The following is a 72,089-nucleotide window of genomic DNA, read 5'->3' as shown; positions in this document are numbered from 1 at the left end:
ATGAAGACAGACACATACATACATACGTGCATACGTACGTGCATACATACATACATACGTACGTGCATACATACATACATACATACATACATACATACATACATACATACATACATACATACATACATACATTCATACATACATACATACATACATACATACATGCACTCACGCACGCACATACATACGTGCATACGTACGTGCATACATACATACATACATACATACATACATACATACATACATACATACATACATACATACATACATACATGCATGCATGCATGCACTCACGCACGCACGCACGCACATACATACATACATACATACATACATACATACATACATACATACATACATACATACATACATACATACATATACACACATACAGGATCGAAAAGTTTACATGAGGGGAACGAAGTACGCATGCGTATATCCAGTCGCGCACACACACACCACACACACACACACACACACTGCTACTCGGAAAAGTTTACATGAGGGGGAACGAAATACGCATGCGTATATCTACTCGCACACACACACTGCTCTGAAAAGTTTACATGAGGGGGAACGAAGTACGCATGCGTATATCCACTCGCACACACACACTTACACACACACACACACAACAAACACAACACACACATTGCTACTCTCTCTGAGATACACACACTGACGACGATCTGCAGGCCCGGAAGTGCCACACCGGGGGCTCACTCCTAACTCGGACTCTACATACCTCGCGGCGTCGAAGGCTAGTGACGATGACAAAGATGTGCGACACTTTTTCTCTTTCTTGCCTTTGTGTCGTGAGTCGGGTTCATACAGGGCTTTACACAGTGGTAAAGTGGTAGCCGGCCTGAGTAATACTACACTGCTTAGAGGCCCCGTAAGGGTTTCTGACTTAATGGTACCTGCCATGCCGGCGAAGTTCTGCGGGGTTAACGGCCCAACCCAGGCCAATAAAACACTGGGAGTCGTGTATTACAGCTCTCTGCCATTCGGCTTATATTCTTTAATGGTTAAATACAGCATTCAACAGGAACTACAGCAACAGCAACAGCTTACTGGAACTAAAGCAACAGCTTTACTGCTAAACTCTCTGCTCTCTAAACTCTCTGCTTACTTACTCAGGATCGTACGTAGTTCCACTCAGCAGGGAATGAATGTCTGGAATGCCAAGTATGCCACTGGAACTAGACAGCAACGGAGTACGGAGAACTGGAATTTTCAAACTAATATTAAGAGCCACTGTGTATTTTTAATAAACTCATTTTCACGCCTACGACATTTTAGTGCCTGATGTACAAGGCAGTGGTATTTTTTTACGAATTTCATTAGTTCTACGCGTGAATTTTTTGATCGAAAAATTGATGCTTTGTAAAGTTTGGTCAAACATCAAATGTATTCACTTTTCCCCGGACGTTTTTTGATGAAAGTCATATGGTCAACCCGGTCAATGTAGTATCATTCGACTCTTAATGGTACGAAATGTGTCAAACTGTCATCCGACCCCTATCGACCCCTAGCGTTTTCACGTAATGGGGGCTTTCTTTCTGCCCTACTTTAGTGATTTTCTAAAATGCCAAAATGTGGACGCCTTATGTAAACATAGCCAGGCCGTCAGGCCTGCAGTTGAGGACCGGGGCAGCAGGTCACCTCGACCCCTGTCCGTTTCGACCCAAGTAATTCACACCCTCTTGTCGTTGTTTGTGGTCAAATCAATCCCGGTGCCTTAGTCACTTCGACCTCAGTCAGTTTTCATGTTACATGTACCTGACAACGTTTTACTGAGTACATTATGCAACTTGTTTCTGTGAGAAAAACTGCTGGCTTCGCTACAACAATCCACGGGGTAGCTGTGATATCGCAGCGGTACTTGTGGCGTGTCGAACGCGCTCGGGTCATTGGTTTGGGGTCATCGCCACAGTACCTGTGGCGATGACCCCAATGACTCGATCGCGTTCGCCACGAGTACCGCTGCGATATCACAGCTATCCACGGGGCTGTGAACACTCTGATACTTGTGGGAGGCCTGGGGTACCCCGGCCCCATTGTCATGTACTGACTGGGAACGTGTCTCACTGAAATACGGATGGATAAAGCATGTCATTTACTGATTTTTGGAAATAAAGCATTCGTCATTAGGGGTGGACCATTTGATATCCTGGGGGGGGCTTGGAAGATTTGGGGAAAAAAAAAGATGCCAGGTGGAGTTGCTCGAAAAAAAAAATCTGGCTCTAGGTGGCTGATGGAAAAAAAATTATGGACCATTGCGACTCGGAAAAAAAAAATCTTGGCAATTGTTCGATGCACACTGCAGCATCAATAAAAATCAAGCAGTAGCTCTAGAGTTTTATAAAGCATAAACCATTTCAAGCTTGAGGAACAATAACTGAATATGAACAATTGTACAGTATACATGACCTTCTGATTAGAGGAAGTATGCTGAAATTGAAATTGCTCACCAGTGTTTTCCAGAAATGTGTAAATCTGAATGTAAGGATTTTGTCAAAATACCACAAGAAGAGAGACAGCCTGCAAACATTTTACTATTATCGTTTGCGCATAGAAAACTCATAACAATGAAAAAATGCGTAGAGACTCAATCCAATGCGTAATATTATTACGCATTGGATCGACTCTCTACACATTTTTTAATTGTTATGAGTTTTCTATATACGCATGTTTTATTCGTAAATGCGAACACTGTTATAGTGAATTATCTTACCAATGTTTTTCTTAACAAAAGCGAATGTGTTTTGATTAGAATTGAATGAGTTTGATGGTTTTGGGGAAACTACTATGTGGTAATGAAGAATGGGAAATGGGCAATGAAATGAGCAGACAGCAGGTGATTTAAGATTAAATGTTACATCTTCACTGCAAATAAAACCATAAGTGTGTCATAAATAATACAAACAAAACAAAATCATGTTTGTTTGTTTTGTTGTATGTGAGCCACGTCTAAGACACACAACAAAAGTACTGTTTCAGTCAGTAAATGTCACCTCAGATGCCACCAGAGAAAACCATTTCCACTCCAAAATTTCATTTTCGCCTTGCGAGAGGGGGACACCCCCCTCTCGCGCGCTCTCCCCCCCTCGTTCGCTACGCTCACTCGCCACTCAGTCACTTCGCTCCCTCGCAGTCCACCCGTCTACTTTCTTAAATTACCCGGCTACTTTCAATGTAAGGACAACAATAACAAGTAAATGCCATAAATGTACATGATTTTACAAATATGTTTTTGTAAAGTGAATCAAAAATGTACATGTATTTACATAACTTCATTTAGTTTCTTGAATATAGTCTGTGTGCGATAGAACAGCATCTTGTTACTGGGTGTGAAAAACCAAAAACAAACATTGCACCGAAATTTGGTAAAAAAAAAATATATCTCGAAGAAGGAAAGTGAAAAAAAAAAGTTGCCAGCATATGCCCTGTAGAAAAAAAATAATTCATGGTGAAGCACGTGGGAAAAAAAATAATGGCTCTCCACCAATCTTCCAAGCCCCCCCCAGGATATCAAATGGTCCACCCCTTATCGCAATTGCTTGCCATATGCGGCAAGATTGGATGAGCGAGGCCGGTCCGCTCGCCTTGGTGTCTTGACGCCAATGAGCCTATTTCCGGTTTAGGCGTTGGGCTTACAGCAATGCATTATAGGATATCTTCCAGGGCGGCGTTGATCAGTGTGTGTGTGTGTGCGAGTAGATATACGCATGCGTATTTCGTTCCCCTCATGTAAACTTTTCAGAGCAGTGTGTGTGGTGTGCGAGTAGATATACGCATGCGTATTTCGTTCCCCCTCATGTAAACTTTTCCGAGTAGCAGTGTGTGTGTGTGCGAGTGGATATACGCAAGCGTACTTCGTTCCCCTCATGTAAACTTTTCGATCCTGTATGTGTGTATATGTATATGTATGTATATATGTATGTATGTATGTATGTATATGTATGTATGTATGTATGTATGTATGTATGTATGTATGTATGTATGTATATGAGTGTGTGGGTTTGTGTGTATGTGCGTGCGTGCGTGCATGAGTGCATATGGGCTATGTATGTATGTTGTATGTATGTGCGTGCGTGCGTGCATGAGTGCATATGGCTTGTGTATGTATGTATGTATGTATGTATGTATGTATGTATGTATGTATGTATGTATGTATGTATGTATGTGCGTGCGTGCGTGAGTGCATGTATGTATGTATGTATGAATGTATGTATGTATGTATGTATGTATGTATGTATGTATGTATGTATGTATGTATGTATGTATGTATGTATGCACGTACGTATGCACGTATGTATGTATATGTCTGTCTTCATAGGTCTTGTGTGAATTGGTTCACATATATGTATGTTTTTTCACTCATATATGTATTTACTTATGTCTGTATTGATTTATTTATACTTATGCTATAGTAGTTTTTTATTGATAAATGCATGCAAATACACCCTTTTCGTATGAATATGTTCTTCTAATGTGTAAAATAATTATTTTACATTTGGCGCCTGGTAGTATAATAAACAATTTATTGATGATCCAAGCAGCCACATTGATTTAAGTTGTCATGATTTCTACTTATTCAACTCCTCTATTGTACATATAAACTGTCCCCTATAATGACGCTTTCAATAACAATTTGGGAGATCACTTAATTGATATCATTCTCCCATTGACAATACATTGGGTATTGGTCGATGTCAAATGTTCATGAAGCTGTATGTACATTTTTCATTTTTTGAGGACATTGACAAAATACAAACTATTCAGAATAGTACAAAATGTCATCAATAACTACTGGAAGCTTCAGGTTGAACAACTTTTGAATAACAATTTAGGATCAGATAACCTATGAGTTATTTGTAGTTTCCTCATAGCCTACAATGTATAGTGAATCAACATTCGGTGAAATTCCAAAATCAAATTTCTTGCACAACCATGGACTCGAAACCACTCTAGTCTAATCATGAACATTAATACTAATAATTAGGTGTACATAAATGCACAGATTTACCTAGTTTTGTATTGGAAAAAAATATTCATAGTTTCATCATACGCTGCCATGCATAACGAATGGTCATTTCAGTGAAATTCCAAAATCAAATTTCTTGCACAACCATAGACTTGAAACCACTGTAGTCTAGTCATGAACATTAATACTAATAATTAGGTGTACATAAATGCACAGATTTACCTAGTTTTGTATTGGGAAAAAAATTTCATCATACGCTGCCATGCATAATGAATGGTCATTTCAGTGAAATTCCAAAATCAAATTTCTTGCACAACCATAGACTTGAAACCACTGTAAACTAGTCATGAACATTAATACTAATAATTAGGTGTACATAAATGCACAGATTTACCTAGTTTTGTATTTAAAAAAAAATATTCATAGTTTCATCATAGGCCTGCCATGCATAATGAATGGTCATTTCAGTGAAATTCGGAAATCAAATTTTTTGCACAACCATTGACTTAAAACCACTGTAGTCTAGTCATGAACATTAATACTAATAATTAGGTGTACATAAATGCACAGATTTACCTATTTTTGTATTGGGAAAAAAATTTCATAGTTTCAGCATAGGCTGCCATGCATAGTGAATTGACATTATCAATGAAATCTAAAAATTACATTTTTTTGCATGCACTTTTTACCTGCCACTTCAAGCAAAGTACATTTACATGAATTATCACACACATATGATTTGATATTTTTTGGACAAAGCGTTATATCGGCCGCATTTTGCCTTCCTTTTGGGAGGGGACTTCAAAAGTATAGCAAGTCAGAAGGAGGTCTTGAACACATTGCGGGTTTGTTGGGGGTATTGAGTAACAGGGGAGGGTCACTTATATCCATGCATGGATAAGGGGGAGGGTCACTAATTTTTGTACATGAACTTTTGAACGGTCACTATTTTTGATACAGCTGTGTTTCGAAAAACACCGGCCCACCCCCCTGTAATTTATGTCCAGTCCCTAAATAATAAACGTTTGCCCAAACATAAAATGGCACCTTCATGCAAATAAAGCAAAAACACTGTACTGCATATATGAATCGGAATCTTCACAAAAACAACAATATATATTGCATAATGCTGAATGTTTTCCACTGGGGCATCATATGCTTTGTTTTCTTTGTAATCTTACGAGTTTTTAAAAATGGCGGGAAATCAAAATAGTGGTTAAATTTTAAATTTACTTGCCCGCTTTCTCTGTAGTAAAAGACTATATCATTTAACTTTGTAGAATTTAAAGGAAACCAGAGAAAATAGAAAGCTTTTTTTAGGTCAACAAATTTAAAGATTTACAGCTACAGGGGCTTTAATGTCGCAAGGTACAACAAACAATTTATGGGAACAATATAAGGGAATAATTCTTTTGATTTTCAGAGAGAGTAATACATATGCTGTATACTCACTCTCCACATGAAGCTGAGCTCGGTCTACTTCAGTGCAGTAACCATTGCCGTCGATTGGTTCAACTAGTCTGAAGACAACTATACACTTATATGATCCAATATCTTCAAAAGTAACATTCTGTATTACTAACGAACCATCCGCAAGGGCATTGTATCGCTCGCTGACAACGTCAGTGACTTCAAAATTAGCCGTCGTCACCAGGGTTTGGCCCTCGTTGTTTGTTTTTTCTATTCTCCAATCAATCGTCGTTCTGGTGTATGGGGTGGCTGATGTTTCATACTTGCATGGTAGTGTGACGTCACTGCCACATTCACCCAATCTCTCTGTCCTGTGACTTGGAACTGCGATGCTATCCAGCCCTACAATAACAAAATTCGCTCTTTTGATTCAGAGGCCTCCGATTTCGCATAAAATATATAAAATTTATATTTGAATTAGACATTTGGTAGTGAGTTTTAGAATCAAGAATTATAGGATAGGATTTTATTTGTATTTTCCAAGTTTTTAGTAGATTAGACAAAATTGTTTTGCGTTGGGAAGTTATGCGAATGATACCACTAAATATAATATTCCTTGTACATTTGCTGGTCAAAGTCATGTATGAGACCGTCTTTATCCAGTACACGTGCAAGGAATGTTAGTGTGTTTTTCCCAGGCAAAGTTTCAGTAGACGTATTATTTTTCCATGGCAGACTTTAGTGGTGTTTTAAGGAAGTCGGTCGCAAAATATTCACTTGTTCATTTGTATTTGTATTTGTATTCTATTTATAAGAGCGTGAAGTGTTGTTTTCAGTCCCGTCGTAAAAAACCGAAATTTCATTCGACACTTTATCAATCGGTCTAGCGACCACTCATTCAGTCACCCAGTCATTCAATCCGAACCAATCAATAAATCAGTCAGTCAGTCAATCAGTGCAATTATCTATCCCATGGGAGAAACCTCTTGTAGGTTGGTAGATATTTTTCTAATTTAGTATTGCTTCAAATCAACCCTCAGATAAAATACTATTTCAAGCTTTATAAGCTGTATCTTTTGGCTATTTTGTCACTTTTGTTTTGTGGTTTCCCTACACTTTCTGCATTGAATCCCTAAATTGTAATTTAATGCCAAGTATTTAGCATGTCAACACAACCTATATGACTATAACCTACATTGTTATTGTTGAAAATTGTATTCAAGTCCGGACTAGAATTCATTTGTAAACAATAAACAATGATCACTACACACATACAAGCTGTGTTGACAAAAAGAATACTCGAAATTTCAGCATGACAAACGGATTAAGGTCAGATACGGTAGTTGATATACAGAAGCAGAATACTGAAAAACTTGCCACAAGTTACAGCTAACACGATTGGAACTATTTTGGGATAATTAGATCTTTATATTTTTTAAATTTCTCAAAAGTCGTGGGTGCCCTATAGCTGAAGGTCTCGATATTACAAATTACTCATAAAACAAGATTAGCTTACATTTGCAGATTTTAAAGACATTACTTCAGCATCCAATTATCCCAAATTAGTTCCAATCGTGTTAGCTTATGTCCCTTTAAATTAAAGTATGCAGTATTAGATGTAAATGGATAAAATCATCTGATTCTAATTTATCTGAATAATTTTCATGATTACTGAAACTTTGAGTCTATTATTTGTATAAAAGTAAAAAAAATAATTTGGCATGACAATGCTCGAGAGTTCTTTTAAAGTTAAGAATCATCTTCATGGCAATTCAAGTACTAAAAACCGTTTGGCCAGGGAGTATAATGGATCTTGAAGACAAAATGTAAGATGTACAATTTCAACTAGAAGAAAACAAAATGTAAGATGTGCGACTTCAGCTAGAGGAAAGCAGTCTATTTTGTCAAAGTATTGTAAGGCTAAAGTTGGTATTTAGGGAAATATATAGAATCCACTTGTGGCCCTTCCACAGTGAGACGCATCAGATTATCGGCATGCTCATCGCCCAGTTGATTACATCGTGCGGTGAGTACACTGTTTTGGCAACCGAATCCCCGTTCGCAGGGCTCGTACGAAACCTGAATCACTAGTGCTATGCAGGATAACAATCGGAACATGGGAAACAGCTCTCCATATTCGTTTATCAGAATACGGCAAGATTCACTGAGCGTCCGTGGGCACGCAAAGTCAGTTTCATTTGAGTAAACTCTGCTTGCAAATCACGTCCGACCGCAGGTCATCCGGGTACTTGCGGGTTCTTAAGTCATTTTTGCGTTACAGCGCCATATTCAAATTTTCAATATACATAAATGATATAACTTTTAGTTTTAGTTTTATTTTTATTTTATTTTATTAATAATGACTTCAACAGCCGAGGCCATTTATAGAAGACTGTCAGTAAAAATACAGATACAGAGTTAAAACATGAAGACAAGACGAACAAACTTTAACAAATATTGAGAAAACAATGTTTTAAAACATTTTTAAAACCATTTAAATTTACAGAAAAAGGATCAATGTCATTGTATTCGTTTAAAAGCAAATTAAATTGTCAGTCATTAAAATCAAGGAGGAATATTTTTGATCATAAATTTTTATACAAATGCACACGCAAACACCTCAGGGGTATGGAGCGACAGAATCCCCCAAAAAAGAGCTTAGATTTTTTCAAATGACCTTCCTTACAAACTCAAAAGGTGTTAATGCTCAGATTTCCCATTCTGACTTGCTATAATTTTGAAATTACCCCTCAAAGGGGTTGGACAGAAAGTACTGGTGGATCGCAATATTTTTGTGCAAGCGTGTGTGTACATATTTTGATATTTGGATTTAATTAAAAATCAGCTGTTGATAATGTTGATTCACTATACATGGTATACATATATTTTCTCATACATGTATGAGGAATCTATGTAATACTTTCTCGAAACAAATCTATATCTATGCATTTAAAAATATTTGATAATTTACATAAATGTACTTAAATGAAATAGGGTTGTTACAACTGGCATGATGACAAAAAGTTTGACCTTAGAATTTCACCAAAAATGTTCATCCACTATACATGGTAGTGAATGATAAAATTGTGAATAATTTTTTTCCAATGAAAAACTTGGTATACTTGTGCATATACAGACGTTCAATAATTAACATAATTGTACTTGATTAGAATATGATAGTTAAAGGTGCATATTATGTGTACAAGAAATCGGATTATGAAATTTCACTGAAAATGTTCATCCACTATACATGGGAGTCTATGAGGAAAATATGAATAATTTTTTTCAAAAACAAAAATAGGTAGACCCATGTATTTATGTACTCTCGATTATTGATATCAATGTACTTGATTAGATTAGGGTGGTAACAAATGGATGTGTTCGCCAGAAATTGGATTTTGGAATTATACCAAAATGTAGATTCACTGTACATGGGAGTCTATGAGGAAAATATGAATATTTTTTTTCCAATACAAAACTATCAAAATCTGTGTATTTATAGACATTTGATAATTCATTTTAAAGTACTTAGTTAGCCTAGGATGGTTAAAGGTTGATATGTGTGTGCAAGAAATTAGATTTTGGAATTTCATCGAAATGCTGATTCACTATACACTGGAGTCTATGAGAAAACTAAGAATAATTTTTTTACAATGCTAAACTAAATTAATTTGTGCTTTTATAGGTGTTTGATAATTGATACAAATGTACTTGATTCAAATAGGGTATTTAAAAGTTCAGATGTGGACAACAATTATGATATTGGAATTTCACCTAAAAGTATTATTTAACTTTTCATGGTACTAGAAGTCTCAGTACAGGTAACTGTTAAATAATTTCCCTGACAAAAGTTGCTATATCTCTAATATGTAAGTAATAGGAATTATTCTCAGTGCAGTGAGCTTGATTTACAATAAGACAAGCCTCAGAGTTGTCAAGTCAAGATGTTCATGTGACAGATAATTATACTTTTGTTCAGATTTACAGGTGAATGACTTCAGAGAATGAAATCATGCAACCATCATTTTTATCTCCCAGAATATTTCTGAACACTGAAACTGCTTTTTGACGGGATGGATACTTATGAAAATTAAGTGACCCCCCAACCCCCTCTGAGCTGTTTGAAAAATACATGAACCCCCTTTGCAGTTTCCAAATTTGAGGTGAACCCCCCCCCCCCGGATTTTGCCAGCCCATCCCGGGCCATAATAACTGAACGCTCCCTTATGTATCATTCGGTCTTCTGTATCGTCTGATTTCTCATTCACCTCGCTCGTATGCGTTTCACCTACTGACGTCACTCCGCGGTCGAGGGGCTTCAGTCGGCAGGCCAGCTTCAACGCGATCAGCACCAAAATGGGCGATGAGTGTCGTCAAAGATGCTGTGCCGTAATCACGAATATCCAAATCGCGATCTGGATATTTGCAAGCGTTGAGAACTTTATCGAGGCACGTTAGTAGATCGGTACATTCCCCGGGGTACTTTCACTAGGAAAACGTGCGTTCGATCAAATGAGTTATGTATTCACGCCTCGTATTTGCATAACCATCAATATGATTGGCAGCTGCGTACGTTAGGGCATGGCCATTGTAAACTGATTCGCTCAAAATGTTGCAATTTCAGGCGACACCACGTGGTTGTCGGTGGGTTGCAATCTCGGAAATAACAAAGCAAAGTTGTTAGGAAATAATTTTAGCTCAACTTGTTACAATTCCAAGACATGAGGATAACTGTTGCAATAATTTTGGTGGGTGACGTCGTTGACAAAATAGCGCCCACAACGGACGCCAATATTTTGCGTACAGTCAAACGCATTGCCTCCAGAAAAATGCGTACGAAAAAATTCCAGTGCTTATAATACGCACTTTTTTGCGTAACCGCGAACTCTGATGAACAATTCCTATTACTTACATATTAGAGATACATGTATAGCAAGTTTTGTAAGGGAAATAATTTAACAGTTACCTGTAGACTACTGTACTGGTACCATGAAAAGTGAAATTATACTTTTAGGTGAAATTCCAATATCATAATTGTTGTCAACATCTGAACTTTCATATATCCTATTTGAATCAAGTACATTTGTGTCAATTATCAAACAAATGTAAAAGCAAAAATTAATTTAGTCGAGCATTGTAAAAAAACCATTCATAGTTTTCTCATACACCCCAATGTAGAGTGAATCAACATTTTGGTGAAATTCCAAAATTCAATTTCTTGCACACATGTCTACCTTTAACCATCCTAGCCTAACTAATACTTTAAAAAAAAAGAACTATCAAACGTCCTGGTTCATAAATACACAGATTTAGATAGTTTTGAATTGGAAAAAATGATAATCGAGAGTACATAAATACACAGATTTACCCATTGTGTTTGAAAAAATTATTCATAGTTTCCTTTCAGACTCCCATGTATAGTGAATGGACATTTATAGTGAAATGCGAAAATCAGATTTCTTGTACACATAATATGCACCATCATATTCTAATCAAGTACAATTATGTTCATTATTCAACGTCTGTATATGCACAAGTATAGTAAGATTTTGATTTGGAAAAAAATGATTCACAATTTTATCATAGACTCCCATGTATAGTGGATGAACATTTTTAGTGAAATTCTACAGTCAAACTTTTTGTCCACATACCAGATGAAACAACCCTATTCCAATTAAGTATTTTACGTCAATTATCAAATATCTTTAAATGCATAGATAGGTTTGTATTGAAAAAGTATTACATAGTTTGCTCATAGACTACCATGTATAGTGAATCAACATTATCAACAGCTGATTATCAATTACATCCAAATATCAAAATTGTGTACACATACGCATGTGCAAAAATATTGCAATCCACCTGTCATTTCTGCCCAATCCCTTTGAGGTATAATTACAAAATCATAGCAAGTCAGAAGGGGAAATTTGAACAGTACAAGTCATCGTTGATGACACAGTCCCCGCTTGTCCATTTTGTTATAATCTTTTGTGTCTAGGTAGCTGTGGTCTAGGTAGCTGTGGAATGACATTGATGCAACGGGTGCATCAGGCCTGTGACTTGCATAATAAAGTAATCTGAGGAACGTTCAATAAATGACTCATTTCTGCCGGTAATGACCACTGAAGGAACTTTTGATTACATCACACATAACGATGCCCTCACTGCCTCTAGTGTCATGACGGCACATACTATACACATGGTTTGTTGGAATTTTCGAAATGGTATGGGATCGGGTATGTTGTTGTAATCAGCCATTTTGGATCATATAATGAAACAAATTAATGTGCACAAGAATGCAGCCATATCACGTTTAAACAAAATCAGTCCATCAAAGGACAGTGACCTATGTTTGTTTCAAAGACATAAAAAATAACACCAAAATTGAAATCAAATGGCTGTCTATTGACCATATGGATCATAGCACAAAATTAGTAGACATGCATATGTATGCCATAGTACTTTATCTTTGTACCAAGTCTCAACAACATTGGTTAAGGAATATTTGCATATGATTAAGCCTCAAAGACATGAAAAAATCCAAAAATGACCATCTGGCAGCGATATTGGAAAAAAATGACAATCTGGCAGCCATATTGGAACGTGTCACGAAGTAAATTGACATGTACATGTCTGCCATAGTGCTTGATCTTTGTGCCAAGTTTGGACAAAATGGGTGTAATGACCTTTGAATTACGCTTCAAAGACATGCAAAATTCCAACAAAATGGCAGTTCTGCAGCCATATTGGATCCTATCGCCAGGTTAATTGATACATGCATATGTATGCCATAGTGCTTTGCCTTTGTGCCAAGTTTGAACAAAATCGGTTCAAGGATGTTTGAGTTATGGTTCAAAGACATGAAAAAATCGCCAAAAATGGCCGCCTGTTGGCCATATTGGATCAAATCACGAAATAAATTGGTGATCATATGAAGGGCATAATGTTTTGCTTTTGTAACAAATTTGAACAGAATCGGTTCAAGGATGTTTGAGTTATGGTTCAAAGACATGAAAAAATCGTAAACAAATCGCCGCCTGTCGGCCATATTGGATCATATCACGAAATAAATTGGTACTCATATGAAGGGCATGTTTTGCCTTTGTGCCAAATTTGAATAGAATCTGTTCTAGGATGTCTGAGTTATGGTCCAAAGACACGAAAAATCGCAACAAAATGGCCGCCTACGCCCATATTGGATCATGTCACAATATAATTCGACAGGCATATGTAGGCCATAGTGTTATGCCTTTGTGCCAAGTTTGAACAGAATCGGTTCAAGGATGTTTGAGCTATGGTCCAAAGACATGAAAAATCGCACAACAAAATGGCCGCCTCGCGCCCATATTGGATCGTATCGCGAAAATAATTTGACATGGATATGAAAGCCATATTGTTATGCCTTTGTGCCAAGTTTCAACAGAATCTGCTCAAGGATGTCTGAGTTATGGTCCAAAGACATGAAAAATCGCAACAAAATGGCCACCTTGCGGCCATATTGAATCGTATCGCAAAATAAATCGATGTGCATCTGTAGGTCATAGTGCTATTCCTTTGTGCCAAGTTTGAACAAAATTGGTTCCGCAGTGTCTGAGAAACTGTTGATGACGGGTGGACGGACAGACGGACGGACGGGACCCAATCTATAAGTCCCCGCCGGACTTCGTCCGCGGGGACTAAAAACCTTGTGAGTTTGTAAGGAGGGTCATTGAAAAAATCTGAGAATTTTGGGGGATTCTATTTCCCCCCCCCCCCAAGAGATGTCTGAGTGTGCAGCTTTACTCAAGCAATGTTGGGGGGTGGGGTCATGAAATTTTTGTCATCATAAAAGGAGGTCATCACTTTTTTGGTGCAATTGGTAGGGGGGCTCACTTATTTTGACCAATGCGCAGGAAGAATTTGCCGGCCCACCCCGGGCCATAATAATTGATCGCTCCCTAAGGCCCATTTTCATAGCTGTTTGAATAGCGTGAAGTGTGAACAGTCCAAACTTCCTCGTCTGTTCAGAACTTCTCAGCTCACGATCCTTTCTAGTAGTAACAACGTTGTCTAGCTGTTTTTGATGTGATGTCTAATTCCAATTCCGTTGAGGTTAATGCCCAAAACGTGCCCGCCAACAATGGCGCCGCCTGGCTTCGTAGAGCATGAAGGCTACTACAGTTGATGGAAACAAGCGAACCCGTTCAAAATCCTGAGAGATCAAGTTTGAGTTCAATGCCCAACCCTGAGACTTGCTGTAACTTGCGTTCTAACAAACAGGTCGCGATTGGCCATACTTAATCAGTAAAGATTCATTTCCGGGTCACATCTTCAAAGCCTTTGTAAAGCCCCCCTAGCGTAATGGTCAGTCACCTTAAGAATCTGTGAGTGAATTTGACGGGTCTTTTTAGCTCACATTTGGTTATACCAATGTGGGGTTATCGTATAAGCTGAAGTATGTATGTATGTATATATGTATGTATGTATGTATGTATGTATGTATGATGCATGCGTGCGTGCGTGCATGTATTTATGTATGTATGTATGTGTATATCTATCTATCTATCTATCTATCTATCTATCTATCTATCTATTTATCTATCTATTGCATCTATCAGTTGCATCTGTGTGCATTGTATCTATGCATTGCATCTATCGATTGCATCTATCGATTGTATCTATCGATTGCATCTTTGTGCATTGCATCTATGTGCATTCATCCATAATCTTTGTCTTAATATTCCACTTTGAACTGTTTTCTCCCCATATCTTATAGGAGTGAGGCCTGGGGTTTCAAGAACACTCTTACAATGTCAGTCAATTAAGGTTTGATGGGCAGACCGTCACGATGTTCTGTATACTTTATAGACGTGCTGAACAGCGCCCTCGAGACCGAGAGTCCAACATGCATTTTTTCTGAATCTCTTAAGTTTTGTATAGCCAGTCTGGACTGAAGAGGGCACATTATCAAAAATGTATTGAATTGACTGTATTTCATCAGTCCAAGAATTATTTTACGTTATATAACATCAACTTCATCTATTCTGATGAAAGGGCATGCGCAAACATAAGGGAGAGACTCAAAAGTCGATTTAAGTTCTCAAATTCCGTCGTAGATAGGCAAACTCCGACAGAGCGAGATCGATATCTACACTTATACAGACATAAAACATAACCACACAACGATTGACAGAGAGAGGTCGGCAAAGATACGAGATCTCTGTGGCTTTTACCTCACATTTATGTGTTTATTTCATAATAACTTGCCAAGACCTTTGCTTCATGCTCTGGTAACGAAATATAAGGCATGCCCAGAAACTAAAAACTGACCTAGTCGATTAACAGGTGGTTGGAGCGTGACAACAGCGTATTCAAAGGGTTAAAGTTCATTCTGTGCTCACAATTGGTACCTATCTGTGTCACTTGATACGACATGGTACAAACGCGACTAAAATTGTAATAGCTTTATGAGAAACAAACAAACAAGCGTCACTTGGTCCAGTTGACCACTTGATCACATGCTTGAGTCCGTCCAATCAGTAATGATCGAGTTACAAATAATGTAGATTTATTTCATGAAACTAGACTTATTGAAGATCATCAAGGAGTGTTAAATGAATTTCAAAATTATGAATTCAGGGACTTGAGCATTCCGTAGTAAAAAGATCACTATTTTCAAAAATGTAATGTACTACATTCCAAATTTAATCATCATTCATTTTTATGTTAACATGAACAGTTGTATATAAAAATAAATTCAAGAATCAGCTGATAAAATTTGATAGTAATCGAGAAATCGTATTTTCTAAGAAAAAAGTTTTGACTGTGGAAACTTCAAATTCTAGATTCCGAGTCAAAGCTTTGTGAATCAATGGCTAAACGGAAAAAAAACTAAGTACCGGAATACCATATTTCAGATATCGCTATCGCTATAAAGAAACTGAAAAAAAATATTGAAATGATATTCTGCTAAAATACAAAAAAATACAAACAAAAAAAACAAACAAACAAAAAACAACAAAGTGAGCTGACTTGTTGTTACAGAGTTTTTGATTACTTCAAATCTTCTCACTTTCATGCTGAATTGCATATTGTGGTATCAACGTGTCCATTTGAACCAACAACAAATACTACAGCTATACACGAAGTGGTTCTCATTTTTTATAGTTGTCAAACACTCTTACAGACAACTTTCAGCATTGATGTATTTGACACAACTAACATACCAGGCAAAGTAATTCTCTTTGAAGGAAACTGTCACTTTAAACTGACAGCATTAAGTGCTATTTTACATCATTATTAAATAAACTTTCATTTTTTTAACTTCTTACGAAATTGTACTTGGCAGTATGGATTCAATACGATAAAATTAACTTCTGTAAATAAATACCGGGGTCAGTTTAAAGATGACCCTCCATCGATAACAGCTTTTTGAAAAATGACCCTCTGATTCCCCTCTTGACTAGCTCTCTATGTACAAAACTATAAAACTCTTGTATTCTATTATTAAGGCCCTTATGTACAACATGTGAAGACTATGTCAGTATGTCTGTCTGTCTGTCTGTCTGTCTGTCTGTCTGTCTGTCTGTCTGTCTGTATGTATGTATGTATGTATGTATGTATGTATGTATGTATGTATGTATGTATGTATGTATGTATGTATGTATGTATGTGCGTGCGTGCGTGGGTGTGTGCGTAGCACGCCTGCCTGCCAGCCTGCATGCTTGCCTGCGTGCCTGCATGTATGTATGTACGTACGTATGTATGTATAGTGTATGTATGTATCAAGTGTTTCCTCATTAAATTTAGATTGAGGAACAATCGATGATATTATTTTCAGTACATCTAACTCAATATTTCTTCTTCGACACCAAAACATTGGTTGTAGTCGGTGCATTTAATGACTGCTTTTAACATAAAAGTTTGTACATATATTACAAGGATGTTTTCAGTGCTTCCCTGAAAACATGTGGAATTTATTGACTTTGAAAGATCCATTATCTCGGTGGTTTGGACGGACATGCTTGTATCCAATTGATGTTTCCTCAGAAAACTTCAAACAATACTTCTGCGTTAAAACCACATGTTTGTGTCCGCGACCCTTTATCAACCGTGCAGGGTCGGGTATGCACACATACGTTTCTGACACCAGATTCAGTTAAATTACAGCATTACAGCATTTGGCTGTGGTAAGTAGACCACGTGTGTTCCAGGGGCTGGTCGACTGTTCCTCCTGAAGAAGATAACTAGTATCAGCAGTCCAATCAAAACCAGCATTACAAATGCTACTGCAATCGCAATGATTATCAAGTTCGTCTGACTGAGAATTCCTGTGGTGTCACCGGTGATACTGTCTGTCAGTGAAGGTGCACGTGTCGATTCCACTCCAGGGGGCTCCGAGTCTGTAGTCCCTGAAACGAAAGAAAATACTTTTGTTTTCCAAAACTGAATAAAAGTGAAAGGTGTGCAGGAGATGAGTATGACAGACGGTGATGTCACGTGATATACACCAGCACGATGAAATCAACAAAGTGTACTTTATACAGTCTTAGCAAGACAAGCCATCTTAAGCGTTTGGTGTGTACATTATATTTTAACAGTCTTCGAACGATCATGTCTTTTAAAATACTTTTATGGAAAAACTGTGCAACATAGTTTTGGCCAAATTTGGACCAATGAACGTGGTAAGAATATCGCCCTGTGTATTACAGCTTAGTTCACTGTGTTTCAAGTTAACGCTATTACCAATACTTTGTGTCAGGAAAACAACGGATAGAAAATTGAAAATACTGTTTGGCGATTTGAAGGCGACATGGTGCTACGTTACACTTTTCATGCTGCTTAACGACTGAGCAGTTGAAGATTCTTAATTCTTATCAAATATTTTTACCAAAACTTGTAATCGGAACAGTACTTCACGACTATTCATTCAAAAAGACATGAATTCAAAACACCATGAAGTTTCATCCTTCGAATGAGCTTATTAGTTTTCCCCTCACAAAACACTCTTTAAAAATGTAAGCACATAGCCGTGTCTGGAGTTGGCAAAAATCCAAACACAACAAACAAACCTCAAATCAGTGCTGTTTGAAAGACATCAAAGTAGAGACGCAGGCTTCAACCCCGGGGTCGAAGGTCATAGTTGTGAAAGATGGGTTATGAGGTCAGTAATGGAAGCGAGGATTGTATAGGTTATTTCACGTAATTCCTCAGAAAATTTGATTCTCTCGGTTTAAAATATATAGAGAGCCTACATTGACATATGCTTTATTGAATGCAGTGACCACTGACAGAAGGTCAACTGGCAAGAAGTTGATGATTGCACACGTATTCAGTGACTCAAAATGTTGGATACATTCACAAATGTAAACCAAGCTGTATAAAGAAATTTTAATGTTTAAAGTTCTTCAATTGTTAGTATCAGGAAATAGAAAACTAGTAATTAGGTGGGCGAGGCTTATCCTTAGAATTTAGATTTTCCATTTTACATTTTCCCATTCCCTGCAAGTTTACGTACCTGGAGTTGTCCGCCTTTCCTCAACCCTGACATCGATATCTGTAAATATGTTGCACTGAGCTGATAAGAGATGGTTTTTCAAATCATCTTGAGGTTCGGAAATTCTTAAATACAGTTGAAATTTCCCAGCGTGCATTGGTTTTACGTTTTCTTGTTCAATGATGACACTCATGGACTGGTAACCTGCACTGGCTATGAACATAAGACGACGTCCAAATTCCTCCACAGATTTATCGCCGTCTACCCGACTCTCTGCCCGAATCTTTATATTTTCATCGCCCGTTGATGAATTCACTACCTTGTATAGCTCAGCAGTAAGGGTGGAAATGTCTGTAAGGCTCTTCTGCAGCTGCACAGAATACCTCATTGTCAGATCGCCTCCTTCAGTCACGATGATAACATCATTGTTCTGGGAAATTTTGCAGCCATCATCAGAAAAAACGACGAGCCCTGAAAGTGAAGAAAAGACATAATTAAAACCACCTGTGTTACATTTTACGCCGAAGATCTAGGTCTGCCAAAGAAATCTAATTGAAAGTAGATCGAGGGACTTGAGACGACTAAAAGTATAGCAAAAAAAATTAACTTGTTTGGTATTGGTAAGAATTTCTGTCGAAATCATATCATCGACAGTTATAATTTCCCTCGCGTCTGCGTGCATCAGAGACAGGAACCACATAAACTGATTTAACAGAGTCTATAGAACATTCGCATTGAAGCTGCACTCGAAACATTTCCCAGATTATAAACGCGTCAATCTGGCTCGGCTTAGCGAAAAATGATCTGTACAGTTGTATATAATACGCTATGCGATGTCCACACCGGAGTAAATAACGTGAAGCTTTATAAGCTAAGTACTCATGAACAAAATTCTACATATATTCGGCAAAATTAGACTTATGTTAAAAATCGAAAAGTGACAAAATGGAAATAAGAAATGGAAATACTTCAATAACAAAATATGATTCATATGAGATAAATTAGAAAGTTGATCATAAAAGATATCTAGAATCAGAGTAGATGATACTCAAAAACTCCTTCGAATCTGTTATAGATTGGAATTGCTGTGAACACACCAACGATCACGTGCAATTTTTTATGCATTAAAAGGGTTAATGATTGTCCTGGCCCTCTTATCAATGCAATGATTTACTCGCAACATTAACAGTTAACCACAGGGCCGCAGGTTATCGTCATTTTCACACGTGACATCACATTCTGTGGTCGTGCTAGGTATTCCCCTTTGACGTCACATGCCCTCTAATCGATTCGTCAAGGTTTTCGGGGATTTCCATTCGGTAAAACCAGGAAATGACGTATCTTAGCTACTTTCACATAGCAAACTCCTCGTTTACAATCCCCGTCACCATGGCAACGACGTGAAAATCACGGTCAGAATCATAAAACTTGAACTTGACGTAAAATAGCACATCAATCAACAATGGGGGTTGCTTGCCTGTTCCTGCTATATCGATGTTTAAACCGAAGATACAGATTGTACCGCTCAGCATATTAAAGCTTCAAGCTAGCAAATTGCCTCGGATGTTTCGTTCACATGTAAAGGTCTCAAGTTCAAAGGACAATCCTATGAAGGCCTAATGTATGCAATCGCCGACACGCTCATTGGAACGCCGCTTACCTTTCAATGCTAGAACGGCAAAGAAGAAGACACACTCCACAGCTGTAACATTCGACATAGTTTGTGAAACTCGGCGAGCTACAAAATGGTGCTAAGACTAACCACACCTTACTAAGGCCACAATAGAAAATATGTATGTTTCTGATCAACTCTTTCAGAAAATAAGAGAGGTCGGGTCTTATAGCTTTATACTTATTTTTATTTTTATTTCTAACGGGATTAGGCCCATTAAAACAAGCAAAAAAATTACAACATCATGAGTGATTTTTATAGTTCCGAAGAAAGTTTAGGATTTGAGTGTTGTGAATATGTCTTGTTTGGTTACCAGAAACACTATAATATTTTATTAGACGTAAGGGGTAATACCCTTTCGGGGGAGGGGAGGGTCAAAGTTCGGAAGTCAAAGGATATCAACGTGATCAAATAGCAAAGGAGTGTTCAGAACAGCATTACAACTAACCCGATCTGAGGTGCATTAACTTTGAGAATCACCTTATTAACATGAACTCAATGTCAAAGTGGTGAGATTTTTCAATCCTTGGCGGGATAACGACTGTGATTATGGTTGAATTTCATGGTACAGTGTATCGTGAGTATCAAATCATATGCAATGATCGTCATAAATACAATGGTGTGAATAAAAATAGGTTATGAATTTCGCCGTTGACAGACGAAAAATTCTGCAGAAATCATCTGAACAAGCTGTATTAAATCTCATGAACAAGGTCGAGTCGATTATTGTTATTCAATGAAGGATGTGTGTGAAATGAATGTTTGACACTGACAGTGACGTACACAAACTCATCGATGAGATTTCGTAACATTGATTGTTCACCTACAAAACACTGATCTTACTGAACTCAGTGATGCATGCAAATTTGAAAACTGCTTGCTCAGCTTGTTCACAATCTATTACAATGCTGAATCGGCATTTTGTCAGGATGTGCGTGGGTGTTTGTGTGGCTCGAATTCAATATATTGTTATGTAGAGACCGGGTCATGACATTTGCTTTGTGTTCTATGTGACGCCAGTTGTCCTAATCAATGTGTAATTGGAAATTATGAATTCATCCCACACATGCATGGATCCATGCACACAAACAGAATTTCAATAAATAAATTAACAGATAAGTAAATAAATTTACAGATAAATAAACAAATAAAAGAAGGAAGAAGAAACGATAGTTATTAAATGACCACTAGATGTAACTTTTGATGATTTCTTCATTATTCTTTTCTTTTCTTTTCTTGTTCTACTCCCAAAAGCACGTTGAGATATACAGTATTCAGCAACTCAACCTGTGCATTGTTATTGGTTGTCAAATGGATTCTGGTCGGAACTAGAATTTAAGTGTGAATAGTAACAGTGAATATCGACGATATGTTGGCAAGTAAAAAAGTTGATATGTCATTGTGTTTTGAGGCGCAGAGCAAAAACTTGTGATTATTTTGCCAAGGTGTAGATAATGTGGCTTTTTAGTCATTCTATTAGTATTTCTGTACTATATATAGTAAATACAATACTTTGTCTTATCCTCTCAGGCGTGCTTAAACATCCGGTAGGTTTTTTTGTCAATATTTGTTTAATTGCGTATGGCCCATGTTAACACGTACATTAGGATTCTAAAACGTAGAAACCTATATGAATATCAAACGACTTGTTTTAAAAGTTTGAGTTATGAAATGTGCCATGGCACTTCACGCAAAGTACATTTACATGAATTATCACACTCATATGAATTTAGAGATATAGCTTGTTTTTATGGAAAATGTTAATAGATTATCCAATACACTCCAGTGTATTATGATTCGGTATTTTCGGACGAAGAACTATATCGACCACACTTGCCTTCCTTTGGAGGGGGCTTCCAAATTATAACAAGTCAGAAAGGGGATTTAAACACGTTCTGAGTTGTTACGGGTTTTGAAAAAAATATTTTTTTTACTCCACCCCCTCCAGAGGTATTTGTGAATACAGTAAAAGATAATTTTAAAGCGTGCTACATGTTAGTTTGAGCCAGGTACTTTTTAGCATTCCAAAACACATGAAATGGATCAAATTTCTTGAAAGATACCAATAAACGCAGAGTCCAATAACAAATAACACCGACACCCAGTCATATAACCTTTAAGTTTGTTGGACTTTACTTAATATTTTCACAAGCCACTTATAATACTATCATCATGTTTCAAAATATCACACTTTGATTTACATAATATCAATATTTCACGATGATTAATAACGCAAGAAATCAACACTTTCTATGACCTCGCAGCCACACTTCGATTTATAACAACAAATGAAGTACGTCAGCATAACAATATCAGTTCGTTGTCAATAGTTTTACAGCAGTTTGGCTTGATCTTAATCTCAAACATTCGTCTTTCTTCATGACTGGTTCAGAAAAGCGACTAGCGTTTTATCTGTTCTATAAGTCGACCAAGGAGATTTCAGGGCACTGCTGAGGAATTCCTTTGACAATCGATCATCGTTAAACTGAGTGTGAATCTGATAAAGAGTCTCTGCGTTCGCTGATTTCACTCTCAATATTTAGAAAAAAATAGAAAACGACCATTTGAATTCATCGCTTTAACGGGTCATTGGTTAGGTAAGATCAGAGTGACATATTAAAAGTGAGATGAACAACGCCATTGTACAATATTTGAGATTTGGTTCACTGTTAAGGTCAACAAATTAGGTCCTGGCTAACGCATGCCTTGTAAAATCTGATCCACTTTTGAAATAAATTCAGACACTCATTTTCAGCAATTCATGGCTACTGTCACAGAGATGATGAAAATTGTACAGAAACACCGTCCGATGAAAGAAATCAATGCTTGTAAGATGACGCGAAGTGACACCATGTCAAAGATGATGTCAAGGTGACTGAGCTACTGTCCCAAAATGAGTTTGTATGGCCGTAAAATAAAGGCTTCGGACCCTGCTTTCTTTACATGAAAACGAGTAGGATACACGCATGCGTACATCGATGTCATTTGTTTTCTGACTGTTTCAAACTAAGGGAGCCGTCATTATTTACAGCCTTGGGGTCGGAGGAATGTGATGGGGGCCACTCAAATGAAAACTTCAAGGAGGAGTTGCTCAAATGTGGAGAGGAAGAAGGAGGTTACCCAATTTTTGGTGCAAAATAAATTGAAACACCTCAAATTGAACCATTGCACACATCAATTTCTCAAAATTTTCGATGCGAGAGGGGGGACACTCTTTCTCGTGCTCTCTCCCTTGTGGTGTTCCAACAGTTTTACTAGTAAAAAACAAATTGAAAACACCTCTCAGATTGCACAAGATTGCACCATTGCACACATAAATTAATTACATCAATTTTAATTGATTTCAGGTTTTTCATTGGAAGCTGGCAGCTTGAGAAATGACACAAGAAGGTCACAGATTTCCCATTCCTGCATATTCTTTGGTTTTCAATATCTTGCAAACTGACAACTGTTTTTTAAAAAACTTGTATCGTCATTGTTTGGTTGTTCCATATTGTGACTCAAACACTGATCATGAAAAATGTCATAAAAATACAGTGTTCAATGTCATTTTCAAACAGTTTTACAGAGTGCAAAATAAATTTAAACACCCCTAAGACTGCACCATTACACAGATCAATTTCTCGGAATTTTTGATGCGAGAGGGGGACACCCTGTGCTCTCCCAACTTGGTGTGTTCTAACAGTTTTACTTAGTTAACAACACATTGAAATACCTCTTAGATTGCACCAGACTGCACCATTGCACGCATCAATTTCTCAAAATTTTCCACGCAAGATAGGGGACACTCCCTCTGTCACTTTCCTTGAGCCTCTCGCGTGTTCTGGCCATTTGTTCTTGTAAGTCGATAACCAAGCCAGACAGTAAAATGACATTCGGTGCAGCTTTAGCTGTCCAAGTAACTAACAACAGGGCAGATCATCAACAATCAATCAATCAATCAATCAAACAAACAAACAAACAAACAAACAAAGTACCTTATATAAATAAATAAACAAGACCTCATCGATAATCATATGGATATACTCTAATCTAGTGGTCATGCGCCGTACACACCGGGATAGTGTTCAAATCTGAAGGTCGAAGAAGTACAAAATGCTAAGATGTTGCAATCTTTACTTTTACGAATATCAAACAGGCCGAGGTGAGCGACTTCCCGTTTTTCTTTGAGGTGTACAATATTTACCGCTTTATGGTCTGAGAAGAACTGGTTTATGGGTTTAGGCCACAGAACAATGCACAAACAAATGGATTGAATTTCAGGGTGTAAGACTCACTTGAAGAGATTTGAATGGGATTAATGCCAGCGGTTTCTGTCAACAAGTCAATCCATTTACTGTGATGGTAGATTGGTTTACACGTGTCAGATAGAACAATTACTGAGTTTCTATAGTTAATACTGTAATTGTACCGATACAGAGGGGCGAACATTTCAGTGTTGCATTTTGAACAGATAAAAGCTCCCCCGTGCGATAGGATATAATGTATCGTTGCAAGAAATGACGCTTCATACATCTCAATTATTCGAGTCGAGCGACAACTAAACAGTCAGGGGACTAAAAGGTCTGACGACTATGAGAAAAATATCATCTTCCTTTTAGTGCATTTTACACAGTCTTGAAGTTACAAATACACGTACATTTCATGGATCGCTGACAATTACGTATCGTTCATCTTAAGGAACCTGAACACCACATTACAAAACAACATGACAAACAGTTTCATATAAGGACATAAAATAACCAAATTGACATATGCATATTCACAATTATTTGATAAGTATCCGAATATAAGGTCAGCCATTCGTTCGAAGGCCTGCAGGGCTTCACAGACCGTTAGTCAGGATACAGAACTACGTTTACAAATCGTACTTATCTTTATAAAATGTGTGTAAAATGAAGAATAAGACATAAGAAACTGTGTTCCATTCTGAATAATAATTGATGAGGCACACGTATTCTCAAAACATTCAATTTCACACACTGTTTTGTAATATCAACACCAGTATATGATACACTAACATATATGACAACGCAAAGTGTTTGTCTTTCGTTTTGAAATGAATTTAGGTCCTCTTTATTTCCTTAATCCGCCCCCCCCCCCCACGAGTTACAGAAGTTTGGGTTATGCAAAGACAAGCGTTACACTGCTAGGTGCATGCATATTGAGAAAAGCAAAAATACTCGGTGTTAGGACGGATGGACCAGAAAGATAATTCCGTATGCATCAAGGGGTGTTGTGATATCAGTAATGTTGCAATTGAAGATCAATGTCAAGGGCAAAGTGCTAGAGAAAAGTTGTATACAAGGTTGCATGTTAATTGTGTCAACTTCAAAAGACTAGAAATCAAATCCCAACTAGTAATGCAAATGTTTCGCTAATAAAACTGTTCACCTGGCGACACGGCTGTAAAAATGTGACCGATGATTTAGTTTTTAATTAATTTAGTGAGGGACACTTATTTATGACAGGATTTTATTATAGTAGAGGTGGCTGGACAAAACACATAGGTCAAGGGTCAGGGACGCACTCTGCTGTACTTAGAATGTGATTTGCTATGAGGGCAGTATATCAAAAAGAATATCTTGAAGCTGAATGATTTATTCAACAAAATACCAGCAGACTGTCACGACTCTACTCTGGGATCTATCAGAGAAACATAAATGGACATAGTCTACTTATGTGAGGAATGAAATAATTTACAGACAAGGTTAAGTACTGACAACATGATGTGACGTGCAATACCAATATGGCTAGGCTCAAGCCAACTCAGTTTAAAAAGCCTATAAACTTATAGACATCAATTTGAAAATGAAGACAACTAGGGCAGCTGTTCATACTAATTTTTTGACAAAGAACGATGACATTCAAAACACCGTTCGTAGAAACTGCAGACGGAACTTTCGAATCAGCGCCGAAGTTCCATTTTTTAACAGAAGACATATCCACGAGTAACAAAACTGACAAAACTATCGCAGGGTCGCGAAACCCATTCAGGCTGACCTCTCCAATCAGCCGAGACAAAGCATACTCAAAAATAGTAAGTCCAAGGGCAATTGGGTCTGTGTTAGTTAGTTTTTGTCCGAGTCGAAAATCAAAGATGGTTTTGGACTCTAGTAAGCTCATATTCTGGGTAATAAATAATTCATTCATTCATTCATTCATATTCAACTGTGCAGATTATTAGCGTTGTTAGCTTTTGGACGAGTTGGATCGGGCAGACTTGGTTCCGGCCGAGTTGGTTTTAGGACAGGTTGACATATACCAGTACGCATTGAAATCTGAGCAAAGTATAGCAGGAGATATTTGTTTACAAGTGTTTTCGTCGTAGGTGATCAGTTATTACTAAGTTGACAATCAGTGATATTTGCAATACTTTGCTGTTGTTGTCTGGATTTTTCAGAATTAAATTCAATATTTGCAAATTCAGCACATTTATTTTCCCATTCTATTTTCCTACACATTTATTGAAATTATCGGAGTCAATGTTATTACCAAAAATAGTACTCATTATGGGCATATCAGAGTCACCACTCAAAAGCGTTTGCTTTGGAATACCTTCAGTAATGACTTTTCCTTTATTGAATTTCACAAAAACTTAAATACCACTATAGTCACTGCTACGATTGTACTGGTATAGCTTATCCTTCAGTATAATTAATCAACGTAAACAGCAACTTGTTTTAGATATCAATAAGAACTCTACAGTGCAGATGCTTTTTTGTTTGACAAGACAGCACATATCAGCACTTTTCATCTTGCACCTGACCGCATCAAAATTCGAACGTTCTAAAAGTTCGTATCCAAGCAAGCAACTCTTGTTTTGAGTTTTTTGGGTTTTTTTTGCAAACAGCACAGTTTGTCAGCATTCGTCATTCTCATATTATACCGAACGGTATCAAATTGCCATGCGACAGACGGCACCCATTGTACACTCTCCATTTACTACTCTAGTTGATCGTCTTTTTCTCTGAAAATAGACTTGAAGGTATATCTGGTATTTTCCTTTCCAAGCTTACTTTCGACGACCAAGTTGTTTTAAAATTGTCATTCCCTCTCCTTTACGCCGCAGTTTTATTCACGTTCTTTTATAATGTACATTTCTCCGCCAGTAAAAAAATCCACTGAAAACGCCGGTGTAAATCTGATGTTTGGCATTATACGTGTATTGAAATGTTAATAATATAGATATGAATATTATTTTTGTTGGGATGCGTGCAGAAGTAGGGAGGGCAAATATACAGTTGGAGGGGCTGGGTAGCTTTAACGTTTGTGATTGGAGCAGGGCAGGAGAGCAGGACAGGGGCATATGGATGAATGGATTGGATGGATATGTTTTGAATCCTTAAAAGGAGAGCATTGCGAAAGGTCTCTTTCGTATCTTTTTCTTGTTTCAGAATATTAGGTAAATTTCTTGATCATACATTTGGCTTCTGATCCCTTGCCACCGTGACTATATACACAGGACGGAATACATCGTCACCTTTCAAAGTTTGGTCTGATTATTCGCCAGTTGGAATCTTAACCCCAAAGTTCACCGATAGCGCCATTCTTGTCGACCACAGCCACGCTATGCTATCATACATTGACAACCTAGACTTGGTTCAAGTCGGTGAATTTCTAAAAAAATCATTTGTAATAGTTTCTCTTGTGTCTCTCCTATTTCATACAAACGTATCTGAAATTTGGCAGCCCCGGCCAGGTGTTCCTTGCGATTGAACGCGTTACCTTTGATTGAACGCCTTACTTTCGAGTTTGCGCAGTAGTGAGTAAGTTTCTGCCGGGAGAAACTCTCTGTACAGCGTTCATTCCTCACATCACGTTCACCCCACTCACGTGTTTCACATGAAAACAGAACACAAATCATTGCGTTCACCCGACTCAATCATTCACAAATCATAGACTTGAACCAAGTTTATGACTAACCATGTAAAGCATCACACCTCTGGAACCAATTTTCATGCTGCTGTAATAAGCTAGCAAACAGAACTCGTACTATCACAAAGATATATTTTAATTCGTCACGACGCCCGCCATGCTAATCATCATAAAGGTCGCCAACGCCATCTAACGAGATAATACGCCAGGGTGGAAATCATTATCCCAATGTATGATTTTAAATCAAATTAGTTTTTTTTTCATTTACCACTCTCATTAATCTATTTTCATTATGATTCAGGTGCACTTGGCAGTGTTTCCCCATTATGTATAGTTCACAGCGAAGAGAACAATGTTGCAGTATTACTACAAAATAGAGATCATGCTCCGAAAAGGTGAAACAAATTTGTCTTTTGTGAGTTTGGACCCTTTGATGTAATTTTAGCATTTTGCTCCTAAAACAATTAAATCTTGCAACTTTTGCTTTGTTGCAACTGTCAACTTCTGACAGTATCTGAAAGCTTAAAGTTATCTACATTTGCTATACATAAATCGCCTGGTTCCGTCGTAATTATCAAATGGATTTTAATTATAACTGTGTCTGATAGATACAAGGGGCAAGGATCAGTCATTATGCGATACTGCATTTTGACCTGTACTCAAACCTTGACACAAAAATACCTGTCGTAAATCGTTAGTTACTAACGAAGATAAGATAGCTCTTGCAACAAATATATAGGTTGGCGAAAGACTGCATGTCTAGCTTGAAATTTTGGTGTATATATCTCTAAATTTCTTTTCACTGACAATTATACATTTTAGATCTACCATCGTACTCGCTATTCACATAAATAAGTACACATAGTCATGATTGTCACGTGAGGAAATGATACATAACATTTTCAATGGAGGTAACAATTAACTCCCTGTTTTGTCACCATTACAGCCGGCGGTCTATATAGTTGAAACCACACTTAACCTCAATGTCATGATTGTTGGCTATCGTTGACGTATCTGTCGACAAGTATTCATGATAGTTGTCGAACCCTGACTAAATCAATGGTGTCAGGATACGGTGACCTGCTACCTATATATTCACCACTCTAACGTCCTCCTGACTGTAAGCTGCTGCCAGGATAACTTTTCAAGTTACTAGTATTCAGTTCGTTGTATACGCTCACGGATACCGACACCGCGTTGGACGAATCCGATACTTCACGGAAGTTCACCTGAAAGCTACACGCCGAACTTTTGAAAGTTTTCAATGGTAACGGGTCAACGTATGATTTTATTGCGAGTTAGAGAACAGAGTTAGGTCATCGAATCTGAGAAGAAGGAAATCCACATTAGTCAGTGAATTAGGGATAAATTAGCAGGGGAGGGGAGGGCCGGGGATTTTGCATGCAGACATGTGTGATCAAGTTAACCCTTGACAAAGAGAAGACATATATACGAACAAAAGATAGCTAATATATGAATCAACTGTGGAAGACATTGATACTAAACATTTCATCTATAGGGTATGAAACTGCAATCGAAAAAGAGAAAGAACACGTTCAATACAGTTTAATGACTGTCATATTTGACTTACAAAACATATCATCAAGCCCCACAAAACATTGGCTTATTGATTGAAAATGGAAGAACGATATTTAAGTCGTATTTCCCCAAGGAAAAAAGTAAAAAAGAAACAGAAGAGGAGAAAAGCTTAGGAAGCAGAAAATGAAATTTGCTTCATGATCGTAAAGTTCTGCAGAATATTGCTCCATTCCGTATAACTAAACCGATGGTAGACATTAAAAGTGTTTATGGTGCAATATGTAACAAAGGAAGTATACATGACGATACTTGATCATTTGAACTTTAACTGATGATGAATATGATGATGATGATGATGATGATGATGATGATGATGATGATTACAATAATAAACACAATGATGAATGTGATGGTGAAAAGAACATAAAAGAGACATTGACGATGATAATGATGATTGCTAGTGACAGGGAAACAATAGTGATGGTGATAAGAATGCTGACAAAGAAGACAATCCTAGCGGGTGGAGGACCGATGTTGTGCGGCGGAAGGGCCCAAGCGTGTGAGGGCTCGACAGTGCAAGATTTGGAGATATAAATACATGTAATATCAAACATTGCCATATTTGTAACTCTGTTTTTCGGAGAAGAGATGGCCACATCTCGTTTTGCCATAGCTTTACCCAGGAAAGTAGCTCAAGGTATACTAAGAGATGTAAAGAAAGTTGGTGATATACATAAACAAATGAATAAAAAAATAAAAATATAATTAATTAATTAATTAATTAATTAATTAATTAATTAATTAATTAATTAATTGATTAATTAATTAATTGATAAAAAAATTCAAAGTGAAGCTGAAGAAGCAATGAGTGACTAATTTCATTTGAGAATTCAAACTTAACAGGTTTCTTTTAATTTTTTCCTGTGCTGACGCCTTGTTGCTCAAAACAATTGTGACCCCTTCAAAGAGGCTCAAGAAATTGCGACCCTCCAAAACAGTGGTAAAAAACTGCGACCCTCCCCAATGCCCGGCCCTCCCCTCCCGCTGATTTACACCCATTTCCTTAGTGACGTACAGTAATGGCTGGGTACACATTCTGATGTCCATGCACTCAACTTCGCAGTCTACTAAAGAGAGGTACCTTCTCACAGCTAAATGGTCTACTAAAGAGAGGTACCTTCTCACAGCTAAAATGTTGTAACAAAATATCTACATCCGTTCCGCCCATGTATAAGAGACTATTAACTGTACAAAAACTATCATTTAGAAATGATAATGTTGTATGCTGACCTTTAACCCAAAGCCTTTCCAATCTTCTTAATTTGAAATATATTTTGCTCGTGAATCGTCTTAGATAAATTTTCCGATATTTGAATTTAAAATTGCCGCTTTCCTTATGTCAGCGCATTGAGATAAAGCTGCAAAACCTACACAAATCAAAAGAAATATGTACATCTGGAGGGCTTAGTCACCGCTGTTCATTGGCCGAAAGCAGTTCATGTTTTGGTTCTTTGGAGGTACGCGCCTGGAACCTGGCATTCTGAAACTTAAGCTAATACTTAACTGCTTTAATAAATGCTCTTTCATAAGCACGCAAAACATATCAATCGCAGTAGTACTAGAGAGACAAATTGCCAAAAATTTACGGCTATTTGAAATTCAAAATGGCCGCCAGCCCAATTTTAAGTCCACACAGAAATGTCAAATTTTCTTTTGCACAAACACAAGACTGCAAATTTCACTCAACAGGCTTCGCAATAAACCTGCACAAGTGACGGGCCAGCAAAAACGATAATTTTGTGAGTCGGAACATCTGTCCCCGAGACACATTGCATAGATATTTGCTAGTTTTATATGTTGAGTTGTCAGAAACACATGACTGGTTGTCTTGCCAATAAAAACCATCAGTTATTATGATAAACTATCGGACAACCTTTGCCAGCGTTATAGAGATAGTGTATGAAACTTTGATATGACGGTGGCCTAGAAAAACAAACTGAAACATTTATCATTCTGAGCGTCGCCGTCATCACATGGTCTGTCAATTTTGAACCAGATTTATCCTTCGGCTCATTTAATCATTTTGAGATGGATCTTAACAAAAATTAACTTCGACCCTGCCGACTGGTTGAGCAGGTAATAGATGGTAACCTGACAGACTCATATGCCAAACGAGCCCTCAAATCTACATGGACTGTACACCTTACAGTATAGTGTGATGCAGGCATATGACTAAAACTGTGTCGCGCATTAACATATGTTAGAGTTTACGATTTTTAATGGTATTTCCTTGTTTGTTGGTATGAAAATCCAGCACACAAGAAATGGATTGTTCCATTAAACACGCAGACGACAAATGGGAGTTCATGTCCAAGAATTTTAGTGACTTGCTTGCAAGTTGCTGTTGCTGAAGCTTAGGGAGAGTGTATAAAGCTCTAATCAAACGGCCGCCTTGTACAAACTTTAAGTCAGTTCACATTCTTCATTCACAGCATACGAACGTAGAGTTCAAATGACGACATGGGTGATTTGGTTCAACAGAGACTTGGACATTCACCTTCGTAAACGGGTCAAGACAAATGAGGCGGAAGCAGAGGGTATGAATGTTATCAAGGAGGTAGGAACGTCCCTTTCTACTTCACTGACGCTACCAAATGTCGTAATCTTTTTTCAAAAAAAGGTCTGAGCAAATGGCGTCACTGTATTATGTAAATTACATTTATTACACTACCATAATTTTAAAGTCCTGTAAAACAATAATGATATCACAAAACATATTGTAACGCAGAGATATGTGTCCTGGGTCCCCTGGTAAATAAGCTCTCTGACGTTTACCTTATCGAACTTTGCACTTCCACGACTATGTACATGACTTTAAACAAGCGTTCTTTGTGCGCTCAGTTCCTAATGCAAAGGTGATTATTTCAGTAAGTACCGAACATAAGATCGGAAAGTTGGTTTTAAAACCAATTGTTAGCAAACATGGTTACTTGTTAGGACGCCATTATTATGGCGTCATTCGGTCTCTAGGCGCGGGTGGCTCGTTATGTTAAGATATAAAAACTTGGTTTACACTTCACATAGCGGAAATGTCAGCTTGTAGTTAAGATAATACTTGGTGCACTTACCGAAAATGAACAGAACTTTTAAGTTCATCGTGATAGCTTTGATCTTGCTGAACATTCTGGTCGAAAATTCTCAACAGGCTTCCTGGGCGTTCGAAGTGGAGGGCGGAGGGCGTAGTAAGATATGTGGACGTACGAAATAATGTTCAAACAAACTTACATGCCTTTGTTCTTTGGCAGATTACAGTCGGTGTGGGGCATTGTTTTATGTGCAGTGAATAAAATTGTACCGAACTAGCCACGAACTAGCCACTACCGGACATCAACTACCATTTAATAGAGCGTTTTATATGTGAATTTAGTTGTTATACATTTGCGAGTATTCTAATCGTCATTTCTCTCTAAGCACCGGAAAACGATAAACACCTGGCCTTCTTTTTGAAAAAAAATCGAGCGCAGCACAAAACATTTTATGTCAATAAAAGCTTGAATATCATTGAAGCGGCAGTGTTTTGAGCCCATGTTGTTTTGAAAATGTGAAAACACACAAGTAAGAACGATTTAGCCAGGACGCTCACTTCGCGAGCATTAACCATTTCTTCTTAGCACGTAGGGTTCACAGTGAGATGACCCCAGTATTATCATAAAATGAAAGTCCAGGCGGAGTTTCTGTCAACCTTATCCTTACATTATTGTTTGTTCTATGCAGTGACTTGCTGTTAATGAGGGCACTGATCCGAGAGACTTTATGAGAAAAACTAAATATGTCAACTTGAAGGACAAGATAACACATTTCAAATACCTCCTCTATATGATCAAAAATTGTGCCACGAAGATAATTCATTCACTGCATGAACTTGAAAGTAATGTTTTTTATTACATTGATTTTAAGTGTTTTTTCTGAAAAACAGTGACTTTTGTAGTCGAGTTGAAGAAAATCAAGCACGGAAAACCCATTCGGTCCTTAGAGTTTTGATAATTCTAATATACCGAAATTCAAAAATATGACAATAATTTCAATTTTCGGCTAATACATCCTTAAGCGAACCATATAAAATTTGGATTACTGTTTTAGTGAGGGGCGTTCTCAATAACAGTCGTGTGTATCTTTAAGTTTCTGTCGAATTATACTACAATTTGAATAAGAAGACTACATATGAACCCTGTATATCACGTCATTTTTAACCAAGTGATATTTCAAGAAGATATCAGCCGAGAACCTCGAACTTTCACACTAGTCTCAGTCACTTGTTTTGTAATTCGCTAATTAGGTCAGGCTGTCAGTGATAAGTAATAATTAACTCTCTTACCCCGGTTTGTATGACTCGCCGGTTATCTTCCTATGCTATCACTGCAAAGTAAATCGTTGTTATCGGAGTTCCGTATCATTTGCTGGAGTGTTTCCAAGATACAACTGTGAATAACTACCCAATGATTGCCCTCTGTAGTATATTGACGGTTACTCAAATTATTGCAGAGAAACAATATTGTACAGTGTGACAGGGTAGAGCACCACATCTCCAATCACCGTTGACCGTGCAGTGATTAAATAAGTTCAGGTTAATTTTTAGACTCGTAGATTACCTATTGCAGAGTTCACTGTGCCTTGATTGGCTGCTTTCTTTGCAAAAATGACAGAGGTCTTAAAAGGAAACCAATCAAGACTTGGCCGAGACTTTCAAAGTTTGGGACATGCAGTCAACTGCACTATTCAAGTAAATTTAATTGTCACGACCAAGTGTTATGTTACGACTATGAACATACTATTCTGGGAACTTTGAAAGAAAATAAAAATTTGGAGGCAGAAGTGAGAGCCACCCTTAACTGGATTTCTTGCATGAGTTGATAATTATCGATCTATTCCCACCTACCACTTCATCTTAGTCCACTGTACTCCTCCTAGTAAGAATTCAGAACTCAGATAATTGCCCCTCTACCAATCGCTAACATTCCGAATGCCCTATCCCCCGCTACAAAGTTTTGTCCTTCACCCTTTGCAAGCTATGTTCTCCACCAAGGTCGTTTGCACAATTAGTTATTTGTATTTGTTTACATTTATTTATTGTGTTAGCAATACCTTGTATTCATTTTGTTTGTGTTGTATGTTGTACACACGATTCATAGCCGTCCCATGCACAACACAATCCTCGCACTGCCCTACACTTGACATGGAACCCGTATTTGGAAATAAATAAATAAATAAATTATAAATATCCAATAGTATTGGAGATAACTGCTGCTCCCTTTGATTAAAATGAACATGAGAAGTTACGCTTGGACTCTGCAATGGCGGACAGTTTAAACTGCTGGAAAAATAATTGACAAAAGTGCACTGAACGCATATGAAGTGATAGGAATACAAATTGAGGTCGCAAATTAAGGAAGAAATTATTGAAAACTGTACGTATCGAAATAATCAGATCTTTCATTCATTTTGAAAAAAAACTGTAGGTGAACGAAATGGGCGTCTGGAACGGATAGTGTCATATCTTTCTTCTATACATCGGGCATGGTGTGTGGTGTAATGGCGCTGCCCAATAGGTTGGAGCCCACACGAGGCACAACTTTAAATACCGTGAACCAAATTCGACAGTCAATGGGCGAGTCGAACTGCATTTAATTGTCCTGTGGTCTAGGGACTACAAATACCGAGCCAGCTCATACGTACTTTGTTTTAGCGCCCTCACAAGGTCACCAACACTGAGATGTATACCTTCTGCAAAAACAGCGGCCTGGAAAACTACTCTTCGGCCACTATTCAATATTCAGATCATCAGACGTTTCGAGGTCTGCGCTTGGCTTGGCATTTGTTATTGTTTGATGAGGCATAGAGGCGGTCACTTTTCTGTCAACAAACGTCCACTGCAGGCAGTGTAACAGCAATTTGCATTTCAATAAAGTAGAGCGCTTAAAAAGGCCCATTCACCCACGTAAAATCCCAGGGTCATGGAGGTGTCTTGTTTTGACGACAGCTTTGTATAGCTTTGAATTTTACACGAAATGGTTCCTCTTGCACGTTTGGTTCGGATAAAGATCTCTTCGTGAGAAATATCAGGACAAAATATCGCCTCGTTTTATGGTAACTGAAGAAACAGACCCTCCAAATATGCCGCAGACTACTTTATATACCAGACTACTTTATATACTTATATGTATAGCCACTGTTAGGTATAGCTTTAATACTACGTGTCACATGTTAGGACCGACACCATACAGGTACACTAAGATAAAATGGTGGGGAGCCAGTTTTGTTTTAAAAGAAGTACTAAAACCAGATATAGGGATGTGCTGCATTACTTTTTACTTTAGCTTGCACATGCGCTGTCCAGCCTTCAACATTAGCTGGCCTGTAAACACAAACGGGCCAAGGCTTATGGCTTATTTTAATCAGACTAACGAAGGATTTTACAGGTAGAAAACTTACGTTTGGGGACATGAACAAGCGAACATAACGCTGAGTAAGGCGACACTGATACACTGAAAACTGGTCATGTCACCTTGTTGCTGCTGATGGTGACACTAAGATTCAAGTTGTATAATAAGTCCATAAATAATGTAGGGAGGACAAGGCGACTTTGTTGTTACATGTTATAAATCTCCTCAGTTAATAACCATCTCGAATCCGCAATAAGAGAAGTATGCTTTCAGAATGTTAAGTGTACTTACTTACAGGTCATGTACCACGTGATAAGCCGAGTTCCACAACGTTTCAATCCATCGTGTCTGACAACACACCTTTGTGAACGGTACGCTATGGGAACAGCTACTCGATGTAAAAACACAGTGCATCTCATTGAGGCTCCCATTTATAGGTCAATCCATACAGCTGTCAGCAGCTTAATCTATAAATTCCACGACAACATATAAAATCCACCATGGCTAATGCAGATGTTGGTCGGATACACCGAATAAATGCTTTCTCTCAACCCAGCCGGTTACACCTAAGTGGCACGTCAACGTCCGTCCGTGATTCACCGATAACGCGGCCCATCATGATGTTTCACGTACATGTGAAGACCGACTGGACTTATACCATGAATGCTTTCCGTTTTTAGTTATTATCTTACAAAGCTATGCTATTTTGAATGTAAGTTCGTTGAATATGTAATTGAATCATTTTGTAGGGGATAATAGTTGTGAGAAGGAAGCGTTCAGTATTTATAACTGGAGGGGTGTCACTGTCCTTATTTTCTAAACAGTGGGAAAACCATTAATCGTAACCTTATTTTACACAGAGACTCGGGGTTTTTGCGAACAGAAAAGTTTGGCGACACCTTCCCTCACTGAAAATACAAACTGGACATATAAAGTAACCGATTTACAATGGCCTCAAAGAGTGCAAAGTGTGACTACATTCCCTAGAGGGACTGTGGTGTGACGGTGGTCGCCGTTCACTAAGGTCAAAGGTCACTTTGCATGGTGAACTCTTTTTGACATTCTTTTTTTCGCTGAATATTTGTGGTCAAATATGAAAAGGTATTTTCAGATAAAACGTTCAGTGTTATTTTTACTTGGCTTTTTTCTTGCAATCTGGCGTAGATTGGCCGAGAAATCATAAATGAACTTCCTGTAAACTACCATATAATGTTAGAATGTTTTTAACCCGAGATAATTAACCTCGAAATTACATGATATAATCACAAAAAAGTAAATCGAAAAGCATTTTCGATGACGTCATAATTACAAAAGCAGTTATGAGCAAATTTATCTTGACTCTGAAATTACAAATTTACCACTTCTTCCTTCTAGACCCCCCCCCCCCGTCACAATAACTGACATTTACCTTATCATTCAAAATCCCCGCTATTTCCCCCTGTTTCCCCCCGTCTCTTACTGATTTACACTATTGACCCATTTCCGCTTTCTGTGATAAACTGTGCCAGAAATGCACCTTGCTCAATATCAGATTACTTTGTTTATTCTGTGCATAGCATCTTTGACATGATGATAATTTATAAATGCTTTATAGGTTTGATATAAACTCAGCACATTGAACTGCAGACTAGTACTGTAGAGTGAAAATAAAGAACCAAGATTTTTATGAGCATGAACAGGTGATAGTCTGTATTTATATTTTGGTAGATTTTAAATAAAGACAACAGTGTCATAGAATTAAAACACTGAAAGAAAAAGGTAACATTTTGATTCTTTATTAAAATTGTTAGTGAGTCCACAATAACCTACATGGTGTATGGATGTGAACTTGACACAGATATCTAAGCGTTCATCTACACGTCATTAAAGCTTACTTAAAAAATATCTACTGTTGATTGACCAATCGAGTGTTCAATTCAGGGTGTTTTATTTACACGTAAAGCCTTGGTCACCAAATTCCAGAAACGAATGACAGCGACGTGGTAAAGTACTGTCCAATCAAAAGTGAACATGTCATATTCTGTAGACATCTGGTACGTTTTAATATTCAAATTTGGTAACACAGCGGAAACTAGCTGCAACACAAAATCTGCTGTGCCCTAGGGCATTTATATAATGTGGCCTAGGGCATTTATAGGATGTTCCATTACATTGGAAGGCTATTTCACAAATAAAAGTTTTAATTCATATCCTAAACATGTTACATTGACAAAGGGACGGTTGACGTAAACACATTGAAAACGAAAATATATCAGTTAGGGGCGATAGTTTTTAAGTCGGATAAAACCCTCGTACTCGGGCTCTTCTGGTATATAAAGTCCAACCCTACGATAAAATGTCTCGGCCTGCGGCCTCGACATTTTATCGTTGGGTTGGACTTTATATACCAGAAGAGCCCTCGTACTCGGGCTTTATCCTATACTTCAGACACTGGAGGGACTGTGCTTCACATATCGATAGGAAGTGTGGCTCTCGGCTCTTTATCGGTCCCGCCACGTATTCAGGGTTTGATTTGCATTTGAATAGACCGTAAAGCATACAGTCAATATTTAAGTTCCAGACAGACTGACACAGTCGGCGTCTCAGTAGTCTGAGTGTTTTATGGGAGCTTCATGAACTCGGTTTTATGTGGAAGAGAGAATGTGTGATATTGGTGGAAGTATGGTATCTATATCAGACCTATATGCTCTATTATGGCTACAAAATCGTATTGAATGATTGACGTACTAAAAATCACTCAGTATTTAAAAAATGAAGCGAGTGAACAGGTTTAGTGGAGGCCAAAGAAAACCAAACAAACAAAAAACGAAGGAATTTCGCAAATCACTGCTTGGGTAACTGCCCGAAATATTGCCTGGATAATTGAGGTGTTATGACTGAAATGTGGAAGAGATTGATTTCAAGGTATTTTAAAATTCATCTGAAAATTGTGAATATCACACATTCGTATCAAGAGAAAGCCTATTTTAAGATTATTCATGTGAAGTCAATAAATTGGAAACCTCGAATTGTACAGCACCCGTACTTGAATACATTTATGAGGCGGAAGTGAAACATCTTATCGTACCTAATATAGGGAAGCAATAGAGCGATGAATGACCGTATAGCGTTACCAGGATTGTATGCTATGCGTGATAATGTCTAGATTATTGGCTATGATTGTACCTTTCATGAAGGGAAATGATAATATAAATGGTACAATTGACATAACCCTGGACAGCCTGCCCAGAGGCAACTTGAAGTTACGATAATTCGATTCAAAAGTGAAATGGAGGGTTTTTTATTTCTTACAGTTTATTTGATAGTATGGCTCGCTGCCTCCTAATGGCTCCTACGTTCATACAATTGTTTGCCTGCCTGTCTCAATTCTTATATTCATTCATTAATTGATTACATATTACAAATACATTGTCAATCTCTTTTCTGAAAAGGCTATCAATCATGTTACATTATAGACAAACAGGGGTAGCTACAATATATAATAAGAATTGATAGCCAGACACACACACAGATATACTCAAGACGGACAGACAGACCGACAGACGGACAGACAGACGGACAGGCAGACAGACAGACAGACAGACAGACAGACAGACAGACAGACAGACACAGACAGCCAGACATATTGGCATGATAAACACGTAAATGTTCATTGTGTATGTTGTATAGTTTTCAACAATGCGTTATTAGAATTCACCGTTATGACCAGTCCATTCAAATTGCAATCATTCTTTCGTCGACGTCGACGATTTACTGTTTCATTATTTCAGCCAACTATATATCAGAAATAACATAACACCTTTAACTGTCTATTATTAACATTATTCTTTGCATTTTGTCGACAAATTGTTCTTCTCATCTTTACCCCTCCCTGTTGGGGATACTACAGAGAAGACACAATGCTATAATCTGGAATTATGTAAAGTGCAAATAATCAGAGATTCGGACACTTCAGGTCTTCCAGAGGTAAGCCGAAATCTATTGATACAACAACTACCCTTCTATTTCCTAGAAAGTAAAAGTTATAGTAAGAAAATATTTGTCAATTAGCTTTACAGCTTTCAGATAAGTAATCATCGTAACTAGTAGCAATTATGTTCAAATTACAAGACCACATTATTCGTTCGTATCATCAAATCCACTTCTGTCAAATCATTTGAAGCCAAGCAATGTCACAACCGAAACATAATCACAATAATCAAGTGATGAATGACATTTTATTTTTTATTTCTATTTTAACCAATATTGTAGAAAATAAAGGCAGTGCATTGTCCGGGACAACGCGGGCAGTTTTGTTACGGCAGTTACAGGAAATGTAAAATATTGCAATTTAAATTGTAGAAACGAAACTGGACATTAACCGAATTGGGTTTATTAATTAATATTGTAGAAAATAAAGGCAGTATGCAGTGTCCGGGAACAATGGCAGTGTTTGTTATGGCAGTTACAGGAAATATAAAAATATTGCAATAAATGAAAATACAGTAATTTCGACCGTAAGCTTATTTGAACTCACAACGTACGACACCAAGTCTCCTGGCGAGGACTGAGTCTCAGTAAAAACCACTCAGCCAAATTTTCATCCTTAAATGTATTAATACTCATGAGTAAATAAAATAAGGACATCTACATTATATTGACGAAATAAACTAGCACACAATTATGAATGTTGACGAATTCCAAAATATGTCTAAGTGTCAAAGATATGGGAAAACTGTATTGCTGATAGCTTGAGAAAACTAAAGCTTCAATTATTATTCAACTAAATACTAAAATAACTTCTCGTTTTTACAATACAATGCCTTTGTGCTCGAGCTATGACGTAAAAAGTGGCAGTTAATAAAACAGTTTACTCTGCAGTGTTCATATATATATTAAAGCTTGCTTATTAAAATAATTTGTTACTTAATCAATATACTGCTATTAAATTTACTATATAAAAGTTCAAGGTGCGAAAAATGTCAAAACTTTTATCTGTACCGCTTTTGATCACGTGACCCTTCATTCTTGCCATGCATTTAATCCCGTAAATCCATCGTAGTCACACTGTACTCCTATAAATCAGTAAACAGCCATACTTCTATTCATATGTAAATTACCAATACTTTCCTGACTATCGACCATTAGCATAACTTAAAGTGTTGGTTTTACTTATTCATATAAAAAAAGACATTGTGTTGGTTTACTGCTCTGCGTTGGTCTGTATACGAATCAGTCGTGACATCGAAATTGGTAATGTTCGTCGTATAAGTTGGAAATGATACTCGTCGTGGTTTTACAATGGAAGCCTCGCATTCTTAGCAATGACGTAACACTATCGTGCAAGTATGAAACGTCAACCAACCAATACACCAGAACCGCGATTGCAGCCCTCACTCGCGATCGGTCTATGGCGACGTGACGTGTGAAATCGTTGGGCCAAAAGTGTGAGCTTCGCATTGTAAAACCACTCTAACTTGAGATATTTCCATCACTAAAAATGTGTAGCTGTACATGTTATTGTTAAATATCAGCTCGTTTTATGTCATTACTACAAGTATTCTCGATTATCGCACTTATTTTGTGAAGGAAAATGTACCAGTACAAAAAGCTATTGCTTATTTAGAACTTTTAGAGAAATATGCTTTCAACTAACAGAGAATAGATAACGTTTAACTTTGTACGATTGTCTTGCTGTACAAATTGGGATTTTTTTGGCGACCCGGTATCAAAGCCAATGTGATAAAAGCCAATGATCGTTTTATTTGGAAATATTATATTTGAAGACGTATTAAACGACCAATCACAGCCCCTCCACACACTGTGGACCAATCAACTAATATATCAGACATCGGCCAGGTGAAACAAAGGTAATGCCCTATTTTCGCTGCTGTAGGGCTATCTGTTATCAGAGTTAAATGTTGTCAGGGCATCTTGTTCAGCGAATATTCTGTAATGTGGCTCTAAAGGAATATAAGTCTTCGCACAAATAACTCTAGCAACATCTTGTGAGAAAATTGTTTTACTCTTTTACTTGAGCGATATGACATGTCTCACCAACATTCGACGGAAGAATGAATTCCATTGATCAGTTTCATAAAGTTTACTCCAAGGTGAGTGAAATCATCGTAAACACTCGTGAACGAGAATTAAAAAGTTGCGAAATTCGCAGACATAGATAGACAGGAGAGACAGGAACCTAGTGTAACCGTGTACTTCGCGAAATGTGATATTACTCTCTTTCAATTGTCACTTCCTCACAATTGTCACGTGATATACGTGTTTCGAAGGTTCGACAAACCCCTGATATTGTAAAATAATATATCTATACGAGACATATCTGACTTATATTGCTAGTAGATTACAAATACGGAGCTACTTTAGTATGCAACGATCTTTGAAATACGGCGGTGAACAGATTTTGTAAATACACACTCTCGCTTGTATATACCGGGATAGCTCTTCATGTAGTTTCACGCTGTCTTTCTGCTCTCTTCTGCTTTCTTCTCCCTTTCTCCTTTCGTGGCCTCCTGCGTCGCCTCGGTCGCGCGCGCGTCGTCTTTCTTCGTCTAGATTTCCCCCACCGTCTCCGTCTCCTACTCAGACGAACTGGTGAGAAAAGTGTTTGTAGTGATTAGTAATGCGACAATAGTATTCAGTGTTCAACAATATCATTGGCAAGAGTGTACATATACTATGATCAAGTTTGCTGTCAGAACTGTGACCAAGAATGAAAGACCAACACGAATTTTCTATTTTATGTCTGGTTTCAGGCTGGAATTGGCCATGAAGCGTTATGAGCACGTTAAAAGTATATCAGTCAGTTTGACAACCTACCTCGTCTCCGATCCACGTACACTTGAACCGATGACGTCATTATCATTTCATCTTCCTCAACGGCAGAACAGGACACATTGTACCACTGAATTGATCGTTTTTTACTTGGTCTCCTGAACGTCAATTCACTGAATACAACCATTTTTCCATCTGAAGTATGCTCTTCATAATAGCTTTTCTTTGTTGGAGGATCTGCCCCAGGGTTGTCAAAATCCCATTGTAATACTTTAGCCGCCGGTAGCCTGCTATGATCTGCCCGGCACACTAGCGTCGGTTCTTGGCGCCTATTTCTGATTCTGTTTTCTGTGATTCCTTTGGGATAAATCAGGACTTGGTCGATTGAACCTATATTTGTTCAAGGAAATATTGAAATTAACGATTTTTTATTTCACTTAAAAAGCGTAAAAGACCAATATTGCTGGTTGTTAAATCATCAACCGTCAATATCGCATCCACAATATAACGATACTGTTCAAGGTACGTCAAACAATTAAACAACTTATAGGAATAATTATTTTGATTCTCAGAGAGTAACACATGTTATGTATACTCACTTTTAACGTGAAGCTGAGCTCGGTCTACTTCAGTGCGATAACCATTGCCGTCGATTGGTTCAACAAGCCTGAAGACAACTATACACTTATATGACCCGATATCTTCAAAAGTAACATTCTGTATTGTTAACGAGCCATCCGACAGGGCACTGTATCTTTTGCTGACTACACCAGTGACTTTAAAATCAGACGTTGTCACCAGGGTTGGGTCCTCGTTGTTTGGTTTTTCCATTCTCCAATCAATCGTCGTTCTGGTGTATGGGCTGGCAGGTGTTTCATACTTGCATGGTAGTGTTACGTCACTGCCACATTCAGCTGATATCTCTGTCGTGTGAACTGTGATGCTATCCAGCCCTAAAATAACAAAATTCGCTCTAGTAATCAAATCAAGGATCAAGAATAGGTTGGATTTTTTTTGTATTTTCTAAGTTTAAATTGACCGGACAAAAACCTTTTCTCACTTCGAAGTTAAGTGAATGAAACCACTAAATATAATATTCCTTGTACATTTTATGGCCAAAGTCATCTTGACCGCCGTCTTGGGCGTCCTGTATATGTGCAACAAATGTTAGTGTTTCTTTCAGGCAAAGTTTACATGTATTATTATTATTCCATAGCAAACTTATGTTGTTTTTTTCTAAAGAAGTAAGTTGCAAAACATTCGCTGGATATTATTATTCTTTAGCAAGTGTTATATTTGTTTCAAATACAATTCCTACTCTTGAGGCCTTGAGACGCAAAGCAATGTACAATTTTCATGAACGTTTAAATAATATCGAAAATGTGCTCATTTTAGCGCCACTTGATTCTGATGCTCTTTTGCATTCAAAGCATATTTTAACGTATAAAAATCTTCTCTTTTTTTAATCATTTTCTGTCTCTGTTTGTTTTATTTTATTTTATTTCTGGTTTTTTATGTATGGAGTAGTGTACACAATTGTTTCGCTTTTTTAACATCAGAGAGTTCAAATGTTTACTTTCTTTGTAATATCAAACAGGTTATTATTGATTTCCTTTGAAATGTAAAATAGTTTATTGAACATAAATATTTAAATTCCCTGATACATTAGAAGGAGAACAAATTACACATCATTGTGAAATGAAATGAAATGTGGCAATCTCAGATTAATCAATTGATACATTTCACCAAATTTGTATTCCCATTCACCAAACCCCTTGATTAAGATTTATATGTAAATAATGGAACAGCAAGTCACCAAGCTGGTGGTGAATGCTCAGAATTTTCAGATTAAAGCTACTATGAAATCAGAAATCAAAGCTTTAGAAATGAAAACATGATGTATAATTTTTCAAAAAATAAGTATATGTAGTAATTGGATTAGTAGATGTGTCACTTTCATTAACGGCTTACTCGAAGAAAACAAGTTACCATCGATGCAATCAAGTTATGTTCTAGAAAATCTACACTAAAAGAGAGTTTAAATGTAAACTACAAGTATCAGCTGTCAGTGAAATGCACTTGAATGAAGAAGAAGATTAAATGGACAATATGCGTACAATTTCCTACCGTTGATAATTATAAATCGTTATCGTTCATGCTACACTTTCATTCATCGCCACAAGATCCTAACTGCTCATTTTTCCGGGAAGTCTTGTTTTCAAGGTGCTTTTACAATTCCCATAATATGATCAAATATTTAATAGCCGTTTCTATATTAAGTTCCCTTTATTAAAAACCAATTTTGATTAATCAAACAATGACAGAAAAACGGAATCGTACTACAATAGTTGGCAGATCGTCCGACACTTCTGCGTTAGATACCTGAATCACAGGGTAACATACACAGAGTCGCAACGCTTGCATGCCTTTTGTTCCATGGTCGTCTCGGTAGACTATTGGCTTTTCGTATTAAAATGAGCTCCAAGGGTGTTAAACTTTTTGGAGCCTTTGTTTTTGGTTATAATTACACGAGATTATGCGAAAAATACGACGAGATGGCGTCGTACTGCCAGTCGCGTAGCAACCATAGTTACTTTGTGAGCTCTCAGGCCAGAAACACTGCTTCACACCAATCAAACATAAACACGCCAGCAGTTTCATAAACATGTCCTTCCTTGACGCACGTGTAAAAGAGGGTATGACTGACCGTAAACCATTGAGTAAAACCAGAGAGTATCGATAAAAGACTTTCAAATTTGGTTCAAACACACTTATTATATATTCATAAAAATATGAGAGGAATTTTTAAAACGGTAAAACTCATTTTCCTGAAGCTCAAAAACACTCCCGTTTTCGCCAGCACGTCAATTCTGCTCAGCATCACACGACAACAACAACACAACTTTGCCGAACATACTTTCGCTTAACAATTGACGAAAATCCGAAAATTACCGAAGGAGTCATGGTCGGCACTCTTCGGAAAAGAGAGGCGAGAGCAACCTTAGGCGAGGCGAACATGGATGGGTTACGTAACCGCTTCACGCCTTAAACAATACCCGTTGCCACTCTATCTACGTTTCTCTATGCCTGAATTGAGTGTAGGAAACTGACTCTTATGACACTTATGACTCTTATGACAGTACTCTGTTTAAAGACAGGCGGCTTAGAGCTAGGATACAATTTCTTAAATGTTCGTTCTCTCTCTCTCTCTCTCTCTCTCTCTCTCTCTCTCTCTCTCTCTCTCTCTCTCTCTCTCTCTCTCTCTGAGACTCTCTCTCTCTCTCTCTCTCTCTCTCTCTCTCTCTCTCTCTCTCTCTCTCTCTCTCTCTCTCTCTCTCTCTCTCTCTCAATTTGTGCTTTTAATATTTCACTTGCTGGATGTATCCTGAGCATTTGCCCCTTGACGGTGACATACTTGCTTCACCATTAATTTCATCAAAATGAAATAACTGCAGTTCCTTTGCCGCAACATTCATTAAAATACTAGATGCAACCCGTAAGATCGGATTTTGTTCAGCTATAACTCTCATAACATTTTTATTGTCTAAACGGCGTGATTCAACCAAATAGTTGTCTAAATGGAGTGTCTAAATGGTGTGGTATGATATTTCATATTTGCTAGCATCAAGAAACTAAAACGTACACGCTCATCGGAACTAGCTTTTAGATTACCATGTATTCCTTTGGAGCTATACTTGTATCTATAGCTTTAGAAAACTTTCGTCAAAACATTTTTTGAAAACAGATTACTTGCGCTGCTTATAAATAGCATTGTTTGAAAGTGATATTTCTTACTATGGAAAGCAGGAGTTGTTACATGAAGTGTAAAGGCAATACATTGAAAATTTGATCACATCGACCCAAAGACTGGAGGATTTATAATGTCATTTTTAGAGATCTGCACTCAGTGTTTAGATGTTTCTTTACAAGAACTGATTTAAGTTGTTTGGTTCAAAACTTTGAATCATTGATGGTATTATTTATCATAAACATAATACAACATGTTGCAAATTTTTCGGCATTTATCATAAATTTAATAGAAAAAAGTCACTGTAATGTTTAGCAAAAGCAACAGGAAGATAGTCGATATCGTTGTTGCAATGACATCATTGATGATGAAATATCAAATATTTTTTTAAATATATGAAATTATACGGCAATATAAAAAGTGTCATGATATTACCAGTCTCTCTAGTCTCTGTTTTCTAGTTTCTCTATCAATGTGGTAACACTCCGTAAATGCTTGCCATCTCTCTCTCGTTAACTCATTCTGTTGGCTCTCTCTCTCTCTCTCTCTCTCTCTCTCTCTCTCTCTCTCTCTCTCTCTCTCTCTCTCTCTCTCTCTCTCTCTCATTTACGCCACTGCATTTGTCCGCCTGCCTGTCTTTTCCTGACTTCAAAATTCGGAATTTATCGCAAAACACAACTAGTCAGCAATTTCGAAGAAAAATTTAGTGAATCATGTCCTGTAGGTATAACACGATATACAAACGGTACTAAACCGGTATTGTGTTTTGCTATTGTCTCTTTGACGATGGAATCCTGGCAGCCAATTCCATGATTCGATAACACCAAACAGCCAAATCCTTCAAAAGCTGTCTGAGAGTGAAGAGAAATATGTCGATCCCCTGTACGTAAAACAATACTTTACTCTTTGATACATGATACTTCTCCATTTCTAGATCCCGGATCATGAAAAAATCAATGTCAGCTTTTCCGCGTAACAGGGTAACTTTTTTGCATCAGTTATGTCAGAGTAACAAACATTGAAACATGAAGCTAGAAATCAAAATGGGTGGAGTATACTTGTCAGAATCAAAAAGGAGAAGAGCGTACTAAACATTTATCTACTTCCCAAATGAAAACTTCTCTTTTTCCCTTTGTGGTTAAATTTGCTATACAGTACGCAATAAGCAAGACAGACAAGCCGTTCCAGAATCACAGGTATATTAGGTTGATTTTGACTTTCCCATCGTAGCGCAGTCAGGGATCTATATATTTCAGGGTCGCCACAGTGGTCAGAAACACAAGTGCAATTGTATATTGGTAGTTGAGACGCCATGGTAACGAGTAATGGTTACAATAGAAATACGTTGACGAAATGAAGAGTTGAATTATTCAGTAGTAATGTGATCACATTACTCCGCAGATATCAAACGACCAAGTAGTTCCAGCATTACCACAAACTCACGTAAAATCTGAGATAAAGACAGCGGAAGACTCTACCGACAAACCTTGTTGTCAAGCACACAGCTTACAGTTACACAGCTAGCCAGGCTATTACTGAATATAAACCGGATACATATTAGTCCAAACCATCATGAAAGAGGCCATATTGGGGAATAACTGAAATGTGTAGCTTACCGATTAGAATGAATATATGGAGACAAATTCTCTGAAGATCGATCGACATGATCTTTGCGGAGTGCACCGTGTGCTCGAGTCCATACACATGTCAAACGCATTCTGAACCAAAACATGGTTCCGCAAAACATGTGCGCTTGCGACCTTTGACACCCACGCTTTAATAAAGAGACAACATATCAGGTGTTGCGATGCAAATGGTCTTTTTTGGAATTTCCAAGACTACTTGAGAGCTGTGCTGTCGGTCAGAACCAGGCATTGGTGATTGTCAACCAAGTTAAGTTCAATCAATGTGAGTAGCCAAGTACGTGGTGTTTAATCAGTGCAACAAATCCATACCAAAGTTTACCAAAATCATGCCCAAGATTCTTTAATCAGATTGTTGAAAAGCTATTGCAATGTGTCGTAGTTTTAATTAAGCGAAAATTTTTCCTGTGATAGAAAACATTTGCATCAAATGACATTGTCGGAAATCTTATAGGAATAAACCTGATTAATACTTATGACTTATGACTTATAAATTGAAGTGCATTATATGTGTAGGGTATAACCCTATAACTATTTTCATGATAAGTACGCTGTTCTGTGATCTAAAGCTGAGTGAATATATAGTTATACTGTAAAAATCCGTCGAAACGTGAAGTACTGACGAGGGCATTGGGATTTCCACTCTATAATAAAAACTACTTTTAATTCCTTATTTGGCTTCAAGGGTTCATACTGTGACATTTACTTTGTTATCTATATTCGTAATAGAGTTCCGATTTTCAACAAACACAGAGTGTAGCACATTATTTGTAGATTCGTTCCGTAAAATTAATGGAGTAGCCAAATTACTTGCCTAAAGGCGAATATGAACCAGCTTTGTCATTGCAGAATGTATACGTCAGGCTAGTTTGGGTCGATATCGAGTGCTCCTTATTGTCATTATGATTAACTCGTCATATGGTCATTTCAGTAGCAACTACTCTGTGCGATTTTCAATAAAACGACACCTGATCACGTGAGAAATGCCCAGGCTGATGAAATATCCTGTACAAACATATTTCTTGATAAATCTGAATATTAACAGAAGCCATTCATAGAAGATGAAATGCCAATCTAAAACAGATCACTCGAGATACACATGTGCATGTTGAACACTGGATGTCAGTAGAAATTGAAAAGCGTAATCATGGCGGTGAAACTGACGCTAAGCTTGATATGTTGGTCACTTGTCATGCAGTACTAACTTCCTGTATGAAGGAGTGAAACTTTCCTCACACGGTCACCTTGGCTATCATGAATGACCATCATTGGTTTTGTGTTTATAGAGTAATTTAATTAGCGGATTTACAATTCAACCAAAGAGTGTCTAAAAGCTTTGTTGGTGCACCTCCTCCACCGGACGGTGGTTGGTGCTATCACACGTTAAAAATGTACAACTCTATAATATTATTGTATGACTCGTCTGTAAGTTTACCAAAAACTCTGACCATCTTGTCAGTGCTGGAAAAAGGGTTTATACTTTTTTCTTTCTAGTTTCACGTTTTTGTTTTTGTTGTTTCTCAGTAGGCATGGCTGTACGTGTCGGAAGAAACACCAATGAATAGACTAACATTCTAAATGCATCATACTATTCATATTTTAATCGTGCATTGTGCAAAGTTACATCCGAAGGAAACTTAACTTACTTTAAAACAAAAATTGCACATCCACAAATTTTACAAAAAGTTAACGTTGTTCCGCGTCCGGATGTACCTGTAGACAGAATTAACACGAAATTGTACCGCGTGCGTGAGAGAAACACTTCACAGACAAATTTGCGTTTGCTTTGAGGAAGTTATTATATTTATTGCGGAATAAGATATCTGGCGAGGGTAATACCAGTAAATTGCGCTGTGATCCAACGCTGCATTCATGGCTCAATGATAAAGCTTCTTCAGAAATCAGGTGCTTACAAGTCAGTTTGTATATCACTTCCGTAGTGATGAAACTATACTTCGCGTAGCGTCCACTTCTACTACATCAACAGTCGTACTCAATTACCGTGAAAGTTGACCTGTGAAAATATAGATGATTTGTTACATATAAGAAAAAATTGACCAAAAGTTTGGGAAGTGAAACCAATTCGACAAAAAAGTGTACGAATGCATTATTTTTTAAATAATATGTCGAACTGTACACGGAACCTTTAAAATGAAAAGAGACATTACCAAATGATGATTTCAACAAGTTGATTATATTTTCACTTAATATATGAAAATTTATCCGACTTTTATACTGATAAAATGATAGAATAAGGCTAAATAAAATGACATTGATGTATAAATACATGGTTTTATTGGAATGTGATCTTTAAGATGACTATGATGCACATTATGATTGCTTTTAAGAAATTTAAAGGTTTGGACCACACAGCTGGCGTAGTTAGCATTCGCTCGTTAATTTTTTGTTTCTTGTATTTGTCATTTCTTGAATCATTACAAGTTCAAGTTCCATAAAACAATTTTAATCTAAAATAATATTTAACAGGAACATATACTTCATCCTACTTTAGATGTAATCTTAGAACGATATTTCCGATATTTTATATAGTTCCTACTTTTGACTATGGTAAATCATTAAAAATTGAATGTGCAAAACCCAAAATATATGAATTGGTGTTCCTCATTTACAGGGGAACACTTTCACGACAAGAGATTTGCAAATTCTCATTTCACTCTGATATTTCTAAATGAGTAGTTTTGAATTGTGCATTGTTAAGTCCTTGGCATATTGGTAGGAGATCAGATTTTTGACATGAAATTATACCTCTATGTCGTTTGCATCAGTTCAAATGTCCCGACACCTTCAAGAATAAGACGTCCATTGTCGTTCAACAACGCCCTCACTTCGTAACTACCAAAGTCATCCTCATCGACACTGTGGATCCTGTAAGTTACAAGAACTTTCTTTTTCTTGTAAACAACTTCAATACAGCGACCGCCAGAACAGTTGTAGTCAGACTCTGATCCGTGTAACACTTGAAGCTTTGTTCCTCTATCATTTTGTTCAACGGTTGCCAAGGTTACGAGCTCGTCATCCAATATGACATTGGTCTTCAGTTTCATGGTGATCTCAAACGTCTCGGCTATTGATGCTTCAAATCGTCTACCACTTGGTTTTAGTCGCAATGTCTTCGTCGGGAGTTTGGCGCCAAATTCTTCGTGAAAAATAAAAAACCTCCGTGTCTATATTAACATAGTCATCATACGAATGAAAGACATTGCAAGCATAGGGACTATGTTGGTAAGTTGACAACTATGCATCGTGACATCATAAGAAAATTCAACAAGGAACTTTGTTGCGGAAACAGAATGAAATTCTGGATAATACATCAACAGTTGTAGCGAATGGATCGGAAAAATTTGGGGACTCTTTCTTGAACTGTTAATGATAAAACAATTGTCCATGCATGCAAGGTTTGCATCGACAAATCGTTGGAGGAAAAGCTTCATTTTCCCACTATGATAACATCTGTAAACTTTCCTAGCGGTAAAAATATGAGCAGTAAGAAATCCCGGGGGAAAGCGATCGTATGATCGCGAAAGCGGAACTGTTTATATGCGTTAATTGTCACAGTTCTAACACAGAGTTCAAAGTTAAAAAACTGACCTGGCTCGTCTAGCACCAGTTGAAAGCTACCCAAACCTTGCGCAATTATATCTAGGTTTTGAATTACTTTAAGACGCACGTTGTATCGACCAAGATCTTCCATCGTTACGTTCATCAAACTGAATGTTACACTGTATTTTCTCTTCCTTGACGAAAAATCAATGCAATATCTCTGCGAACAGCGATCGTCATCAAGAGACAGCCGTTGATGTCGAGGAATCTCAGCATCTTCATCTTCAATTTGTACCATTCCCGAAAAGATGACGTCATCTGTCATTGGCACTTTCATCTTCATCGTCATGGTAACAGAGGTGGACTTGCCAAGAGCAACGATTACAGTCTTGTCCTTCGTTTGCAGTGCAATTTGCTCAATCTCTCTAAATGCTGTCAATATTTGAATAGTAAATACGGTACAGATATAGAAATTGAGATATCTAGATCGAATGTTGTGCATTAGATTTCATTTTCTGACAGTACAGTGCAATCGTTCCTTTGACCATTTGTGTCATTTTCTGATGCAAGGTTTTGCCAAATGGTACACTTAATTCAAAACTTCATTCAATTGTGATAGGGCAAATAAAGACATCAAATCATACTTTGGGCTATATATGTATACTTCAATGAAATCAGTGAATAACTGTCTAAGTAAATGGTTTATAAACAAGCAGACAAACAGATAATGAATTAATAGAAAAAATGAATGAATTATCTTTTTTGCTAAAAAAAATAAAAATGTTTGTTGTTGAAGATTGGCGTTTCGTGAACTAACCGTGGCAGCATACTGCTGTGATCAGCGTCAAACCAGCCAATTGCAAAGTGTTGATCGTCATCTTCAGTTCTTAGTTTGCCAATCCCTGCCAAAGCGACGAGATGCTCACACACTTGTGAAAATAAAATACTTCTTTCTCAGTGCTGTCTTATCTACACAACAACTCTCGCTGTTTTCCAGATTAGAAGGTTGCCATATGTCATTCGCTCGTGTGATTTTTGGTAGACTGATCGAATCTGATCATAACATCGCTGTAATATAACTGTGAATTCAGACTCAAGTTATGTCATCATAGTATTTTGGCAACAGGGTGTAGTCCCAGGGCTGAGTAATGCCAAATTGGAGTTAAAAAAGAGGATGAATCACAGTAAATACGACATATTCTAGAACTGCCATATCAGAAAAGTGACGAGGGAAAATAATGATCTGGGAATACCCTCCTGACTTTCGGTAACCTCTTTGAATCGTGCAACTGGGGATGACTCACAAATCAAACCACAGTAAAATGTCGGCAGACCAACTCATAAATCGGACTAAAACTGTGGAAGATGCAGGCACACCTATTCCTTTGATCTTCTGGTAAAATGAGGTCATGATATGTTTTGGAACCACACCTATACGATTACACATATGAAAACCTAAACTACCTTTCCAGTAAAAAGTAAGAAATACGTCTCATATTTACATGAGACTTATTTTCACGCCCTATTATTATGGCATCCATTTATTGCAGTACATTATAAGATTTATTTGATTGCAACACCGGCTAGTTTCAAACTTACAACTTGGCGTCCCTATTTTTTACCTAATCATTGCCTGTTGTCAGATACGATATCACACAAAGATGCACAAAATATTACGGTATGTACTGAAAGTTTACTGGATTGCAAACTAATTACCCTACTAAACACTGCATTTAATTCTGCAAAGAGTACATCCAAGTTTTTTTTTCAGATGATAGCTTATCCTGTACTGTTACCTGTGCATAATTACAGTTACAGCTCACAGACTGAAACTTAGAAGCTTACACGCAAATATGCAAGTAACACCGATACGTGACCTTCCCTACATACTATTTTGCATTAAAATGACCATGCGAAGGGCTTTACCAAGTACACACGAATCTGACTGGTTTTTACAATTGGTTTGTTTTACTAGGAGTGTTTTCCTGGTGGAAACATGTATTCAAAAAGCGGAACAACCCATGTCTTTGAATTAAGATAGAATTGTACCTTGTGTGACAAATATTCTTACTCTCAAATTTTCACAATTCTTTCCCGATATACCACTTGTCTGGACTCATTTTAAAGCTCTTCGGAAATCGGAAATTTTCATTTTATCCATAACGTTCACACAGCGATGCTGGCTATTTTGAATTCAAATACTGGTAAATGTTAAGTAATCAAGTTCTCCAGTTTAAAAGTTTGCAAGATGACCCCTGATTTTTATATTTTACTCGGTGACAGTTTGCTAGGTTTCATTGAGGAAAGTTTGATGAAAGGTTTCAATCCTTCACTTTAGAGGGGCATACTGCCTTAAACTTCTGTTCAAACTTTCCTCAACGCAACTTTCAACCGTACTCTTGAAAAATCAAGAAAAATTATAGGGGGTAATGAGCAAAGTTTGGTACGAGAGAAACAAATTACCCTACTTCTATAGATATTTGAAAATGAAAATGGCCGCCATCCTAGTATTAACTATAACGGGATTTTTTTTAAATTTCAAGAAAATAAGCCTGTGCAAGCAGATTTCCTTACTCCGAGTACTTAAAATGTGCCCAATCGTGGTCCAAAATAGTTTGGAAACATTTGAAAATCCGAATATCTGTCCCCAAGGCGAATTCTACCTTAATTAAGTCGAGGTCGTCGTAATGAAAGCGGGCCGCTGACCGCAGACTTGTTAGTTCAGGCATTTACTTAAACACAGTATATTATGCCCGCATTTGACAAACAGTCAACAGGAAGTTACAGAATGGCACTTTGCTATGCTATGGCGCATTTAGTGTGGGGTTAGGTTCCTCACCCCAATGAAGGGGAAAATTAATAATTACAGATGAAATGTTGATATCACAACCATGGCCGATACGTACGATGTCGATATATTTCGAATAAACCAATCAAATCAAAGTGAAGGGACAAACTGCGTTGTCGTTGCTAAACAATCACAAGCTTTGTAATTGAACGGCAAACCGTTGATTGACGTCATTGAAAAGACAGTGTCATTGCCATTGTCAGTGCATTGTAGTCAACTTAATAAATCTCACCAAGAAACTATAATGAATTTGAAACTTTCACTACGATACCAACATATTCCAATCAAATATAATAAATTTACACGTAAGAGGCGAATATTTTTACACAATGCTGTAAACTTTATCCTGACTGCCGATTCGAAACAAATCATTTTTCAAGACTTATCAATCAAGTATGATGCTGAACGCCAAAAATAAAAAGAGAGAAACCCAGTGAACAACCCCTCTAACAACTCCAGTTTGTCAGGGACTCTGTACTGTTGATGACCCACGGCCCTGTACAAAGAAAGACAGGTCACTAAGAATAGTAGGGCCTAAAGGGTTGTAGTAGCTCTATGAAAAACTACCGCCAGTAATAATGACATTTGACCTTTCCGTGGAGGTCAGAATACAAAGATCAACCTTTAGGGCTGAAACGGCTAGGTGCTTCATCTGCGATGTCAGTAAGATAGACTCCATGTGTAGTTGTGACGGGAGAATTTACACATGACTACACCCAGTCACTCTGATCTCTCTCAGCTTTAATAAATCTCATAAAAACTTAACCTTCTAGAAAGGTGTGCCTAATATACATACCATTGATACATAATGTTTGTAATTTCTAGCAAGTTGAAATAACACGCAGAATAAAGGATGATCTCAGCTATAGAGGAGAATCTGCATGATGTAGAGTAACCATTCGAGGAAATCCATGATTTTTGCATACCAACAACTCATCCGATAGTCAATCTCATTTATGATTGACAGTCAAACATTAGCGATGTATGATCTAGACGCGGGGGAAACGAAACGTGAAAGCAAATGGAGAAGTGCCAGAGAGAAAATGGATGTGACGATGTGACGAAACACAAAAAATGGATTATTTTCCCGAAGTCTTCATATCATGCATAGAGAAATAAGTTTTAAAAGAATTTCCTGATATTTCTGCTCTTTTCGGGTTCGTCAAAGATAAACATGAACAGTGAATTTCGGGGTTTGACGTTCAATGTGACGTCACTGTGATTTGTGAATAAGGGGGGTGCAGAGGGAGTTACTCATTTTCACCAGATGTTCAAAAAGCATCTTTAATTCATGATATTGAATCAATCACCTGCCTTCCACCATCGATGATATTCTCGAAGTAGTCGGGATTTTATGCTAAAATAAACAGTTCAATCACCTAAGAGAGTGTGTTTGCGTCTCGAACAAACTAAATTTCTCTCGGATATAGACCCTAAACAAAGCTAAGCGCTCACGAGATGAACAACACTTGCTTTGTTAGTGGGCTGTCATGAAATACTGACTTATTTAAATATAGCACTCATTATTATCTGCCCCGATAAATCAAGCCAATTTAGAAATTCCCGCCATTTTATGATTGCTGACGATGCTAAAATTGACGCGTACAAGTGTCTGAGTATATTGCTTTCAAAGTCAACACAACACAAAGATCTAAGACATTCCCTTCATAAAATAGGACTTCTTCACAGAATATTAACGTACTACATTGTTTGTAAAAGACTCATCTGTGGCATGTCAAATACTAATTAGTGACGCCCTGTTTTTCTCGGCGTCTTCTTGACAATGCCGCAATAGAATTGTCCCTCTCGTGGCATTGTATGTTATTGAATATTGTTTTAGAAAATGCAATTTGCATTATGCGTAAACATTTAGAGATTAAACGGACACATTAAAAGGGGGGAGCTAGTATTCTTCTTTGCATACACAGTGCAGTTTAATGACTCAGTCATTTGGCACACAAAAAACGACGACTGCTTGGAGTATTGAAAAGAGAACCTCATTGCCAAAATTACGTCATTGATAAATTATTGTCAGCCTGGACGTTGTATGCAGATTAAAATGCGTCTAAGTAGAATAACTCCAGATCCAGACTGTCTCTAAACTGTTCTACTGACTTTAAGTCACATGAAATAGTCACACTGGGCTGCGGTGGTTTACTATCACATTGTTGTTTTATTTAGAATTATGAAAGCAGAAACATGGCGTTTTTATGTAGAGTTAAATGGCGAGCTGAGTCACAGCACAATTCCAAAATTTTGTCCTCTCTAACAATTCGAGTATTAACTTTTGTTTCAAAGAAACTGAGCCTAGAACACCTCAATTAAACCATGCAATTTCTAATTTTTCAGTGAATAAAATTCCTTTCACTACTTATTCTCTGTCCTGCATTTGATCGGTAAGAAATTAAGAGTTCTTAAATCTGAAAATGTGTTTCCAGACTATCATTGTTACGTAGTCACAGTGGAATTGCATGCATGTCGACCGTCTATGCTAAAACGGTGAATGTACTGTTAAAAGAGAACAAAATCTACTCGATGATAAATTTCATAGTTCAAATGTCTTAATAAAATGTTCAATCCATTTACTGTTGTCTCCCTTTCACACGCTGCATTTTATACTCTACGACATAATCCACTTGTTAATATTTACCCAACACCTGATCTCCTCAAAGGTGACTGCTGTACCCATATGTTGATCCATTTATCTATATCGCTATAATGTACATCAATCAATCAAATCAAACCATGCCATATCGATACAATTACATCCTAACAAGGCAACTTGAAATATCGTAAGCCTGAACGTTAGTAGGCTCTTGAGTGTCGACAACGTTTCTATACGCCATATATAGGCATGTGTCTGGCCACCGATAGCACTGCTCCTGTACTTTGATATTTGGCAGCCCGCCACTTTTTCGCGAAAATTCCAGGGACCGTTGATAACGCCCCCTTCTAACCATTTAAGAACTCTGTTCCGCATTTTTTGTAAAGCTGTGAGGTGTGTAGGCGTGGAATTCCCCAGATACAAGAAGTGGTGTCGGTAATTCTGGTCAACCGTCCTTGGTGCTACTGCCAATATTTCCGGGTCAGAATTCAATACAATATTACACATTTTTGCAAGTGCTCATGCAATGCAATCTACAATGACAGGTGAGCCGAGAATTTCTGCTATGATAGTTTTACATTTGGGTAAACCACCTTCAGCAAATAGTTTTTGAAGTCGCCGCTAACCAGTACAAGGTGACCCTTGGACATTACCTCGATGACCGGACAATGTACCCCGGATCGTGTTGATGACGTTACATTATGCAAATTAATGTAGGGGAAGTGGGATCCCCTGGTAAAACAACAATCTCACACAACCATTTACAAATGCATAAGCCGCATGTTGCTGATAAGTGAATACGTGTTGCTTGTATGTCTCCCTTTAACGTCTTCATATCTCATCGACAGGGTTGTTTTCGACTCTGCCCAGTAATGCACAGCGCCCCCTCATGTGTAAACAAAGGTACAGGATGGTTCGATCGGCTGCCATCTACTTATTCAAAAGTTGAAATAACTGGGTCGAGGTAGAGTAATTGTAAAGCCATAGAGAAAAGGGGTAATGGTATATCAAGTCGTACTAACAACTGAGCGCAAATTTGATTCCCAATTCAGAATTGTTAAAACAGACCAAGATTTATTCATAGACAGTAAAAGTGTTCCCCCTCTACTGTCTATGGTTTATTTCTCCATTGTCGTATGTACCGTAATGTTTACATAAGGCGATGCTTTTCGTCCTGAACTTTTCTTTCAAATTAATTTTCACTAGTGTGCAGGAGAGAGAGAGAGAGAGAGAGAGAGAGAGAGAGAGAGAGAGAGAGAGAGAGAGAGAGAGAGAGAGAGAGAGAGAGAGAGAGAGATTAACCACGATAACAACTATTTCCATTCATAGACTAATTTTCCTTCACGAAGAATATGAAATATAGCTCACGAAAATACAGTATTATAAGATATATTTTCTTACAAAATATGACTAGAAAGATTACATCAACAGTGAACTACGATAGAACGATAAAACGAAAACTGTAATTAAATGAAAGTAAAATGAATGTATATGTATTGGCATTGGACCTTTATATGGACGGCTATATTAGTTTTTGCTTTAAATTGAGTCTAGTTTCATTTCAGTGAAATTCAACATATTCGAGAAATTCTTGCTCTGAAACAGTTTCTATCCCTAGTCATCACCTGTAATCTATTCAGCTCTATCCGTGCTATTTCTTACAAGCAGAAAAAATATGTAATGCGGTTGCCAATTTCTCATGCCCATGGTCAATTCACGTGTTGCATTATGTAAATATTGTCGACTTCTTTGTAGTGACAAAGTATACCAGACACTGACAATTTCCTGACCTTTTTGTCGTAAACCAGGTATGTGTTGTTGTTTTTTCTTTAAACATTTACTAAAATTAGTCAAGTAATTTGCCGTTCAAGAAAAGACTCAATTTCTATGCTGTGATGTTTTTCCTGGGCTACTGTTTTCCACCCGTGCTTATTCTCAACTATGAAAATAACTAGAGCTGTCTTGATCTTCTTCCTCTGCGTCGATGCTGGCCACGTTTTCTCTTACGACTGTTTCTTTTGGCATGATTGTAACGTCGTCGTTCTTGTTGCTGTCTTGAAGTCTTCAATGCTGACGTCTTTAACCGAATGTGATCTGCTAAGAAATAAAAAGAGCGAATGATAATGAGACCCATGCATGAAGGACCTACGCTGCCTTGTTGGCGAGGTCTTTTAGTTCAGCCACGTGACTACGACGGAAACACATAAGTCGATATATATATATATATATATATATATATATATATATATATATATATATATATATATATATATATATATATATATAATATAGGCATATGTCCACAGAAACAGCGTATATGTATACAAGGTATTCTATCGCTCCAGCAAGGATCGGACAACTAGCTTTTATTAAAGTACAGGCATGTTCAAGATATACAGGGAGAAATGAATGCGCAAGTTTGACGAAAGATAAAGTAATCATTTGTTTCACAATGACAAGAACCCACACGACAGGAAGACAATGAAATACATACAAGGGAACGGCATTCAATATGATGTTTAGCAAAACGGAAACAATAAAATAAATTACGCCCAAAAATAACAAAGAGAAACGAACAAACAAAAAACAAACTTTCTAAATAATGCGTGTCAGCAATTCATACCTACATGTACGCGTACGTATGCACATAGATAGATAGATAGATAGATAGATAGATAGATAGATAGATAGATAGATAGATAGATAGATAGATAGATACATACATACATACATACATACATACATACATACATACATACATACATACATACATACATACATACATACATACATACATACATACATACATACATACATACATACATACATACATACATACATACATACATACATACATACATACATACATACATACATACATACATACATACATACCTTGTCTTACTCTAACGTAGAATTTTGCGAACCCTTGAGAATCTATGAGGACGTCATCGTATTGCGTTATTCGTAATCTGACGTCATACTCTCCCTCGATGTCCATGGTTACATCACTTAAATGAAATGTCAGTAAAATATGAGGAGGGTCGACTTGCAGGTAAAGTCTGTACATTCCAACGCTGAGAGACGTGCTGTCGCCTGGCAACACTTCTTGGAGAGTGACATGGGAATCACGTGACAGGGTGATGTGTAGTTTATCATTCTCAGTCAGAACACGGTTGATACCGAACAGAAAGGTCGCTGTTAATAGTGGCGATCCTTCCTCCACTATATACTCTACACCGTCTGGTAGTAGTGGCTGAATACTCGTCCACGTATTAACCGATATTCCTGTCATTGGGAGAAATAACAACAGTCAGTAACTCGAAAACCTTCTAAAAATGATATAACGGAAAGAATAGCGTTTCTTAGTTGTCATTAACAACTTCTTATCAACTTTGGTACGAAAGAATACAGTGATTTGCAAAGATTTCGCAAAGCAGAATTTTCAACAATATTAGAGATAGTAGCGCCATCAACGACTTTATTTGTGCACTACACAGGCGTTAAATAACTCTCTCAAATGAAATAATATACGTTATTAGTTTCGTGTATGTAAACCCATCTCTTCGGGTGTCTCCAGACGAAAGATGTACAGTGACAAACAAGCAGTAGTGCTGACAAAGTTCTGTGGTTTTTCACACGCTATGTCTCGTGCAGGCGTGGGCGACTACGCATACCTGGCATAACCCACATTACGATATCAGGAAGTATAAATGCACCGAGTTACAACTGATCGATATTCTCTGTGACGTCATGATTATGTAGATACAGCCAAGTTCCACGATCTACGACTTAATCTGACTTACTGCACTATAAACTGTGGTAATAGGCACTGGATATTGCACACATTTTTGCCAAAATATCTTTCGTTGGAAAGAAAGTATATTTGGGTCAGTTTTACATAATCAGAGAGGAAAATTACCTATAATTTATCTGATGTAAATTCTAAATAGCCATATATTCTACGTTAAGCTAGGGTGAACAGTACATTTTCGATTTTCAAAAAGGAAAGTCGGTCAAAAGGACAATTTTCTAAACTGGTAAGAAGAGAACAATAATTGCTCCACTTGAGGAAATGCGTAAAATTCCACATTGTCAGGGATTGTAAGAATTAGTATCTTCAAGAAAAATTTTGATTATACGAGATTAGCACTGCTTTGGTATGATTCAGGAACCAATCTGTCCCTTACAAGTGGCTGACAACAGCACGGACTCACACAATATCATATTTTCACCCACCTGTCTTAGGAAACGCGACAAACAGAGTCAAACAGAACCAGGATACAGGCCGCGAGTCAAAGCCATTTTCCAGAGTCGGCAAAAAGTCAGTCCAAATCTGTGCAGAGACGGTAAAATCTGGGATATTTATATCCGTTGTGCCTAATTATGGGAGTCATGCCCCCTCCTCTCAATTGTCTCAATTTTGTGCGGGTGGGGGAATTTGAGGGGTGTCTATTGCTAAGTCAACAATAGACAGCACGTAGACCATTCAAGCTGGGTTATTCAAATATACAATGAATTAAATATAATGAGTTACAGGTTATCTTTGGTCATGAGAGTAATTCCCGCCATAACTATAAATTATATGGATCTATATATACAACACTTAACTTTGTCAATTTTTATCTGATTTGCCCCAAGGCTTGATGACATAGTTACACTTAATTTTATCTAGTTTAACATAATGGACGAGGTCGCAGTCACAAGATCCACTGTGCACTGATAAGGCTTCTGTACAACAATGGAGATATATGTCCACACATGCTTTCATTCACAGCGTGGGTGAACCGGCGGTATCAAGGCACCAAAAAACCCAACATCTTGGCTTGTTTCTTGTTCCTCTTCGTCATGGAATATCGCGGAAATAATCAGGTTTGCCTGAGTTTCCTGGTTGTCCAAACCACGAAGTAATATTACAAAGTGAAAGCCAGAATGCAAGCTATATACACAGCAATCAATATAGACATGTAGTAGCCGCTATCCACAACCATAGGCACGTGTCGAGGTTGTAGCTTACAAAACGTGACAAAGTTTACTTTCCGATGTCCCCCAGGCTTACAAATATATTTATATATTATTCATTTATGAGTATAATCTTTTCGTTTTTTGCAGTTAAATCTTCTCACGATGTCTCTAACTAAACACAAGGTCACAGACAAAAGGGAACATGATATGTTCCCTAATGGTCAATATCGCGCATCAACAAAGGAGAGGAAAAAATAAGAGAAAGTCATTTTGTGGCTTGCTTGTTCATTGATGACTGTATAAAATGGACAATAAAACCTTGTGCTGATATTTAACACTTTTTATTGCGAATAATACGGTATCAAAGTCGTCATCTTGGCTTATTAAATCATCCATTATTTTCACATCATCATCATCATCATCATCATCATCATCATCATTATCATCATCTCAAAGAACACATCTGCTACAAACACCACCGTTATAGGCACATTGTCGTTGTTTTCTTTGTCGATCAATACAGATCATTCTACGGTTTTCCCGACATTTCTATACAGAGTCGAGCGTCAATGAAACGTTAAAGACGCTGGTGACAATCCTTTGTATTGTAGATTCTTTATTCGAGTCTCTTCTCAGAAAAATAAATTACATTACTTTCAATAAAGTGCATAATATGAAGTGTTTACAATATGAATTTGTAAAAACGTTTCTCGCAGGCCGGCTATTTGTAAAATAATTTTAACACAAAGTTTATTGACTTTTACAGAATTTACAGAAGAAGCATTTCTTTATTTCAGACAGAAAGAATAAAAGCTAGTGATACACATAGTTTTAAAGAACATCTTTGTTACATTTATATAATGTGAACAATGATTATGATTTCTCAACGATGATATAACTATTACATCTTTCCCTTGATTCCATGACTTGACTGAATGGCAAAGAGATTGTGACATGGTTTGTCTTCTCCTGTCATTTGGCAGGCTCGGTGACTAGGTTGGAGACAGGTGTACGCGTTGATTGATAGTTGCCGGGTTAAATGTGCTCTATACCAGTGTTGGAAACTGGCCAAAATATTTGCCAGACATCAGGACTGGTAACTTTCAAAACTTGCCTGTCCTGCCAGAAAGTTGCCTGTCCTGAATTTTTGACAAATCCATTCATTCAAAAAACACAAAACCATTATGTATATAACGGAAAATGAGGGCAACTCCACACATCGGCTCTACCAAGACTGTTTAGTATAACGATATGGTGAATAAAAGGATCATTGCATTTATTTTGTATGTAATACATGGCGAGACACCGATGAATCGATAGTGCTTTGACCCTACAGTAGTCATGTAATCTGGTTCCCTTGTAAACCGGTCTGTTGATTGAGTGATTCGTCCTAATGGTGTTTCGGAACCAAAAATGGGGTTCCTTCATCAGTCGCTCTCTTATTTTGTATCCCCTCCGCTTGGTTGCGTGATGAAGTCATCTTCGTCGTCGAGGAGGAGAAGCCAGATCGTTATTGAGAGAGTTCAAAGAGTTAGCCACTCTATTGACTGACTCTATAGTGAGCGATCCGGTGTGTGGTGTTATATTATAATTAACATTAATACCCAGCATCGACCGAGTTTCTGGACGCTTATAAGGATTTTTGTTTTAGGGCATATTTGAGCGTTGCTAGTGCTCGTCATGTTAAAAGTAAATGTTGTACTAATCTGACAACGATAACTTGTTTTAGGCATTTAAATCGATTAACCGAACTTTTGGTTTATGTCAATTTTCATGGACTTTGTAATAGATTTCGGGTCGATATTGGTGCCTGCTTTCCGGTGTTTGAAAAGCATGTTGTGAAAGGCTGTTTCGAGAAATAAATCTTATTTCTCTGTGTTTAGCCATTCCCAGGTTTCATGGTTTCGTTAACAATATTTGCTGTAAACGGCCTTTGAAATCGGTTTGGTCGTTCCGGATATCGACGGAATGCTTACTCCTTCACATGTTGGTCAAAGATTCATAACGAGCTATGATTTTGTAAGAAGGATTTGTTTTAGATGCTCGTTTTATAGACCATGAAGAGTGTCGTTAGAAAACGACTCGAGGGTTGATCCCAGAAGTAAGCTCAGCTGCAGTGATTTTTTGTTCACTCTCCTGTGTTAATAGAGCCCTCCCTTATGTGCTTTAGCGAGCAGGCCGTAGATACGGAGACATCACTATCTGAGCTCGTCTCAGACTGGTTTGATGAGACTTTGAGCTTGTTCTATTTGTAGCAAGGCAGGATGTGATACTGGTTTGAGTATATTTACATTACGTCAACGTCAAAGTGGACCGTTATCTCAGGTCACTAAACTTTGATGAAGTTTATTTTGTCCCAATGTTTCCGTGTAAGAGCCATGGTTAAAATATGTAACTGCGTTACATATGAGGTAGTCAATGGATACCCCGGAGGGTATTCTCGTGTTTGCTAGCCCTCGACTTAGATCACACACGGTCTTTCCATAAAATGGAGTGTCCGTGCTTGTAAAGTGACCTAAGAAAGCAAAGATATAAAGTGTGAGATTTACTAGTATGAGCGACTTCCTGTTTACCCGTGTTTACATGTCTGGCTTGCATTGCGTTCCGGCGTCACACAGTTGCACAGTTTCAGTAGCATAAGCGCGTCGAAGTCGGACATATTGGTATACTACATTTCGTTTATTTTACACAACATCTAGAAGCAGCTGATCGATGAGATTACTGGGTATGCCGTATGGGCTACTATCGAGAGCCCGACACACGGACATGGAAGTACAATTTTCCTCCCGTCCGACTGAAAAGTTACCCGTCTCGGACGGGAGGACGGGCGGTAGTTTCCAACGCTGTCTATACTGTCGTGATTTAGTGTGTTCCGACATCACCGACCGTCACTATATGATTGCGTTCGGAGAGGGGTGCACAAGAGGATGATCTTTCACTCAAGTCAACATTGTATGGGTTAAAAGATCAAGTGTTTGATCAAACAAATCAAGCAAGAACGATACTGCCATTTTCACCATAGATCCATCAACACTTCACCAACATTCTCTAGTTATGATCTCACGCAGTCACAATACCACCAAGATCTATATGCCCTTGGAGAAAGAACAAAAGAAAGAAAGCAATACCTAGACGATGACCTCACTTTTCGGTATGGTGACGTCGCGCAAAATGAACTTCAGGCATGTAATTGACCACACCGGGCCCCAACGACTGCTGCTCAAATCCCAGAAACCCACCACAGGTCTGAGCACAAACCGTTGCTGAGCAAAATTTATCACCTTATAGCTCATTGCAATACAATCGTCCACTCAACGGAAAAATTTGAATTAGTGGTTTGTTAGCGAAACAGCTCGCTTTAGGGCCTCTACACCGACTTTTATAGTTGATATTGGTGTAAAGCTTTAACCAGCGACACAGCTATGCGCATTAGGGGGACAAAAGACAGTTCCATGTAAAGTCGTAAATGCAAACCAGGACCTTGCAATAATTTGCATGTCTTTTCCCACCTACACGATTTCTTTCACCAAAAAATTCCAGTGGAAATACGTAACGACTCTCGATGCAAACGGATCTGTGAGACAGATAATCAACAGAATATATGTGGATGAGGGTAAATTGCGGAACCAGCTGAATTCAAAATTCGCAGACGATCCTTATTTATATATTTCATAAGGTGTTTTAACTTTACCAAAGTCTGGGAGAGCCTTTGGATTTAGACAGTACATAACAATAGTTCGGATCCGCTGACAAATGGCGATAAAGTCAACTTGACAATACTGGACAATTTCTCCATACACTGGTTGACTGAGAGGTGCTGAGGAGTGATAATGCTGTCGTGATCGGTATCAGCCAACCACGACAACTATAAATATTAATGCCATAAGCCAGAAACACATTATTCTTACGCCTTGAGATGCTACAATCCAAACGTTAAGATATAACTTTAGGAATCAAAGGTTAAGGTAGTTAGCGCCTCGAAAGTGAAAGACTTAAACTTTTGCTCAAACTTTCCTCAAGGAATCTTTCAATCATTCTCTTTCCAAATCAAGAATAAAAATTTGGGGTCACCGTGCACATTTTGGTACTAGAGAAACAAATCACCCAAGATTTACCAATATTTGAAATTCAAAATGGCCGCCATCAGGTGTTAACTCTATGGAGAAAAATTAAATTTTCGAATTTCGAAAAACTAAGCGGGTAAAAAGTTTTCTCACCAAGATCTTTAAAATGAGCCCCCACAAGTGGTAGAAAAGAATTGTTAAAGTTTGATGATCTGAATATCTGCTCCAAGGCGCGTTCTACCTTAAGAAGCTCCGTGTGGTGTGTCTCATTTGTCTTTTTATAACATCATGATCTGAATTCAAATGCCGTCGTATCATGCCTTTAAACTATGGCTTATGTTTAAACCGATCGCCGCATGGTATCGGGTAACATCACTCCTGTATTTTTACTTTATCTGGCCAAGGTCAAGTACACGTTTCTTGAGTGGCAGCAATGCAAAAGATCAAGTGAACAAATAGGCTTACGCGATATACGGAACGTTAAGGTGAGCGAGTGCTGAGGAATACAAAAATATGGACCAATGTACATCTACAAGTACGGACAAAACCGTTTGGATTGCTGTACTTGCCAATACTTATTGACAGTATAGCATGTCTGAAGCTACATCATCAATACAACCCAGCCAACCCGCAGATTTTTAAAAGGAGTTCAAATCTAAATTCCTGGTTTTGTTTTCCGACCACAACGAATCGAATATCGTATAATCTATCTGTTTTTGTTTTTCTTTCTCAAAGAGGATCAATAGGAAAACATTTCTTATATCGAGGAACACAGTGTTTTGAAAATCTTGGGTTTTTTGATTGTGAGATACTGCCGGGATGCCTTGTCATTCATTCATTCAGTCTGTCTGTCGGTTTGCCTCTCTCTCTCTCTCTCTCTCTCTCTCTCTCTCTCTCTCTCTCTCTCTCTCTCTCTCTCTCTCTCTCTCTCTCTCTCTCTCTCTCTAATGAGATTTTCACTTAATGCTACTTCATTGTCTGCCTCCCTGCCTCCATTTTGATCACAAAATTGCTTTTAAACTTGAATGAATTGCTAATGTACATGAAAAGTCTTAATTTAACACGATTGGAATTTATTTCGGATAATTGGGTAGTCATATTTTCAAATTTCTCAAAAGTATTCGCTGCTCTATAGCTGAATGTTGCAATATTACAAATTACTCATAAAAGAAGAGCTTACATTCGCATATTTAATAGGCTTTACTTCACTATCCAATTATCCCAAATTGGTCCCAATCGTGTTATTTGCAAAAGTTATATTTACTAATTTATTATAGACTATAGTCTGCCTCGATTACATCAACACCCCCTAAAAAACTTTCAAGTAAAGGATGACATTCCCTTCTTGTTAGAGAAACCTGGAAAAAACACTGCCAGTGACAGGGCTAATGAATATTGTTACTGTCAAATTTATCATTTAAACATAACGGCAATTTTGGAGGTTTGGACGGTGTATTTGGATGATTTTAAGCTCAGATGGAAAATTCAACTTGAAAATGAAGCATGTCATTTTGAAAATCCTGAAAAGCTTTTTTAAATCAAGTTAAACTATTCTGGTTCACAAGTGACCGTAATTCCACTTTAGGGATTTCTCTAATCTCATTGCACGGAACTGAATTTTTTGGAAAATAAGGTATTAGATCAAAATAGGAGAATAGAGAGGGTTTGCAATACATATGTCAATTTGATCAGATCATTCTTGAATTCGTAAAATTATTGGTATTTAGAATGAACAAAGTATGTTCATGTAGGGAGACCTGTCACGGTGAATGTGCAAACAAAGTAGAAATTTGTTCAATTTACATAGTTACATGTACTGTATTGAACATACTCCACGCTGTGCATTTGACGAAAAAATTAGAAACATTGCTCTGTGGATGACACATGTTGAAGTAATTTTTGGTCACAAACAATTTAAGAAATGCCAGTAATAATGATCATAGAAATAATGTCCATTAAATCAGCAAAAATTTGGAAAGGAACAAAAAATATATCAAGTCATGATAGAAACAGTTTGAGTTAAGAGGGAAACAATAAAGTGTAGTTTGGATTGGAAAACAGTTATTTCAATTTATCAAGACTACTTTCAAAATTCAAGATTAGTGATCATATCGTCCAGAAAACAGAAAGAAAGAAAGTCAAAGAATAACTGAAATGTGTAGCTTACCGATTAGAATGAATATATGGAGGCAAATTCTTTGAAGATCGATCGACATGATCTTTGCGGGGTGCACCGTGTGCTCGAGTCCATACACATGTCAAACGCATTCTGAACCAAAACATGGTTCCGCAAAACATGTGCGCTCGTGACCTTTGACACCCACGCATTAATAAAAGAGACAACATATCAGGTGTTGTGATGTAAATGGTCTTTTTGGAATTTCCAAGACTACTTGAGAGTTGTGCTGTCGGTCAGAACCAGGCATTGGTGATTGTCAACCAAGTTCAGTTCAATCAATGTGAGTAGCCAAGTACATGGTGTTTATTCAAAGTAACAAATAAGTTTAGCAAAGTCATGACAAAGATTCTATCTTCAGATTATTGTTGAAACACTTGCAGCTTCTGCCCCGATACTAGGCCCACTTGTTTGTTTTTGTACAAAAAATCATACTGTAGTTTTAGATTTTTTCGAAACAAAAGTAATGAAATGTGACAAAATGGTTCTGGGTTTTGTTTAATTGTTACTGAAATTACAACAATTGGATTACATCAAAATTTTATCAAATATTCATCGAATTGCTCACCAAACCTTCGAATCGTCAAGTGCTCCCCTATAGGCAGAGCAAAACTTTCAAGTCCCCCCTACTACCCCAAACAATTTTCGAAGCTAGCCCCCCCCCCCCCCTCCGAACTGTATTTTGTGAACGCAGCCTAAGCTTCACTTCTCATGCACTTCTAACTTCCTGTATGAAGGAGTGAAACTTTCCTCACACAGTCAACACGTTTACAGGGTCACCTTGAAAACAATCATGAAATGCAATAACCACACTCCTAAAGTGAACTGATAAACGAATACGCAGTGTCAGTTATGAGCGTACATGCAGGAGGATAAAACAGAGCTATTTGTGACATATTCCTACTCGTTGACTTAATTGATGAGCTATTATGAATTGCCTTTATTGGTTTTGTGTTTATACAGTAATGTATTAGCGGATTTACAATTGGGGCAACCAAAGAGTTATAGGAAAGCTATGTTGGTGCTAGACATCGCGTTAAAAATGTACAACTTCTAGTAAAAGATTGTGTGACACCTCTGGAAGTTTACTAAAAACTCTGATCATCTTGTCAGTAGTGCCATTGGAAACCTGAATACTTTTTTTAAATTTTCAGTTTCACGTTTATGATTGTCTTTATTTATCGCAGCTCCTTTTGTTTTGCTTTTTTCTCAGTAAGGCATTGCTGTATGTTACGGACAAACATAAGCGGTTGAGAAGTTTAGAATTATCGGCGTCTCACGCCATGCAATATCTTTGAACACAAACCGGAATTGTCGTCCAGCCGATTTCGGAAGTTTGTATATTAACACGTGTAATTGTATGAAACAGACATTTTGAGTGAAAGTGAAAGCTTTCAACAACCGTTATGATTTAATGATTTTGGTTTTCGCTCACTTGTCCTCACTTCTTTCAAGTCCTCGTCTCCTCACCAAGGAATTTCCGCACCGTCCTGTCTCTGCCACATCCAGGTGCGCTAATTATCAACAACCTATCTCTGAATAAATGTCTTATATCTTACATCTTAAATATCTTATTCTCTATCTCCTCTTTCCTTCAACTGACTTTTAAGTTTAAAAATTTGCCTGCTGGAATATGACTTCTGATGGAGATGACTTTCCGCCCAGCCGTCGGCCAATAATCTTCTTGCAAACAAGTTTTACCACGAACATTTTGGCAGGGATGCCCCATCAGTGCTGAATAAAGTGACAGCTATGAGAGGGGCAACACTTCGACCTAAGATTGACTACCCTCATTCTGGTTCGACAAATATGTGTACTTTGTGAAGTACAGTCAATTTGAGCAATTTAATACAGCTCCATTTGTAGTAACTTGTGAGGTATTTTCCAGTCCTTTCCCTCGGTTGTCCATTTTACCTAAACAAATGCCCTCTTCTTCTGCTCCCAACGACAAGATGTTCTCGTAACTTGTAGATACACCTGTATGTCAAATATTACTGTGGCCGGGACTGCGTTGAAATTCGTTCTTGGATTCATTTGTGAACAAAAACTGCAAGACTTTGCATTCCAAGCCTACGCTCAGGCACGGTCCCTCCACAAAAGTGGACTGTGGCTCAGGTTATTGTACGAATTCACAATGTACTTATTTTATAGCATACAAACGATGCAAATGCTATCAAAAGGTGCATTAATACTCGTTTTATGCTTGTAAGCTTTATCTCATGCCCGTTAAGCGTGAGAATGTACTTTCCCCACCCACAATAAACACCCGCGATTTTCCTGCTCTCTGATAGAGAAAAAAGAATTGTCCACCCAACCACTTAAGAAATAAACTCTCGAACAGCTTTTTTTTGCAGGAGCAGCCTTGTTAGTCTCCCTAGAACCAACACAGTGAGCTGAAGTAGAGATGATGCGACACTGAGACGTCGCGATATCCCTCTTGATTTGTATAAATTATTTCAACTAAATTAAATTAAACTAAATCATTAGGGACCAAGATAAAATATTTTCGTTTATTGTTGAATGAAATTGTGATGGCACAGCATGTGTGAATCTGTCATCTTAACTAGGCTTAAAATTCAATATTTTATCGGAAACGGTAGACAACACTTAGCCGTTGCCAAGTATTTCATGAAGGGTTTGAGTACATATACTCCAGAACTATTGCATAAATCGTGTGAGCTGTGAGTGCACGTGTGGGAACAGTTATCTATATTTTAAAGTGATACACATGATTCCATAACAGGAAGTTAAACACTGACATTTCAGCACAAAACACACAATATCAAACAAGAAACACGTAAATTGTTTACGTTGACCCATTCACAAGGTTACCGTATAACACATCTTTTTATAGCTAGCATCTTTTTTGAATTTATCTAGTTCTGTCAATTCCCGTCTCAAATTTCAAAATCTCCCCTATATTAACCATAATTAGGATGATTACGATTGGAACTAATTTGGGAGAACTGGATCTTTAATTGTTCAAATTTATCAAAAGTGTTAGGTGCCCTATAGCTGAAAGTTGCAATATCAAAAATTACCCGTGTGTGTGTGTGTGTGTGTGCGTGAAACTTGATATTTTTGTTAATTAATGAATTGTGGTGTAGACTTATACTTGGTTCAAATCTGTGAATAAAAAAAAATTCTCAATGTTATGTAGTCAAGTAACTTCAACATTTTGCTTCCTGACCATGATGTTGTGGAGTTATTGCAAGATTCCAGGAGAAACGTATTGCCAATCACAGCAACTCCATGCATAGGTACATCTGTTAACTAGACAGTTCACCTCTCACAAATATGGAGA

The 72,089-nt window shown here is 37.5% G+C and overlaps 4 protein-coding genes across 7 annotated transcripts; all 4 read right to left on the bottom strand.

The window, feature by feature from the left end:
- Positions 1 to 15,598: 15,598 nt before the first annotated feature.
- LOC139126490 (uncharacterized) lies at positions 15,599 to 37,376 on the bottom strand. Of its 4 annotated transcripts, none has more exons than XM_070692549.1 (3): positions 36,696 to 37,376; positions 18,897 to 19,346; positions 15,599 to 17,790 (listed from the first exon to the last, which is right to left on the bottom strand). In XM_070692549.1, exons 2-3 carry the CDS (start codon positions 19,261 to 19,263, stop codon positions 17,543 to 17,545), a joined length of 615 nt encoding a protein of 204 aa, XP_070548650.1. In that variant the 5' UTR covers positions 19,264 to 19,346; positions 36,696 to 37,376; the 3' UTR covers positions 15,599 to 17,542. The 4 variants fall into 4 exon arrangements, with proteins under 4 accessions (XP_070548650.1, XP_070548649.1, XP_070548648.1 ...); XM_070692548.1 differs by having other exon boundaries at positions 36,700 to 37,083; XM_070692547.1 differs by lacking the exon at positions 36,696 to 37,376 and adding an exon at positions 33,093 to 33,237.
- A 3,231-nt stretch (positions 37,377 to 40,607) lies between these two features.
- LOC139126255 (uncharacterized) lies at positions 40,608 to 48,687 on the bottom strand. The gene is made up of 4 exons (XM_070692298.1): positions 48,540 to 48,687; positions 43,775 to 44,128; positions 43,221 to 43,565; positions 40,608 to 42,992 (listed from the first exon to the last, which is right to left on the bottom strand). Exons 1-4 carry the CDS (start codon positions 48,586 to 48,588, stop codon positions 42,847 to 42,849), a joined length of 894 nt encoding a protein of 297 aa, XP_070548399.1. The 5' UTR covers positions 48,589 to 48,687; the 3' UTR covers positions 40,608 to 42,846.
- A 1,456-nt stretch (positions 48,688 to 50,143) lies between these two features.
- On the bottom strand, positions 50,144 to 53,175 carry LOC139126254 (uncharacterized). Its single transcript, XM_070692297.1, has 4 exons — positions 52,945 to 53,175; positions 52,176 to 52,559; positions 51,333 to 51,723; positions 50,144 to 50,580 (listed from the first exon to the last, which is right to left on the bottom strand). The coding sequence occupies exons 1-3, from the start codon at positions 53,003 to 53,005 to the stop codon at positions 51,335 to 51,337; spliced, it is 834 nt and encodes a 277-aa protein (XP_070548398.1). The 5' UTR covers positions 53,006 to 53,175; the 3' UTR covers positions 50,144 to 50,580; positions 51,333 to 51,334.
- A 5,380-nt stretch (positions 53,176 to 58,555) lies between these two features.
- LOC139126179 (uncharacterized) lies at positions 58,556 to 65,204 on the bottom strand. The gene is made up of 4 exons (XM_070692228.1): positions 65,129 to 65,204; positions 61,820 to 61,936; positions 60,476 to 60,868; positions 58,556 to 59,674 (listed from the first exon to the last, which is right to left on the bottom strand). The coding sequence occupies exons 1-4, from the start codon at positions 65,202 to 65,204 to the stop codon at positions 59,532 to 59,534; spliced, it is 729 nt and encodes a 242-aa protein (XP_070548329.1). The 3' UTR covers positions 58,556 to 59,531.
- Between the last annotated feature and the right edge of the window lie 6,885 nt (positions 65,205 to 72,089).

This window comes from Ptychodera flava, assembly GCF_041260155.1.
Source record: "Ptychodera flava strain L36383 chromosome 3 unlocalized genomic scaffold, AS_Pfla_20210202 Scaffold_27__1_contigs__length_13241970_pilon, whole genome shotgun sequence".
Taxonomy (NCBI): Eukaryota; Metazoa; Hemichordata; class Enteropneusta; family Ptychoderidae; genus Ptychodera; species Ptychodera flava.
The sequence above is the reverse complement of the archived record's forward strand: the minus strand, read 5'-3'. Positions and strand labels throughout refer to the sequence as shown.

Bases quoted from the DNA above. Each gene is read 5' to 3' on its own strand.
- LOC139126490 (XM_070692548.1), bottom strand. From the start codon at position 36,835: ATGGGAGCCTCAATGAGATGCACTGTGTTTTTACATCGAGTAGCTGTT. The intron at 19,347-36,699 runs GTAAGTAAGTAC...CTTCACTTTCAG, and splicing joins TATCACGTGGTACATGACCT to GGCTCGTCGTTTTTTCTGAT. The intron at 17,791-18,896 runs GTACGTAAACTT...CTTTCGTTTCAG, and splicing joins GGAAAGGCGGACAACTCCAG to GGACTACAGACTCGGAGCCC.
- LOC139126255 (XM_070692298.1), bottom strand. From the start codon at position 48,588: ATGTCGATCGATCTTCAGAGAATTTGTCTCCATATATTCATTCTAATC. The intron at 44,129-48,539 runs GTAAGCTACACA...TTGTTATTTTAG, and splicing joins CCATATATTCATTCTAATCG to GGCTGGATAGCATCACAGTT. The intron at 43,566-43,774 runs GTGAGTATACAT...GAACAAATATAG, and splicing joins AGCTCAGCTTCACGTTAAAA to GTTCAATCGACCAAGTCCTG.
- LOC139126254 (XM_070692297.1), bottom strand. From the start codon at position 53,005: ATGACGATCAACACTTTGCAATTGGCTGGTTTGACGCTGATCACAGCA. The intron at 52,560-52,944 runs GTTAGTTCACGA...AAATATTGACAG, and splicing joins CACAGCAGTATGCTGCCACG to CATTTAGAGAGATTGAGCAA. The intron at 51,724-52,175 runs GTCAGTTTTTTA...TTTTTCACGAAG, and splicing joins ACTGGTGCTAGACGAGCCAG to AATTTGGCGCCAAACTCCCG.
- LOC139126179 (XM_070692228.1), bottom strand. From the start codon at position 65,204: ATGTCCGACTTCGACGCGCTTATGCTACTGAAACTGTGCAACTGTGTG. The intron at 61,937-65,128 runs GTAAACACGGGT...TAAATATCCCAG, and splicing joins ACGCAATGCAAGCCAGACAT to ATTTTACCGTCTCTGCACAG. The intron at 59,675-60,475 runs GTATGTATGTAT...ATTTCTTAGCAG, and splicing joins CTACGTTAGAGTAAGACAAG to ATCACATTCGGTTAAAGACG.